A 71,876-nucleotide genomic window follows, 5' to 3' on the forward strand; every position below is an offset into this window, starting at 1 on the left:
AGTAACTGTATCACAGAGACTGTGTGTTTACCTTTTCTTTGTTTAAAAAAAAGATTCACTCCCCAAATGGCCATGATGGCTAGAGCTGGGTCGATCCAAAGCCAGAAGCTTCTTTGGGGTCTCCCACATGGATGCAGGGGTCCAACAACTTGGGGCATACTTTGCTGTTTTCCTAGGCCATTAAAAGGGAGCTAAATTGGAAGTGGAGCATCCAGGACTCAAACTGGCACCCATAAGGGGTGCCAGCACCACAGGTGGAGGCTTAACCTGCTATGTCACAGTGCCAGCCCTGTGTTTACCTTTTCTAATGATGGATTTGTATGGTCATTCTCAAATGTACCTGAATTTTATTTCTTAAATTAATTTTAACATAGCACATATGTTAAATGCCTACCTGTGAATATATTACCTATTGTATCTGTAGATTTCACCACTGCTAGGGAACAATATAATCTGTACTGTTGCAACCTCCTATTAATCTTCTGTCTTGTGTTGTTTTGTACCAGAGCACTATGAAGTGGCTTATCTGTTTTTTTTTAAATATTTACCTGCCAAATAAAGATTGTATATCTTCAAGGTATACTATATAATTATTTGATATAAGCATGCATTGTGTAATGATTATCACAATCAAAATGATTAACACATCACCTATGCCATAGATTATATCCCCAGAACTTGCTCATGTTTTAACTTAAAATCAACAAAGAAATAATGGAGTTAAACAATGGAGTTAAATTGCACCCATGGTTAATTGGACCTAACAGACATCTACAGAACTTTCCATCCAACACCTATGAAATACACATTCTTCTCAATAGCAAATGAAATATATTCCAGGATAGATCATTTGGTAGGTCTTAAAACAAGTCTCAACAAATTTAAAAGAATAGAAATAATGTTGGTTATTTTTCTGAATGCATGGAAATGAAACAACTAACTCCTGAACAACAAATGGGCCGATGAAGAAATCAAGGAGGCAATTTAAAACGTTACTGAAATGAATGAAAATGTAAACACAACATACTAAAGCCTATGGGATAGAGAAAAAGAAAGCCTAACAGGGAAGAAATGGACAAATTACTGGAAACATGCACCTTACAAATATTTAATCAAGAGGAAGCCTAATACCTGAACAGACTAATGATGAGTAGTAAGACTGAATCAGCATCTTCTGTATATTAAGATAATCGAAAATGAATCTTGATGTGAATGGAAGGGGAGAGGGAGTGGGAAAGGGGAGGGTTGTGGGTGGGAGGGACGGTATGGGGGGGAAAGCCATTGTAACCCATGAGTCGTACTTTGGAAATTTATATTCATTAAATAAAAGATAAAAAAAAAAAAAGACTGAATCAGCAATAAAAAAATTTTCCATCAATGAAAAAAACCGCATGGCTTCGTTGTTGTCTTCCATCATTCTTTTAAGAATTAACACCAACTTTCTTAAATTATTTCAAAAAAGAGAGGAGGGAATGCTTGGCCAGCGTTCTTATCTTGATACCAAAACCAGACAAGAAAACAACAAAAAAGAAGGCTACAGGTGAATATCCTTGATAAACTCCAATGCAAATAGCCTCAGCAAAATACTAGCAAATCAAATCCCATAGCACATTAAAAAGATGACTTACCAAGATCAAGTAGGATTGATCTCAGGGATGCAACGATGATCCAATATACAAAAATCAATAAATGTGTTACATCACATCAGCAGAATGAAGGAGAAAAACTGTATGATCAATCTCAATAAATACAGAAAAGGCATTTGGTAAAATTCAACATCTCTTAATGATTAAAAAACTACCTCCCCAAATTGGGTATAAAAGAAACATACCTCAAAAATAATAAAGGGCATACATAACAAACCAACGGCTAACATCATATTGAATGAGGGAAAAAAGGGAAGGCTTTCTCTCCAAGATCTGGAACATGACAAGGATGCCCACTTTTACCAATTTTATTCAGTGTAGCACTGAAAGTCTTAACTAGAGCAAGTAAGCAACAGAAAGAAATAAAGTGCATCCAACTGGGAAAGGAGAAAGTCAAACTCACTGTTTGCAGAGAACATGATTTCATATGTATGGTTTATAAACATTTTCTTCCATTCCATAGGTTGTCTCTGTACTCTATTGCTTCCTTTGCTGTGTAGCCCTAGATTGTTGAATGCTTTTTTTTTCTTAAATATTTATTTATTTATTTATTTGAGAGTTAGAGCTAACAGACAGTGAGAGGGAAAGACAGAGAAAGGTTCCATCCACTGGTTCACTCCCCAAGTGGCCGCATGGCTGGAGCTGAGCTGATCTGAAGCCAGGAGCCAGATGCTTCTTCTGGGTTTCCCACATGGGATCGGCCGTCTTCCGCTGCTTTCCCAGGATCATTAGCAGAGAGCAGTTGAAGTGGGGAAGCCAGAACTTGACCTGGCGCCCATATGGGATGCCAGCATTAAAGATGGTGGCTTTACCCGCTACAGCACTGGCCCCTGTTGAGTATTCTTATCATGAAACAGTGTTGTAGGAGTGGGCGCTGTGGTACAGTGAGTTAGGACACCACTTGAGATGCCTGCATCCAATACAGAGTGCCTAGTATTGAGTCCTGCCTCAGCCTTCTGATCCAGCTTTATGTTAATATACCTAGGAAGCAGAAGATGGTGACTAAAGTACGTGAGTGCTTGTCAGCCATCTGGAAAACCTGAATGGAATTCCTGGTTCCTGGTTTCAACCTGGCTCAGCCTGTTGTTGGCATTTGGGGACTGAACCAGTGAATGGAAGATCTTTGGATCTCTTTCTCTCTGTCTGCCTTCCTTAAAAATAAAAATTAATATGGCTGGCACTGTGTGCAGCGGGTTAAAGCCCAGGCCTGAAGCGTCGGCATCCCACATGGGTACTGGTTCAAGTCCCAGCTGCTCCTCTTCTGATCCAGCTCTCTGCTATGGCCTGGGAAAGCAGTAGAAGATGGCCCAAGTCCTTGGGCCCCTGCACCTGCATGGGAGATGCAGAAGGAGCTCCTGGCTCCTGGCTTCGGATCAGTGCAGCTCCAGCCGTTGTGGCCATCCTGGGAGTGAACCAGCAAATGGAAGACCTCTCTCTCTCTCTACCTCTCTCTGTAACTCTGTCTTTCAAATAAATGAAATACACTTTTTTAAAAAATGAGTAAATATTTTAAAAATAAAAAAGGATGTTGGAAGTTGACAGATGATATTGCTGCGTCAATAGAAATGATCATGTGTGTTTTTGTCCCTTCATTTTATTTTTTTCTTTTTTGAAAATTTTTTTGTTTTAATATAAAAATATAGGACTTCATGTAATTCACAGATACAATTCTAAGAAGATATCCATACTTTACTCCCCTTCCCCAGACCCCCCTCCTTCCTTTCTTTTTCTTCCTTTAATTTTGGCAACAACATACTTTCAATTTACTTTATAATCACAGGCTTAATGTACCATGAATGGTGTATTACATTGTTTGATATTTGTATGTTGAACCACCCTTGAATTCCTGGATAAGTCCCTATTGCTTTTGAATAATCTTTTAAAGTCACTGTTATATTTGGTTTGCTAGTATCTTATTTAGGATTTCTGCATATGTATACATGAGGGATATTGGTTCACAACTTTCTTTTCATGTATTATTTTTGTCTGGCTTTTGGATCAGGTACATCGATGGTCTCATTAAATGAGCAAGAAAAATTTCCTTCTTCCTATGTTTTTGAAAATATTCTAAGGAGGATAGACTTTTATTCCTTTTTAGATTTTTGGTGAAATTCACTAGTGAAGTCATCTGGTCTTGGGCTTGTCTTCCTTGGGATATTTTTGATTACTGATTATGCATTTTCTATTTTTTCCTGAATCAGTTTTGAGGGTTTGTGTATTTTTAGGAATTTCTCCATTTCATATAAAAGATACAATTTGTCGACATCCAATTATTCATAGTATTATATCTTTCTTATTTGTGTAGGGTCAGTAGTAATTCATGCACTTTAGTTCTGATTTTAGTAATTTTCATCTTCTATTTTTCTTAGTCTATCCAAGGTTTATCAATTACTGTTGATCATTTCAAATAATTTATTTTTGTTTTCTTGCTTTTTTCTATTGTTCTTTATCTATTTTATCTTTGCTGTAATTATTATTATTTTGTTCTCTCTGTTAACTTCAAATTTATTTTGCTCTTCTTTTTCTGATTCTTTAAAGCATGAAGTTAGATTATTGGTTTGCTGTTTATTTTATTATGGTCCAGAATAGCTATTTTCTCTGAGCCATGCATTCTCTGCATCTCATAAACCTGGCATGCTGTATTTTGCTTTCACTCATCTCAAGTGATTTTTAAATTTTCTTTGAGATTTCTTCTTTCACCCATTAAGAGTGTGTTGTAAAATTTCCACATATATATGAATTTTCCTGTTTTACTTCTGCTTTCAATTTGTACTTATATTCCTTTGTGATCAGAGAACATACTTTTTGTGATGTTAATCTTTTTACACTTAAGACTTATTTTGTGACCCAACATCTTGTCAATTTGAAGCTCTTCATCTATTTTTGTAAGACATCCCCTTTCTCCATCCCTCAGTGTTTAGTAACCACCATTCTCCTTTCTGTTTCTTTGAATTTGACTAATTTAATTTCATTTGCAAGGCAGCAAGAAAAACATCTTCCACCTGCTGATTCACTATCCAAAGGTCTGCAACAGCCATGGCTGGGCCTGGCCAAGCTGGAAGCCAAGCATTCAGTCTGGATCTCTCACATAGGTGGCAGGGACTCCAGTTCTTCAGCCATCACCTGGCTGCCTCCCAGGGGACATAGCAGGAAGCTGAAATCAAGAGTGCAGCCAAGATGCAAACCCAGGCACTCTGACGTGAAATGCAGATGTTCAAGCAGTTTCTTAACTTTTGCACCAAATGCCTACCTCAGAATTTGACTACTTTAAACACTCATTTAAATGAAGTCATCTAAGCATTTGTCTTTTGTGACTGGATTATTTCCCCTACCATATAACATATGACAGGATTTCCTCTCTCTTTTTAAGGCTGAATAGTATTTCATTTTACATATATGTCACATTTTGGTTGTACACTCACCCATCCATGGACATTTGGGTTGCTGACGTTATCTTTTTGGTAAGATTGCAAAATACCAAGAGTGTTGATTCTGACAGTTTTCACCACTATATTCATTTCTCTGGGGAATCGACAGGTCCTTGATAATTCCCTAATCCACATTTTCAGTGACTCCGCTTAAATAAACATTTTTTTAAATTTCTGCATCACACATTGAAATCAACATTGCAAATGTATATAATGTATTATAATTTTTATTTGAAATTACCTGAACATCTGTCTTCCTCTTAAAATGTAAACTTACTAAATGAAAGAAAAATAGGTAATCACCCATCCAACAGGAAATGAAACATGATTTTTTCCTAAAAAGTGAAGAGGATATTAAGAAAGAGGTCTTGGGGCTGTCACTGTGGTGCAGTGGGTTAAGCCTGTGATACCTGCATCCCTTATCAGAAAACCAGCTCCAGTCCCTGCTTCTCCATTTCCCATTCAGTTCCCCAGGAAGGCTGCAGAATATGGCCCAAATACTTTGGCTCTTCCATCCATGTGGGAGACCCAGATGGAGTTCTAGGCTCTTGGTTTCAGCTTGGCCCAGTGCATGGTGTTGCAGCCATTTGGGGAGGGAACCAGCAGATGGAAAATCTCTCTCTCTCTTTCTCTCTCTGCCTTTCAAATAAATACATCTCTAGAAAATTTAACTTTTATAACATTTACTATCACGAAAGTCTTGTTGCATGTTAGAATAAACAATTCATCAGATTCAAATTTCAACCTTAATTGTATGTGTGTGTATATATATATATATTTAAAGATTTGTTTATTTATTTGAAAGTCAGAGTTACACAGAGAGAGGAGATGCAGACAGAGAGCAAGAGAGAGAGAGAGAGAGGTCTTCCATCCGATGGTTCACTCCCCAATTGGCTGCAATGGCCAGAGCTACACTGATCCAAAGCCAGGAGCCAGGAGCCTCTTCTGGATCTCCCACATGGGTGCAGGGGCCCAAGGACTTGGGCCATCTTCTACTGCTTTCCCAGGCCATCGCAGAGAGCTGGATCGGAATTGGAGAAGCCAGGTCTCAAACTGGCGCCCACATGGGATGCTGGCACTTCAGGCCAGGGCGTTAACCTGCTGTGCCACAGGGCTGGCCTATATATATATATATATATATATATACACATATATATACACACACATATATATAAAAGATTTATTTATTTACTTGAAAGTCAGAGTTACACAGAGAGAGAAGGAGAGGCACAGAGAGAGAGAGGGAGGGAAGGAGGTCTTCAATTCACTGGTTCACTCACCAGATGGCCACAACGGCCGGAGCTGTGCTGATCCAAAACCAGGAGCCAGGAGCTTCTTCTGGGTCTCCCACGTGGGTGCAGTGGCCCAAGGATTTAGGCCATTGTCTACTGCTTTCCCAGGCCATAGCAGAGAGCTGGATCAGAAGCGGAACAGCCATATGCCACAATGCTGGCCCCCAATTGTATATATTTAACAATATTTAGAAAATCATTGTATTTAGCTGAATGAGGAATTATTTTGTGATCAACTTCCAATTTCCAGATTCTTGTCTATCTTGTTGTTCTAGCAATTTCTAATGATTAACCAATCAGAATTTATATTGTTCGGACCAGTGGAAATTATTCTATCAATAAGCCATGATAACTCTTCCTTGGTTTGAGACAAATAATATATATTTGGAGATGAAAGACTCAGAACAAGGTTCTTCCTTTTTCTTCTTTTTATTCTAAACTGCATGTGATCTTAAGCAGTCAGCCTGAACTTGTGTGTTTTGAGTAGCCGAATTGGTAATACAATGACATTAGCTGCCTTCTACGTGGGAGCAGATGGCTGTGTTACAAGGATCCCTTCACTGACAGTTAGGAAGAGAGCCAAAAGCCCATATGTTTTAAAAAATCATTCAACTATTGAAGAATGGATACTCCTCAAAATGGAATTTCAGGGAAGTGTAGCGTGAACAGTTTTTCTCAAGGCTGCCAAAATAACGGATTTATTCACAGACATATAGACTGGATATAGATAATGCATTAATTTTGTCTTCTAATTGCAGATCTCTTTTTTTGCAAAAACAACTGAAGCTAATGATAATGCATAAGCAAGGGTCTCTGTCATTGGTTTGATGTTTCAAACCTATTATTCCAAAAGTAATTAGGCATAATAGGGAAATTCAGGAATTATCTTAAGACGAGATGCAATTGTTTATATCAATGAAGCAAAAAAGAAGAAAATATTCAATTTGTATTTCTGAGAGAAATACATTAAAAATTTAAATTGCATTTGCTGATAATGGCTGCACAGGGAGCTAGATAATGAACAAAGGAGAAAGAGCCCAGCAGGCTTCTTGCTGCAGCTCTGCTCCTCTAGTACCCCATCCCCTTCCATGCCAATCCAACATGGCTGCAGGGTTGAACCCCTTTCCCATCATGCACCTAAGCCTCACTTTCTCCATCATGCACAAGATGCCATGATGATGTGTATGCTGAGCTCCTCATGGAGTTGCCATGAAACCTTCCCAGAGACCACCACATGCACTAAAGCCCTGCCCGACCTTTGCCCCCGTTTGTATATTCTGTTAGGGCACCACACTCCACCCCAGAAAGGGGCAACTCAAACTTCAGTGGGGACAGCAGCAGCAGCACCAGCAGTTGCTCCTCTCCTTGTGGAAGGAGCCTGTCTGTACTTCTGTCCTGAGTGTGTACTCTCTCATTAATCTCTTTAAATAAACCCTGCTCTCATTCTTGCACTTTATGTCTCTGTTTTGAATCCATCACTCTTGCCTAGAAAAGAATTTGGGGACCTTCACACCCCTGTACCCCCCAGAACACTTGTTTGATATCTGACCATTGCTGTTTTCTGTAAAAGAAAAAATGAATGTGAAACATATTAAAATATTAGTCAACAGAAATATTAGAAAATAAAATGGTATTTTCCTTTGAAAATATTTGACGAATTGGTCCAGATCATCCAAGCTATTAAATTTGTATGCAAAGTACCACCAACAGTATTGTAATATTCTTTTAATGGTCATGAGATTAGTAGTTATGTCCTTTCATTCCTGATATTGTTAGTTTGTGTTTTCTATTTTTCTTGATTGCTTTGACTAAGACCTTATCAAATTTATTGATCTTTGCAAAGAACAAGCTTTAGGTTTCATTGACTTATTATTTTATTATTTTCAGCTTTATTGATTTCTATTGTTTATTTTCTTTCTTCTGCCTGTTTTTGATTTAGTGTGGTTTTTATTCCCTAGTTCCATAAGGTGAAAATGTAGGTTATTGATTTTAGCAGGAGAGATGGGGGAAATGTGTGTAATTGCTATCTACAACAGGAAACTTACTTTCAATACTTTGTTCATACGAATGTTTAAATGTTTAATACATATTGATACAGTAGTGCCTACTTATATTTTATCATATGTATGTATATATTTACTGCTAGTTGTCTTAGCCTGAATGTCCATAAAAGAGAGCCTGATACAAATACTTCTATGTGAATATCTGCTTAGAATGGTAATTTATATATTTATTTATTTATTAAATATTTATTTATTTTAACTTGAAAGTCAGTTACACAGAAAGAAAAGGAGAGGCAGAGAGGGAGAGAGAGGAGAGAGGTTTTCCAACCGCTGGTTCACTCCCCAGATGGCCACAATGGCCAGAGCTGCACCGATCCGAAGCCAGGAGCCAGGAGCTTCTTCCCTGTCTCCCACGTGGGTGCAGGGGCCCAAGGACTTGGGCCATCTTCTACTGCTTTCCCAGGTCATAACAGAGAGCTGAATCAGAAGTGGAACAGCCAGGACTCAAACTGGCACCCATATAAGATACCAGCACTGCAGGCAGTGGCTCTACCTGCTACGCCACAGCACCAGCCCAAAGATGGTAATTTATATTGTGTGTTAAAATAATGGCAGCTACAGAAAACAAAAATTCCAAACAATTTGTGTGTGTGTGTGTGTGTGTATTTTAACTTACACAAACATCTCTTAGGTAGCTGCAATATCTGAAGCATGACATGCACATCCAAAGTGAAGAATATAATGATTTTATTGAAAGTCAAAACATCAAACTTTTATAAATTTCACATAAACATGTAGCCATTTAAACACATAAAAAGAGCCCAAAAGTGACAGATGTCTCATTATAAGCGGTCAAAATAAAGACAGGTGCATGTTAAGCCTTCAGCATTTCTTTTACCATCAAGTTTTTAAAATAAACTAGCTTTCCTAACATTTATTCTCACAAAAGTCTATTTCAAGTGAAAATAAATGATCCATTGCCTTCAGATTTTAATGGTTTATATTTAACCATATTTGGAAAACTGTCACATTTATTCAAATGGAGGCATTTTCTGTGACTTTATTTTAAGTTCCCACATTCTGGTCCATCTACAACTGCAAGTAGTGTGGAATGATTTATAAGTTGGTGTTTACATTATTGGAACGAGTTGGAACTATTCTATGGAGAAGCCAGATAAAAAAGCTTGCTTGGTTTGAGACATATTTGGAGATAAAAGACTTGGAACATGGCACTTGCTTTTTCTACAGTTTATATAAAACTAGATGGGCTCATAAGCAGTCACCCTGGCTCACATAACTAGGTTGGCCAGGTCCTGAATACAATGACTCTAGCTGCCTTCTACATCTGGTCAGAGAACTACATTGAGAAGATCCACTCATAGTTATGGAGACAGCCAGGAGCCTGTCCGTTTCAAGAAAGTGTTTAGCCTTTGAAGGAGAGACTCCCCAAAATGGAATTTCAGGGAAGTGTAGAATAAACAATCCTGCTCAAGGTTCAAGGCTGTCAGAATTATTTTCTGCATGCTGAGATGTTATTCACACATGTATAGACTACATGCAAATAATTCTTTTTTTGTATTTCAGATTTTTTTGCAAAAGCAATTCTAGTTAATTATAATATATAGCAAAGCTTATCTATCTTTGGTTCTAGGTCTCAGAGATTTTTTTTCCAAAAATAAATAGGCATAGCAATAAAAATAATTCAACTATCTTAAGAGAAAACTGAATATCTTATAAAAAGCAAAAAATATATAAGTGCTGTTTCTTAGACTTTTTTCTAATTATCTTGCTTAATATCTAATACCAGTGCAATTTTAATATTAAAATGACTGTGCACATTGTATTTACCTATACAGCATAGAAACAAAAATATCGTAAAACCAAATAGTACTTTCCCTTAAAAATTATTTATGCACTATGCATTCTAAAAATGTATGGAAAAGCAAATTGCTGAAATGCTGGCAAAATTGACTTTGAGAAAGCATAATCAAAGGAAGTGAAGATGTAATGATACCCACAGATCCCAGAGATAAAAATAAAAAAAAAAAACACATTACTCAAAGTCTCCAGTTCTCAGAAATGTAGAGAATTTTCAGAGATTTTTCAAAGAAATAATATCTATGAAAGCATATTGTTATGATTTGGACTCTCAGGAGATTTAATGAGCTTCCTTTGTTAATGGTTTCCGTCTCTTTTCAAATAAGATTTTTGAATCAAATAATTCTCTTTCCCTATAGCCTAGAGATGGTCCTTTTAGATACTTTGCTTCTGCTGCTTTGTAATCTAACCCATCAACAGCTGAGATTGAACAAATAATTGCTTCGGGTAGAAGGACTTCCAGGATAAATTTAATTTTATCATGTTTTATGAGAGTCATCATTTTTTCATCTACTTGATTGCAGACTCCTTGTAAATATTTCACCACTTCATCCAACTGATCGTCATCCTCAAAGTATGTTTCAATACAGGGTGAGAATCTCTTTGCATTCAAAAATGATTTCAGCCATCTGGATCCTTTTGTGCCATTTAAAATGGACTGAAGATGGTCTTCTGTTCCCTTTGCATTCACAATGAAGTCCACAAGGTTTTTGTTGGCTCTGTCTCGTGCAGCCTTCATTCGGTCAGGAAGAATTTTCTGGAAGGACATTTTCTTGGTCTGGGAAGTCACAGTCATGTGTTCCACAGCATCTTCATTATGCAGCTTTGGAAATATATTCCGGAAGGTCTCCTGTTTGACTACTTTCCTAACTGGATAGCTAATATCAGCAGCATAATACTCAAAGAAAGAGCCTGCGAAAGAACCACAACCTATTCGAACTCTGTAGTCACAAATCAGTGAGATGCACCAGTCAATACTTTCGCTGTAATCTTCCCTGGCTTTATCCACTAATGTTTGCTTCTCTTTACAGTCAAATTTCTTTAATCTTCTGAAGGATACTCTCACGCCTTTCTTTTCAGGAGTCATGTTTGCCTCAACGAAAAGCACACTTGCTTTCCTTTCTTTTCGCCTGATGCTTTTTACCACTGCTGGCCAATAAGGATATTTTTGATATTTAAACCAGACTATCATTCCTGTTTCAAAGGAACGCTTCTCATACTGAAAAATGAAGCGTGGAAGTTCTTCTTCTTCCTCGTCGTCAGCTAATATGGAATCAATGATAGAATTTAGGTGCAATGATTTGTCAGAAGCTTGAAATTCCTCAAGATCATCAAAATCCAGTCTCTCAAGATTCCTTTCTCTATTCGCAACAAGTGCACAGGCCAGGGCAGGGTTAGGGGCACTAGCAGAGACCTGGTCTTCCCATGAACAACTCCCAGTGGATGTTGTAGCACCCACCTCAGATTCTACAGAAGGCTGATTCTGGCTGGGCTCTAAGCATGGATTCGGATTAGAAGGACCTTCACCTGGATCTTCAATATTCTCTGAGAAGGTAGAACATTCAGAGGAATCAGGTAGGGGCCCTGGGCACACGTCTTGTGGCTCCTCTTTCAAAGCTTTGGGTGTAAAGAGAGTATCTGATGGCAGATCTGGAAGACATTTCTCTTCTTTCGCATACACATCCTCCTCTTTGACTGTGGAATGAACGGGCATAAGTGAAATATCAATCTTTTTCTTGTCTTCTTTTTCATCTTCATCTTCGGAACGTGAAGGGAAAGTCTGGCCCCAGCTAGAGTCTAGCAATGGCTTTGTTTCCATTTCCCCTGGAATAATACTGCTGGTTGTGTGCACCTGTGATTTATCATCTGCCAGGGAATCATTCTCTGGAGATACTAACAAGGATGCTGGGTTTTCACTTTCCTCGAGGTATTTCGGTAAGTCTCCTTCATGCTTCCGATACTTCTTCTGAGGCGGTGAATCGGACAGCTTTTGCTGCGCGTTTTCAGCCAGGGTAGCAGTCTCTTCTTCACCTGAAATGCTTGCTTCACTCAAATTTGGTCTCTCATTCAGAATATCCAGTGCCACTTTAAGTGCTCTTCCATAGGCTGTCTCATCCCTAGGTGAAGCACCGGCCTCTGACTGCACTGCTAGTGAGGAGGCAATGGCTTCAATCTGAGATTTGTTTAGGAGCTTTGTTTCTGAGCTGTCTACTATAATTTTTTCTTCTAGTGAGAGTATTTGAACTTCTAGGGAAAATGTCTTTTTTCTCTTACTGTTTGGTGATGTTTCATAACTGGACAAAACCTTTGCTGGCCACAACTGGTCTTTCCAATTGCACAGGACATACTCAGCATCCATTATGATTTAGATCCGTGTACTGATTGCTTATTATCAGTGGATGGGGTGGCTAGCTAACCTTGTCACTGCTAATGCAGGTGCTACCAAAAACAACACTCTCAACAAATGCTCTTTTGTTTTCTGACAACAAAAATTAGTTTGTAGGCACTGTTCTTCTTCACCTCAGTTTCCAAAAGGTACTTGAACACGTTGTTTGGGACAATCCTAGACAATACAGAAATAGGGGAAAGGAATACCATCAGCAAATAAAATTATTTTGTCAGAATAGGAGGTGAACAACTGCAGATAGAGAAGAGATAAAAGAGAATGTTAAGTGCAACCTTGGTCAGAGGGGAAAAGGGGTATGTGTAGGGGGGTGGTGGGGAATAAGGACTAGAAATGCAATTTTACAACATGTCAACATCAAGAACCTCCCCTTATCACAGTGCTTGTTTGTGAAGCAGTGAATGTGTACACATGCCAGCAGAAGTGGGAGAACTTGGTGGGGGCGGTGTCAGGGACTCTAGTTATGTTATTGAACACTTTGGTACCTTTGTGCTCCCATGGATATACTTAATGGCAGTGGCCCTCCAAAGTTACCATGCATGAGAATCATTAGGAAGACTTGTTGAATCTCCAGGCTTCCTCCTAAGAATTTAATTCATATCTGACTTGAACTCAAAATTAGTGAAATCAGCTAGTCCCCAAAAGACAAACATCGTATGTTTTCTCTGATACGTGGTAGTTAATACAGAATACAAAAAAATTGTATAGGACTGAAACGGACACCTTGTGACTTGATTGTTGTTTTTAGCCCTTGTGCATACTCCTGTTGGAACTGTGGTCTTTCTACTTTTTCCTACTTGAATGCTACGGTTAGTGGTGCATTAAGCCTATGATTATAGAGTGGGCTGAAATTATGTTTTTGCAAAAATCAAAGAAACAAAAGAAAGGAAGGAAGGAGGGGGATTGAGGGAGAGAGAGTGAAGCAGGGAGGGCAGTATGATTATCTTCTTAGCAGTGTACCTATGAAATCTATTCTTTTTATATTAATGACAATTTTAAAAACCTGATAGAAAAGAAAAATAGGCAAAGCTACAACAACAAAACCAAAAATTTTTATATTTCTAATAAGTTCTCAAATGATTGTGGTGCTGCATGTCTAAGAACTTTTAAGAAGCACTGTTTTGCTGAACACACGATTTTATAATTTTAAGCTGCAAGTGTTTTGCTATTCACTCAAAAAAAGCAGACAAAGACAATAGAGTTTATATTTCCTAGACACAGACAACATTATAATGACACTGCTTTTTAAGTTTAAGTTTAAAGCAGAAATCCAAATGAGTGCTATGACCACTTATTTTTTAGTTATTTATTTATTTGAAAAGCAGAGAAAAGAGGAGGAGGAGGGGGAGAGAGAAAGGGAGGGAGTGAGACAGAGAGGGAGAGACAATCTCCCATCTGTTGATTCATTACCCAAATGGTCATAAGAGCCAGGTCTGTGCTAGGCCAAAGCCAGGAGCCTGGAACTCTGCTGGTCTGCCAAATGGGTGGCAGGGGCCCAAGTACTTGGGTCATTTTTCAGCGGCTTTCTGCGTGCGTTAGCAGGAAACTGGATCAGAAGATCAGCCCAGACACAAACTGGCACTCCAATATGGGAAGCTGGCACGTTGCAAGCACTGACTTAACCTGCTATGGCAAAACAACTGGCCCCTACGGTCACTTACTGAATAGAGTAGTAATCAAAGAATGGAGAATCAGACCATTGGCTGAAACATCAGGGGAACTCCTATAGACCCCCTAGCATGATTTCTTCACAATGATTTAATGTGTGAGACTCTTTCTATTTTTATTTTTTAATTTTAATTTAATTTTATTTGTTTTTTTGACAGGCAGAGTGGACAGTGAGAGAGAGAGACAGAGAGAAAGGTCTTCCTTTTGCCGTTGGTTCACCCTCCAATGGCCGCCGCAGCCAGCGCGCCATGGCCGGCGCACCGCGCTGATCCAGTGGCAGGAGCCAGGTGCTTATCCTGGTCTCCCATGGGGTGCAGGGCCCAAGCACTTGGGCCATCCTCCACTGCACTCCCGGGCCACAGCAGAGAGCTGGCCTGGAAGAGGGGCAACCGGGACAGAATCCGGCGCCCCAACCGGGACTAGAACCCAGTGTGCTGGTGCCGCAAGGCGGAGGATTAGCCTAGTGAGCCGCGGCACCGGCCCAGAGACTCTTTCTAAAAACTAGAAGTTATGAGTTTTAATCATAAAATGTTATATAGTTGCAGAACAGAGAGTAAAATGAATCATACCCTACATTCCCAACCTAACATGATTTTAATATGCAAACATGGTCTTTAATTTAAAATGCTATGACTGGGCCAGCAATGTGGCACAGTAGGTTAAGTCACCACCTGTGATGCCAGTATCCCATATGAGTGCCTGTTTGAGTCCTGGCTACTTCACTTCCCATCCAGCTCCCTACTAATGTGCCTGGAAAGGCAACAGATGATGGCCTAAGTGCTTGGGTTTCTGCCACGTACATGGGAGACCTGGATGCAGTTTCAAGTTCCATGCTTCAGCCTGGCCCAGCCCTGGTCATTGAGGCCACTGGGGGAAACTAGGTGATGAAAGATATCTCTCTCTCTCTGTAACTCTGTCTTTCAAATAAATAAATAAATAAATAATTTTTAAAAATGCTGTGACTGTAGAAAAAGAGAAAAATACATTATCTCTCAGAACTGTTTCATAAGATGGGAAGAGTCTTACCCTCTGCCGGGGACTGTGGTAGCAGAGCCTTCGCCCCGTGCGGCCCCTCTGTGGGTACACAGCCTTTCTGGACCTCAGATGATATCACGTGCCGATTTCCCAGGTCACAAGTGTCTGATATTTGTCCTAAAGGAATACAGGGGAAAAACCATTTAAATGGAAAAGTGTAAAGAAATTTCCCTACCAAAACTCTAGCAGGGACTCCATTCACAAACATAGGAACAAGCTGAAACCTCACCCATGATGTATATGCCCTGTTTGCTGTCCTTTTTGTCCTTACACTAAAAATGCTTGCTGTGACACAATTATGATATGTAGTTCACCCTGAAATCATCACTCTCAGGAAAAGTATGAGAGAAGGGAAGTATACTTATCTTGTATCTACTATGAGGCAGGTTCTAGATTTTCTGTTTGAATCCTTATAGCAGTGGTAAGGTAGATTTTTTTCTTCTTTATACATATATTTTAATAAACTAATAATTGCACTGTTATGTATTATCTGATAGTCTAATAATATAAAATAAGTTCGTTGCTTTGTTTACCTCTTCATAAAAAATGGTTGCCTGGAGAAAATGTAGGACATTTTGCAAGCGCCATCTTGTGACTGAAACCTGAATTTCAGCCTGCACTTGAGTTTATAGGCATAAACTCACTAATCAGATCCTTGCTATTGGAGAAGGATGCGAATTACTTCCAACCAGCCAGCAGCTTTCTCAGGCTTCTAGAATTCTCTATTCTAAACTTAAGGGTTTTGTTGTGTGAGATTATAATATGATCATAATGTCTTAACTACAATATTTCTGATGATAAAAATATCCAATTGCCTATTAAAATTGAAAAGATGCAGAAAGCAATATAAAGAAGAAAGTACAATGCTATGTAAAATATCCAGTATGAAGATTTTCTATATATCTTTCCAGATTTTTGGCATATATAGATGAATGTGTACCATTTCATAGTATCTTCAGATCCCACTCAAGGGCCTGCCTTGAACATCATTCTAAATGAAATATTTTCCAGGTGATTTTAAATAAATTTCATTAAATAAGGGCTGTCCCAAGTTTATAACATTTAATTTGATGTTTTCCCTGAAGATATAAAATGTATATATTAATAATTTTAAAAATAGAGAACAGTAAAGCTATCCCTGTCTCTTCAACTCTACAAACGATCCTGTTGATAACTTTGCGGGTTATGCTTTTCCAAATTTGGTTACATATATTGTAGCAGTAGACATATGTTATACTAACACACATATTTGTGCTTATTCTTATACTAATACACATATTTATGATTTTACATGCTATTCTGTAATTTTCTTTGCTTACTTTCTGAGATTTCTCTGATATTTTTAAGCCACCATATGGAGAGGTTCCTGCTTCAATTTACCAGATGCATTTAATGGCTGCACCATGCCATCTAATATCTTTCAAACTGCTTCTAGAAATAAATTAAATTATCTCTCTGCATCACTCTTAAACATACACTACATAGACAAATGGGTTTTGCTGACCTCATCCTCATCTGTGGATTGAAAGAATGAATTGCAAGGAGGACACATGAATGGCTGTCCTTGACACAGCAACCAGGCTACCCATTTAATCAGGTCCAGGAAAATTGCCACTATTGGGAAAAGGCGGGGGTGTTGGGAGCTTGTGTGTGCGTTGTGTGCCTATGAGCATTTCTGTGTCTGGAACAAAATGGGTACACTGTTACAGCTTCATTTTTGCTTCGTAATTATAAAATTAATCACGGGGAAATCTACTCCAAAAATGCAGAAACAGGTTAAAAAAATTGAAGTAGCAACCTGACCATTCAGAAATGCTGAATGTTAATATGGGAATGGGGGATTTATTTTTCTCCAGAGTTTGTTCCAATCATATATGTATACTTGTACAGGCATATGTTACTGCAAGAGTCTTCATTCAACCTTATACTTGATCCCTTCTCCGGGCACAAGTACACGTGACACATACAGAGTCTTTCTATGCATCAATCCATTTATAGAAATATGTCCTCTATGCTGTCAAATACTTCTACCAGTTATTTTTCTGTATAAATTAATAATTGTTTAAAAATTCAAACAATAGCAGAATGTCTAGTAATAAAAACATGGAATGCCAAGTCAATAAATTAGCATGAATGGCCCTCCTGCACTAAAGCCTTAATTTAGAGGCTGTAATCTGATCACCCCTTCTCCCACTGTGGACTTATAAAGCACTGGGAGACAGAAAAATTCCAGAGGATTAATTCCTTCAAAATGCCAGCAATTCTCTCAAACCCACACATTGTTCTGACTGCTCCAAGACTGCCATCCCTATTTTTCTCCTTTTTACTCTGGGGCCCTGAGAAGTCACTAGAAAATAACCAAATTTAAGACAGCCATTACCTTGAAGCTTCTTGTCAGCTGCAGCCTGGTGAAAAGCAGCTCCTCCCCCAAGACTGGTCAGGCACAGCTCCCTTCCCAGCTGCTCAGAGCACGCTCCGCCCCCTGGCTAGGATGAAGAGCAGAAGTCCCCCCGCCCCAAATTAGAGGTGGGAGAAATGCCAAGAGAAATCATTGCAGTGTTGTAGAAACGTTCCTTTTAAAAGAACTTTAAAGTGAAATGGCAACAAGTGTCTGTCTATTTTCCATTCAAACCCTAAGAGTGGGTGATTTCTTGAAGAAAGGAGGTAGCAAATTGCTTTCTCTTGTATTAAAAATCCAGATAAAATGTTCCCTACATGTATTGTTTTCTTTCCTTCTCTGGCATCTAATAGCTACAGCTGAATTTAAAACTCAGCTGGACAAAGCTCCATTAAAACAGTCCACTAATATTGGTTGGGACTGCACTAAATTTGTGCATTATTTAAAGGAGCACTGACTTTTTAGAATTCTCTTTTTTGTTTCCAGGGCATGGATGACTCTCCTTTTATTCAAGTCTTCCCTTAAACCCTTCAGCAAAGTTTCAGATTCCTTTTCACACGTGGTTATTTCTGACTAGAAGCTGAAAAGCATTGGTTTAGCAGGAAAATAGCCATTTCACATGTCCTCATCAATAATTAACCATTCATTCTTCACGTATATACATGGATATATGTGAAGAATGAATATATGTATACATGAACATACATATATACATGGAGAACGTGTATATATATGTACATTCTTCATGTATACACATAAAGAATGAATTCATGTATATACATGAAGAATGTACATATATACATAAAGAATGTATATATATGAATTTTTGTACATATATACATAAAGAATGTATATATGAATTTATTCTTCATGTATACACATGAAGAATGTACATATATATACATGAAGAACATATATATATATATGACGAATGAATTGTCTTTCTGCCACAGGAAGTTTTCCATTTCAATCTTTCACAGACTTCTGTTATTTTTATGCTGTTTTACAACCGTGTATCATATTTATAATGAATAGGACAGAAACGTCTATTTACTCACTCAATTTCACTATTTGCATTTTTCCTCACTGGCAGAAGCCCAGCTGTATTCAAGGTAATAGTATCAGCTCCTATAACATAACTTTTCCCAGACTCCCTCACTGTAAGCCATGGCCATGTGATGGAAGTTCTTGCCAAAGAATGCAAGCAGAAATTGCTGTGAAAATTCTAGAGAAAGCATTGCCAAAGAGGATAAAAACCAGCTTAGACTTCTTTTCACTTTCCCCCTTTATTTTCCTTCCTACAATTTGACAGTGATAGAGTTTGGAAAGTCATTCCAGACTAAGAAGTGCCTTAAGAAAAGGATGTAGCTCACTAAAGATGGATGATCATGAGCACCTGAATAGTGGGACCACTTCATTACAATCTCCTGCGTTCAATGGAAGAACAATCTTTTTTTTTTTTTTTTTTTTGACAGGCATAGTGGACAGTGAGAGAGACAGAGAGAAAGGTCTTCCTTTTTGCCGTTGGTTCACCCTCCAATGGCTGCCGCGGCTGGTGGAACTAGAACCCGGTGTGGCGGCGCCGCAGGCGGAGGATTAGCCTATTGAGCTGCAGAGCCGGCCTATTTTTGTCTATTTTCTATATTGCACATAAGTCAGGAAATGTTATATCACCTCACCAGTTTCCAAACAACATGCAAAGGAAAAGATTAATTAAATGCATAATATTTTATATTCACTGCTTTGTAGAAGGAACTGGAGAATAACTGATAATAATAAATGCGAAAACTATATTACTACAGTGATGATAGGTTATATTACAGCTAAAATAATACCTCATATCTACGAAAATTTTCTATATACCAGGCACTGTTCTCAGTACTTGACATATTATCTCATTTAATAATTGCATGGTTGTTTCAAGGAGTAAAGGCCCACAACTGATTCATTCTGCATAAGAAGAGTATTATTATTAAGAATAATGACAATGATAATAGATGCCAAAGTGTTTTTTTTTTTAAATCATGTGCCAGGCACTCCACAAAGTGCTCTATATACATCATCCCACTAGATTTTCACAAAATCTTGTTAGACAGATACCATGGTTTGAAAGTGTTCCCCAATGTTGATGTGTTGGAAACTTAATCTCCAATGCAACCATGTTGAAAAATGAGACTTTAACATTTATTTATTTATAGAGAAGGGCACACACACACACACTCCCCAAATGGCTTCAACGACCAGAGCTGCACCAATCCGAAGCCAGGAGCCAGGTGCTTCCTTCTGGTATCCCATGCAGGTGCAGGGGCCCAAGCACTTGGGCCATCCTCCACTGCTTTCCCAGGCCATAGCAGAGAGCTGGACTGGAAGAGGAGCAGCTGGGACTAGAATCGGTGCCCACAGGAGATGCTGGTGCCAAAGGCGAGAGAGAGGGAGAGAACTTCTATTGACTTGCTTACTCCCCAAATGCCCTCACGGGCCCGTCTGGGACTAGTCAGAAAGCTTGAACTTAATCCAGGTCTCCCACATGAATGGCAAGTACACAACTACTTGAACCATCACCTGCTATCTCCCAGGATGCACATTAGCAGGAAGTTTGAGTCAGGGGCTAGAGAAGGAGCCTGAAATCAAATCCAGGCACTTTGCCATGAGATGTGGGTATTGTTTTAACTGTCATCTCAACAGTTAGGACAAATGACCACCCCAGGAGAAATGAAATTTTTAAGAAGTGATTAGGACATGGGAATTCTGCTCTCGTTAATGAATTAATGCTGCTATTGCAGAAGTGGGTTACTTATCAGGAGAGAGAGTTGCTGATGAAAGGATGAGTTAAGTACCTCCCCACCCCCACACACATAAATGTCATGACTCAGCAAGAAAGCCCTCATCAGAGGTGACTCTTCAACCTTGGATTTCCTAGCCTCAAGAACCAAGAGCTAAATAAACTTCTAGTGTTTGTAAATCTCAGGCATTCTGAGACTGCAACATTAAAGAAAGTAAGACAGAAAATTAGTATCCAGAGGTGGGGTTCTTGCTATAAACAAATACTTGACAATGTGGAGGCAGGTTTGGAACCAGATAATGGGTTGAGGCTGGATGAATTAAGAGGGACGGGCTAGAAAAATCTTAGGCTGCTGTGACTTGAGCATTAATGGAGATTCTGGTGAGGGCTCAGGAGAAGAAGACAGCTGTGGGGAAAGTCTCAGTCTTAGAGATAACATACATGGTCATGATCAGGATACCGGGAGAAGTATGGCCAGTAAAAGGCATTCTGAGAAGATCTCAGACTGAAACGAAGAACAAGGTTTCAGCAGTTGCATTAAAGGCTATCGTTATACTGTTGCAAAAAAAAAACCCTGGCAGAATTCTGCTCCTGCATCTCTGTTCTAGAGCTTTATGGAAGGCATTCATTCAGATTGACACAATAGCCTATCCAGTTGGAGAACTATCTAAGCAGAAAAGTGAGGAACTGCAGGACTTCCTCTGACTGCTTACAGTAAAATAGACAAGATTTAAAGATGGAGTCTATCATTAAAAGGGAAGCAGAGAAGAAAGATTGGAAAATCTGTATACTTGTTATATATAAAAAGGCATATTTTAGAGGAGAAAAGTAAGGCTCTGGCCAGATGGGTGAATGAATGAATGAATCTGAAATAGTTATGTATTTAGAGTCACTGGGTCTTAAAAGAGTGGTGTACCTGATTCTGCACATAACCCACCTCTGTACCTCTCTATCTCTCATTCTATATCCAGTTGGCTAAGACACGGGTCTAACATAACATGACATCATCATGGGAGTGATTGACTAACCATCATTTTTGCCAGATTATACTGATTAGAAACAAGGCATCCTATCCCTAACCCAAGGCACAAGTTCTATCCACATTCAAGGGGATAAGATTATAATAGGATGTGTCTGCTACAATAATGTATGATTCCATTCATATGGCATTTTCAAACAGCTAAAAATATAGCAATGGTATAAAGATCAGTGTTATCAGGTGCTACAGGTGGGAAGGGTGTTCCTATACACGGATAGCACAAGGAAGTTGTGAGGGTGATGGAACTCTTCTGTCTTTTGATTGGGGGAGGTGTGGTTATATGAACCTATATTTACGTTAAAAATAAGAGAACTATAAACTGCAAAAGGACACTTATAAATGTGGTACTTTAAGGTGTAGTTTTAACATATAATAATTCACATTTTGAAAATTTAAGTTGGAAATGCAGTAATAATATTATATAAAAAGCAATTCTTCATCAGTAAGCTTTAGAAACTATCTGCACTTTTAATGACCACAAAATAACTACCATGCATTCACTATTTAAAAGGCACCAGTTCCACTTCCACTTAGGATAGAAAAAGCCATATGAGAATGTCACCCATAAATAAGCAATTACAAATTATGAGATAACATACAAAATCATAACTTTCCTTGAGTCCATCAGAGAACTTAGTTAAACTGAATTCCAAAGGGCAACCAGTCCCTTTAAGGGCAGACAGACAGAAGGTACCACTTCGCCTTGGCCACAGTATAGAGGCAAAAGCTACTGTCATGCAAGCAGGTAAAAAGAAATCAGCTGAGGGGCATGTGTTTGGGCTAGTGCTTAAGGTACCCACATCCCACACTGGAGTACCTGGATTCAATAACTGGCTCTGAATCCTGACTCCAGCTTCCTGGGGAGTCAGCAAATGATGGTTCAAGCAGTTGGGTTTCTGCCACCCACGTGGGAGACCTAGACTGCTTCAGTAATTTTGGGCATTTAGAGAGTGAACCAATGGATGGGAGCCTCTACCATCTCTCTTTCTTTTTTTTTTTTTCTTGACAGGCAGAGTGGACAGTGAGAGAGAGAGAGACAGAGAGAAAGGTCTTCCTTTTGCCGTTGGTTCACCCTCCAATGGCCGCCGCAGCTGGCGTGCTGCGGCCAGCACATCGCGCTGATCCGAAGCCAGGAGCCAGGTGCTTCTCCTGGTCTCCCATGGGGTGCAGGGCCCAAGCACTTGGGCCATCCTTCACTGCACTCCTGGGCCATAGCAGAGAGCTGGCCTGGAAGAGGGGCAACTGGGACAGAATCCGGCACCCCGACCGGGACTAGAACCTGGTGTGCTGGTGCCACAAGGTGGAGGATTAGCCTATTGAGCCACGGCGCCGGCCACCATCTCTCTTTCTATCTCTATCTCTCGCCATTCTCTGCCTCTCTCTCTTAAATAATTATAAAAGAATCAGCTGAGATTTTAATGAATTCTTAAAGGTAAAGCATGGATTGTGTCAATTTGCAATATCTGGAACCTCCACTGCCAAGTTTTTTTTTTTTTTTTTTTTTTTCATGGTCCTTAACCAGAAACTCACAAAAATGAGTGCGGACAAAGAGAGGACATAAAAGAGCCCATATCACTGGCTCAGGTGTGCAGGAGGCAATCAACTGTTGCAAGGAACAGACACATGGATTCAAATACTTAAACCCTTCAATCATGGAGATCAAAAGCCTTAACCAACTAGGCTAAAAGAGGCACACTGTCTCTTCCTGGACTCAGGCAATAATCTATTGCTTCTAGGGTAGAAGCAAAATTCGTCTTCCTGGGGAGAGAGTGACAAGAAACTCTCCCATCCTTAGGACAAAGGCATGAATCAATCCATTGCTGTTGGAGAAGTAGAAGCAAAAACTTTGGGCCTTTGAACCTTTTAGGTCTAGGATCTTAAAAGGATAAGAAGTTCTAATCAATATGATAAGGCCTGAAAATGAATGAATGGCATATGGATTGGAAAGAAGTACAACTGCAGATAGCATGATGAACTATGTAGAAAAATCCCAATGCGTTTACCAAATGAAAGCTATTGACTTACTCAGCAAGTTTAACAATATCACTAGATTCAAGGTCAATATAATTCACCTTACTTCTATACCAAAAACACTCTTGGAAGTTGAAAAAAAATCTTTTACAATATCATCAAAAACAGAAAATACTAAAGGAGGATAAAGCCAACAAATATGTGCAAGATTTGTGTGCTGAAGACATAAACTACTGAGAGATATTAAAGCACACCTATCTAAATAAACAGAGAAATACATCATGTTCATTGAGCAACATACTCACTAGTTTTAGGATATACTAGCTCCTAAATCATATCTATAGGCTCACTGAATCTCGACCAAAAATCCTAGTAGCCTTTTTTTAGAAATTGAGAAATCTAAAATGCATATGGAAAAACAAATAAACCATAACAGTCAAACCAATTGTGAGAAGGAAATACAAAAGCTGCAAGACCCACACTACCCGATTTCAAGACTAAAGTAATCAAGATAGTGTGTTATTGGCATAAGATTGGCATGTACATCAATAGAGCAAAAAGACCAGAAAATATGGACCATAGATTTTTTTTGCAAAGGTAATTAAATGAAGAAATAAGGTATTTCCAACAAAAAGTGCTGGAACACTATACATCATATGTGAAATATGTTCTTCTCAAAACCATTAACTAAGGCTATACAAAAATGAATTTAGGGGCCGGCGTTGTGGCACAGTGGGTTAAAGCCCTCGCCTGCAGTATTGGCATCCCATATGGGCTCCAGTTCAAGTCCCGGCTGCTCCACTTCTGATCCAGCTCCCTGATAATGCACCTGGGAAAGCAGCAGAAGATGGCTTAAGTCCTTGGGCCCCTGCACCTATATGAGAGACCCAGAGGAGGCTCCTGGCTCCTGGATTTGGATCTGCTCAGCTCCGGCTGTTGTGGCCACTTGGAGAGTGAACCAGCAGATGGAGGACCTCTCTCTCTCTCTCTCTCTCTCCCTCTACCTCTCTCTGTAACTCTTTCAAATGAATCTTAAGAAACATATATTGCAAGGTTAAAGTAATTTTTTAAAGTTCAGTGACAGTTCAAATGTATAGCAAGAGGTAGATATGCACACAGGAAGAAAGGGAAAAGGAAGCTGTACAAAATGATCCTCATAAGAGCTGATGATATACATGATTCACTGGCACACTTGGCTATAGGCTAGAAACGAATCCGTGAACCCTCAACTTAGGAAAATGCTTAGATCGCTGAACTGTGTTTGACTGTCTGGTTTAACCAGAGCATTATTTGAGAGGGCTCTACTGCCTTAGGGTTACTGATTTTCTCCTTCTGTGGCTTCTGCATATCCTCCTAAGGGTCACAGGTAAGCTTTAATAAAGAGCTCTGAATGGGTGACACTAGAGGATCCCCATTTAAAGACAAGAGGTAAGGAACAGTAATGCTGGAGAAGACATAGAAAAAACTCACGGGCAGGTGTTGTGATGCAGCAGGTTAAACCGTGTCTGAGAGCCTGGAATGGTGCCTCTCCACTGCTTCTGATCAGCTTCCTGCTACTGTGCTGGGAGCCAGCAGGTGAGGGTAGGCCCTGAGTACTTGGTTCTTGCTATCTGCAATGGAGACCAGGATGGAGTTCCTGGCTCCTGGCTGCAGCCTGGCTGAGGAGCAGTTGTTGCAGGCATTTGGAGAGCGAACCAGTGGATGGACAATCACTGTCTGTCTGTCTCTCCCTGTCACTATGACTTTTAAATAAATCAATACTTTTAAAATACCTGGCCCTCAGGGACCGGCGCTGTGGCGCAACGGGTTAACACCCTGGACTGAAACACCGGCATCCCATATGGCCGCTGGTTCAAGACCCAGCTGCTCCACTTCCAATCCAGCTCTCTGTTATAGCCTGGGAAAGCCACAGAAGATGGCCCAAGTCCTTGGGCCCCTGCACCCACGTGGGAGACCTGGAAGAAGCTCCTGGCTCCTGGCTCCTGGCTTCAGATTGGCTCAGCTCTGACCGTTGCGGCCATCTGGGGAGTGAACCAACGGATGGAAGACCTCTCTCTCTCTCTCTCTGTGTCTCTCCTTCTCTCTGTGTAACTCTGACTTTCAAATAAATAAATAAATCTTTAAAAAAAAAAAAAACCCTGGGCTACAGACAGAGAAACATAGTATGGTTGAGGAAAGTACTTAAAATTAAAAAAAAAAAAAGTAGTTCTTTTTTTTTTTTTTTTTTTGAATTTGAGAGAGAAAGTTTTAGTTACCCCTTGCTTGTTCACTCTCCAATTGCCTGTAACAAGTAGGGCTGGGCCAGGCTGTGGCCACGAGCCCAGAACTCCATCCAGGTCTCCCTCATGGGTGGCAGGGACCCAAGGACTTGACCCATCATCTGCTGCCTCCCACTGTGCACATTAGTAGGGAGCAGAAATTTGGAGAGAAGCTGAGACTTGAACCCAGGCACTCTGACGTGAGAAATAGTTGTATGAGGCTCTAGTATGTAACCCTTATAAAAGCCATCACATATAAGGGCTGTGTATATGTGGGGGAGGGGAGATGGGCAGGAAGTGCTGCAGAGTACGTTGGGGACACCATTTCTTTTTTTTTTGGTATTTTATTTATTTATTTATTTTTTACACTTCTAAGAATATAATGATATTCCCTCCCTCTCTCCAGGTTTCTAGATGTTTATTCCAGGAGAATGTTCTTAAATTTTCTGAACTGCCAGTGCTGCCCTATCTACTCAAGGCAGGCAGACTCAGATGCAAAGGTCTGTCTCTCTGGACTGACTCAGATAACAATACAATAACCTTGCTACAAGGATGAGCTTAGTAGTCAGAGATTCAGAATTGCTGTCATGGCTACCCACCAGACAACGATCATTTTCTAGAATTTCTCAACAGACAGGTGGTTGAATGGGAAATACAAGTCCTCCATAAGTAGCCATCATTATGACCATTTGTATAATATCTTTATAGGGGATTAGCACCCAGATGTTCCTCAACTTACAATGGGCTTATAGCCTAGTAAACCCATCAGCAATAGAAAATACTTTAAGTCCAAAAATGTATTTAACACATTTTGGGGACACTGTGGCATGCAAAAAAAAAAAGGAAAACCTCTCAAAAATATGAACGACATAGTACAGGGTGGAGTATCAGTCATCCACTCTCACGATTGTGTGTCTGACGGTGAGTCATGACTTGCTGTCACTACCATCCACCACATTACACTATATATTGCTAGCCAAGGAAAAGATCAACACTGCAATTTTGAAGTATCATGTCTACTGAATGCATATCCATTTTGCATCATTAAGGAAGCAAAATGGAGTGAGTGGAGCCACCATAAGTTGGAGTCTATTTGTGCCTTTTAAATTAATATGCTGTTAAATGCAGAGCAGGGAGAAAAATATATTATACCTCAAGTTCTCAACGTGTTTTCAAGATGAGCTGTTTCATGAAATGGGGAGAGTCTTACCTTCTGTCAGCGAGATTGTGGTGGGTCTGGCCCTGTGACTCAGCAGAGCCTTCACCCCGCGGTGGCCCTTCTGGGGGTGCACAGCCTTTCTGGAGCTCAGCTGGGGTCACGTGCAGATTGCCAAGGTCACAGGTGTCTCTGATATCAACCTAGGCTTTCCAAAAGGAAGACAGGGAAAAAGACAAGTAAATAAAAAAAAACAAGTGTGAAGGAACTTCCCTAACGAGACTTGAGCAGACACTTCACTGGAAAACACGGGAACGAGCTGAAACCTTCATGGTGTAAATGCTGTGTCGGTTGCCATCGTCCCTAGACTATGAAATGCCCTCTGTGATAGATCATTTGGTTCATGTTGAAATCATCTCCCTCAGAAAACTATGAGGTGGAGGTGGAAGAGAAAGGAAATGACAATTGCCCTGTGTCTCCTATGGGACAGACTATGCAGCATCTTTTTTGTTTTCTGTTTGAATTCTCACATCAGTCCTTGGGTAGGGCTTTTTCTTCCAGACACACAGTTTTTTTTTTTTTCCAATGGAATTTCAATCACACTCTACGTGCTGTCTCAGTCTGCTAACACAAAAAATGCTTCATTGCTTTGTTTGCTCACTTCAGAAAAATAGTTGCCTGGAGAAAATTTAGGCTATCTGCTAAGCGCCACCTTGTGACTAGAACCGGAACTGTCACTACCAAGTCCTTTTGGGAGAAGGTGGGATAAAGGGTGGGAACTGCATCCTGCCAACCAGCAGCTTTCTCAGGCTTCTAGAATATACCATACTCAAATTTGGAGCTTTGTTATGCATTACACAAAAAATGGGATACAAATGTGTTCAACTTCCAATGGTCTGATTGTGAAAAAAAAGTATATGCTCGCTGAATTTTGAAAACAATAGAAAAAGAAAGTATAATTCTGAAAAGAACATTATTCCCTGTATATCTTCACAAGTTTTTCTTTGCAAACACTAGTAAATGCATATAATTTTATGCCATCTTTTTAAAGGCGAGTTTATGGTTTGTACATTTTTCCCATCAATAAGGATTTTCTATGTGATTCTTTAATGAATCATATCAAATGCAATTTTCCCCCAACTTTGTAACATTTCATCTTATTTTTTCTGATAGTTAAAAATGGCAAGCTATGTATTAATACTTATTTAAAAACAGATATCAAAGCCACTTCTGACTTTCCAACAACTCAAACAATTCAGTTAGTAAGTTGCCTATTTTGTATTGATGTTGTCGCTTATCTCTAAATAACATAATGTGGTGCCTGACATTCTGAAATTTGCTTATTTTCACCTTGTACTCCTTCTGAGACATCTTTTCAAACCACTGCAGGTTCATACTTCTATTTGTCAGCCCTATAACGTTCCATGGTATGGATGTGCCATGTCACTTCACACTTTGAAGACTGCTTATGGAAATAAACTCAATCTATCTCACTCTTAAGGTGATATAGAGAAATGGCTCTTGCTGACCACAGCTGTGCCTGTGGCCTGAAGGGAAGAGTTGCAGGGGGGGACACACACAAGATTGTAGACCACGCAGCAAGCAGGCTACCCGTTTGATCAGGTCCAGGAAAATTTCCACCCCGCAAAAGACAAGAGGGGTAACTATGGGAGCGTGTCTGTGTGTGAGTCTCTGAATGTTCATGTGTCTGAAACAAAATGTGTATGTCATTCAGCATCATCTTGCCCTTCCAATTATAAAAAAAAGATCCTGGAATAAAGTAATTCTAAAATACTGAAGCCAGTTAAAAATAGATTTGAAAAATCCCAGTAATGTGAACACTCAGAGAAGCTCACTGTTACATGAGTCTAGTTCACCTCTATAAGGTAAATGCATCTAGATTTTTCACAAGTGTTATCACTCAACAACATGTCTGAACCCCTGTCCACGTTCATGTACACTTACATTTGTGTGTGTGTGTGCCATACACTTTATATGTTTACATTTTTTTTTATCAATGATTTTTGGGCTGAATAGTAAATGTTTGAATCAAAATATAATCCAATCTGTAATGAAGCTAGAAATAGGGAAGGCCACGTGAAAAATGAACATGAACGGCATGCCTCACTGAAGTCTTAATTTAGAAGCTGTAATCTGATCGCCCATTCCCATACTGTGGACTTGAAAAATATCGGGAGAAGCAAAAATTCCAGAGGATTCATTCCAACCCAGTAAAAGCAATTCAACCAAAACGATATTCCATTCCCATCTCTCCAGGCAACAATCTACTCTTTTTTTTTTTCAATCTCAATACCAAGGCACGAAGAAATTCCCAAAAAATAACTAGCTTTAAGACAGCCATTACCTTGAAGCTTCTTGTCAGCTGCAGCCTTGTGAAATGCGGCCCCTCCCCCAAGACTGGCCAGACACAGTTCCCTTCCCAGCTGCTCAGAGCAGGCTCCGCCCCCTCCTAGGGATCTGGAAAGCAGGGGGGCCTTTCCCTCATTTAGAGGGAAGAGAATCACCAAGTTAAACTGCAACTCACTTAATGGGAAAGAATGTTCATTTTGAAAGCACTTGAAAGCAGAATGGCACCATGTGTCTCTTTAATTTACATTCAATCCTAAGGATGGGTGATTTCCTACCAAAAAAAAAGTACAAGTGCCTTTAGCATCAGTGAAGAACAGCTTTCACCTACTTTTCTTGCACCTACTTTTCAGGCACCTTCATTCTGGATTTTTAAGATCCAGCTGGGTGTATTCTATTAAAAAGATCCACTAGGTCCTTGTTTGTGATTGCAGTGAAGTTCTACATTACTTTGTGAAGAATTAATTCTTTACAGTTTTAATTCTTCTGGTCCTGGGACATGATCTCGCTCGCCCTCTCTCTATCTCCCCTTCTCTCTCCAGGTCTTCCCCTTTATTATTTCTAAAGATTAACAGTTTTTTCAACTAGAGTCATTGCAAAGTATAAAACACCAACTGAAATCCTTAAAGAGATATATACCTGAATATAGTGTAATCAAAAAAAAAACCCTATGATAAAACATGATAAATCAAAGTTGAAAATAGAACAAACTTGATAAAATTGGTTTCAATCCAAAAACACCTGTAATCTAGGGTGCCTGCGCTGTGGCCTAGTGGGTAAAGCCGCCACCTACAGCACTGGAATCCCATATTGGTGCCAGTTAAGTCCTAGTTGTTCCTCTTCTGAACCAGCTCTCTGCTAAGGCCTGGGAAAGCAGCAGAATATGGCCCAAGTGCTTGGGCTCCTGCAGCCTTGTGGGAGACCTGGAAGAAGCTCCTGACTCTTGGTTTCTGCCTGGCCCAGCTCCAGCCATTGCAGCCATTTGGGGAGTGGACCAGAGGATGGAAGATTCTCTCTCTCTCTCTTTCAAATAATCCTTTTTAAAAATCTGTAATCTAAAGTAGCTCTTATGTAGTCATAAGAAACAAACAGCAAAGTAAAAAATCTGGGCAAAGAATATAGACAGGGGCTGGCGCTGTGGTGCAGAGGGTTAACGCCCTGGCCTGAAGCACCAGCATCCCATATGGGCACTGGTTCTAGTCCTGGCTGCTCCACTTCCTATCCAGCTCTCTGCTATGGCCTGGGAAAGCAGTTGAAGATGGCTCAAGTCCTTGGGTGCCTGCACCCGCATGGGAGACCCAAAAGAAGCTCCTGGCTCCTGGCTTCAGATCAGCTCAGTTCTGGCCATTGCAGCCATCTGGGGGAGTGAACCAACGGAAGGAAGACCTCTCTCTCTCTCTGTCTCTCTCTCTCTCTCTACCTCACTCTGTAACTGTCTTTCAAATAAACAAAAGAAATCTTAAAAAAAAAGAATATAGACAATTCACAATATTCTGAAGGAGTTATTCTCCCTCACTCCTGATATTTACTTCCTGTGAGAAAATCCCTGCAATGTGACTACAGAGATCTCTGTCCTTCTAGGCACAGTTGCAAACCTCAAGGCTGTTTGGGTCGATGTGATTAAACTTGATGTTCTGTTATAAGGCTTATTTAATTATCACAACAGTCAGTGCCCTGCAAGTGCAAGTTACCTGCTTCTGTACTAGAGTGGACACCTTGGCTTCCATCTACAAATCCATTTGTTTTATTCATTTGTTCAGTGGAGAAAGGGAGGTGCTATTTATTTGGACTCCTCAAAACCCAAATATTCAAAGTAAAAATCCAAATTCATCAATGCAAAGAAAAAGGTAGCCACCTTCCCTAACGATCAAAGATGCAAGAAGAAACAGTAATTGAAATGTCATGTTTCTATCTAAGGTGACTGACAAAAATGCCAAGAAATGCTACTATGAACATTTAACAAGGGAACAAGGAAACAGGCACCCTTTTCTATGTCCGAAATCCCAAAGCAGGGAAGAGGGCAAGAGAAAAGCCGAGTCAAAGTTTATGTGACTCATGGGACTTGCGGGGTAAGCCGCTTCCTGTCACACTGGCATCCTATATCAGACCACCAGTTCAAGTCCCAGCTGTTCAGGTTCCAATCCAGCTCCCTGCTAATGCTCCTGGGACAGCAGTGGAAGATGGCCCAAGTCCTTGGGCCCCTGCACCCATGTGGGAGACCCAGATGTAGTTCCAGGATGCTGGCTCCAGCCTCAACCAGCCCTGGCCATTGCAGGCATTTGGGGAGTGAACCAGGGAAGAGACGATCTTACTCTCTGTCACTGTCTCCTTCAAATAAGTAAATCTTAAAAAAAATAATCTGACTTCAAAACAGGAGTGTGCTCTCTGTCCACCAGTACTTACCATCTTCTGGATTCAGAATCTAATCTCTTTGGTAGAACCAAGGATGATGGGGCTGACGCTGTGGTGCAGCGGGTCAACACCCTGGCCTAAAGCGCCGGCATCCCATATGGGCACCGGTTCAAGTCCTGGCTGCTCCACTTTCCATCCAGCTCTCTGCTATGGCCTGGGAAAGCCGTAGAAGATGACCCAAGTTCTTGGGCCCCTACACCGGTGTAGGAGACCTGGAAGAAGCTCCTGGCTCCTGGCTTCAGATCAGCACAGTTCTGGCTGTTGCAGCCAACTGGGGAGTGAACCATCGGATGGAAGACCTCTCTCTCTCTCTCTCTGTCTCTCTCTCTCTCTGCTCCTCTTCTCTCTCTGTGTAACTCTTTCAAGTAAAAAATAAATAAATCTTTTTTTAAAAAAGAACCAAGGATGATATCATTTACTTTCATATTAGGAAGAAAGTTATGAATATCACCGCACAGTGAGTGTTGCCTAATTTGCTATCTCTGCTGGTAAACACACTGGGAACTAAAACCATCTTCAAGAACCACCAGACTTATCCATGAACTCTCTCTTTCTCCTACATTGGCGAGTGCTGTACTTCTGCACTGTCGGTATCTGCATGATCACATTCACTTGGCCTCAGAGTAGTTATGACATCTCTTCCATGTTAGAGGGGCCCGACGGGAACTTATCCGTCAGATACAGCTCTTCCCATTCAGGGGCTGCAAATCAGTTGGGATGCTGTGCAGTGCCCCCACCTTTTAAATAACATTTATTTATTTGGAAGTCAAAGTTCTAGGGAGAGAGAGAGAGAGAGAGAGAGAGAGATCTTCCATCTCCTGGTTTACTACCCAAATGGCCTCAACAGCTGGGGCTGGGCTAGGTGGTAGCCAGGAGCCAAGAGCTTCTTCGGGGTCTCCCATTTGAGTGCAGGGGCCCGAGAACTTGGGCCATCTTCTGCTGCCTTCCCAGACACATTAACAGAGAGCTGTATTGGAAGTGGATCAGCTGGGACTTGAATCGGTGCTCATATGGGATGCTGGTGCCACAGGCAGTAGCTTAACCCGCTGAGTTGGCCTCCAGGTTTAGGTCTCTTAAGATAATGTTATTCTATGTTTAAATACAAAATTATTCTATGTAAGTAAAGTGGGTGAACTCTCACAGCCCCATGCATTATCACTGAGAAGAGATAAGCACACCTCTGGCTACATTGTAACTATTCACGTTGGAGAAACCAAGCTGCACTGGAACACAGCTCTTCTTGTAATGAGCAAATGGAGAGAAAGAATATTGTTTGCCTGGGGACTCTAAAGAAAGAAGCAATCACCCGATTTAAAAAAAAAAAACAATTATTTATTTATTTGAAAGGCAGAGTTACAGAGAGAGAGGGAGAGAGACAGAGACAGAGAGACATCTTCCACCTGTTGCTTCATTCCCTGAATGACCACAATAACTAGGGCAGAGGCAGGCTGAAGCCAGGAGTCAGGAGTTTCACCCGGATTTCCCACATGGGTGCAGGGGCCCAAGCACTTGGTCCATCTTCTTATTTTTTTAACGATTTATTTTATTATTTGAAAGACAGAGTTACAGAGAGAGATAGAGACAGAGAGAGAGAGGTCTTCCATCCATTGGTTCACTACCCAATTGGCCGAAACGACTGGAGCCGCACCAATCCGAAGCCAGGAGCCAGGAGCTTCTTCTGGGTCTCCCACATGGGTGCAGGGGCCCAAAGACTTGGGCCATCTTCCACTGCTTTCTCAGGCCATAGCACAGAGCTGGATCAGAAGTGGAGCAGCTGGGACTCGAACCAGCGCCCATATGGGATGCCAGAGCATCAGGCCAGGGCTTTAACCCGCTTCGCCACAGCGCCGGCCCCATATTGCTTTTCCCAGGACATTAGCAGGGAGCTGGATCGGAAGTAGAGCAGCTGAGACTGAAACTGGCATCAATGTGGGATGCCAGTGCTGCCAGTGGCAGCTGAACCTGCTTCGCCACAGTATCAGTCCCAAGAAAGAAGTCATCATTCTTCCAGAAACCCGTAACAGAAGGACTGGGTGGGGTCATCATCATCCTGGTAATTGATCTGGAAAGGACACCAAGAATTCTTTGGTGCAATATGGGTTTCCATATCCAGCCTATAGGAGCTTGTCATGGAGGCATTAAGACAGGGTTCCATGTTTCAGTTTTTAGAGAGACAGGAAGTCGCCCAGTTACGGTTTTGAAATTTTGTTAGCTCTGTGGAAAGAGAACTTTTAAATCCTTGACAATTATGCAAGGCTGACATCTCCACATCCTAGATAGCAGAGTTAACAGAGACACAAGGGTCATATACACCACTGGGATTAACTGAGGCTGTCCAAATATCAAATATTAAACTGTATGTTACTTAAAAATAATGCAAAAGACTGTCAGATGTCATATTCTCTAAAAAAAAAAAAAAACCAACTGTGTTCTTAAAGAAGCATCCTTCTATTGTTTTAAGGTTACTAAGTGGTTCTCCAAGGCTAGAGCCTCTTTTTATCCCCCAAAACTTCACAAAACCACTGGAATAAAGTGTTTTCAGTGGGCATAACTGGATTAGTTCAGTACATGGAAAAAAATAAAACAAATCAAATTAATGAGTTGACTTCACTAAGAAGAAAGGTAGTGGACAATGAGAATGGAAACAAGAAAAAAGGGAGAAGACCAAGCAGTGGGTAGCAGGGACATGGTACCTATTTTGCAAGAGAGGAACAAAAGTTGAGAAGTAGTAAGATAATACAAATCTTACCCCCCTCTGTGATTTCTGTGGCATAATAATAAAGGAATACTGGTAGGAAAGTCTTTGGTGGTATCAGGGACATTTGTGCTCCTGAATGACTGGAGCTTTTGGATGTCTCAGGGTTATCGTAACAGAATGCTAGATTTTGATGTTCATTTTTAACGTTTATTTATTTATTTCACATGCAGAGTGACAAAGAGATGGGAGGCAGAGAGAGAGGGAGAGATAGGTCTTCCATTTGCTGGTTTACTTCCCAAATAGCTGCAACAGCCAGGGCTTGGCCAGGCCAAAGCCATGAACCACCAGGAGTTTTGCCAGTGTTTCCCAGGTGGATGGCAGGGAAGAAAAGGACATGGGGAATCCTCTGCTGCTTTTTCAGGCACATCAGCAGGGAGCTGGATCTAAAGGAGAGCAGACGAGACTCCAACCAGTGCTCTGCTATGGGATGTAATCAACGAGGGCAATGTACCATGACAGCACACAGGAATCTATTTTTAAAGGATGTATTTGTTTGTTTATTTGAACAGGATAGGGAAAGAGGGAGAGGAAGAGAAGGCACAGGGAATGGGAGAAGGGAGAGGGAAACAGAGGGGAGGGAGAGAGCAAGAGGAGGGAGAAGGAGAAGAGAAAGAGGAGGATGGAAAGGGGGAGAGGAAAAGGAGGGGGGAGAGGGAAAAGAGAAGAGAGGGGTGAAGGAAGGAGGGGGAGGAGGGAAATTGAGGGGTGGGAGAGAGAAGGGAAGAAGAGGATGGAGGAGAGGAGGAAGGAGAGGATGACAGGGAGTAGAGGAGGGAGAAGGAGATAAGGAGAAGGAGGAAGGCAGCGGAAAGAAGGGAGGAGGGAGAGGAAGCAAGGGAGAAGAAACGGAGGGAGAGGGAGAGAAAATGGAGGGAGAAGAGATGAGAGGGGATGGAGAAGAATAGTAGGGAGAAGGGGAGGGTAAGGGAAAGGGAGAGGAACCAGAAGGAGAGAAGGGAAAAGTGGAGGAGGAAAGAGAGAGAGCGAGAAGGAGTGAGGATATTAGACAGAGGGAGAGGAGGAGGGAGAGAGAGAAAAATGAAGAAGAGACAGGAGAGGGAAAGGAGAGAGCAAGGAGAAGGGAGAGGGAGAAATGGAGGGAGAGGGAGGGAAGGAGGGAGGGGAGGAGGAGGGAGAGGCAGAGGAGGTATAGTGGGAGGTGGGAAAGTAAGCTGAAGAGGAGGGAGAGGGAGAGGAGAAGGAGAGAAGGGAGAGAGAAAATGGGACAGAGGAAGACGGACAGGAGTGAGGGAGAGGAGGAAGAGAAAGGAGGGAGTGGGAGGGAATAAGAGAGGGAGGAGAGGAAGCATAGGAAGAGGGAGAGGAGGAAGAGAAGCCAGAGATTCAGAGGAAAGACAAGGAGAGGCTGGAGGAGGTTTGGAGGAGAAACAGGGAAAAGAGGAGGAAGGAGATGAGGAGGGAGAGGGTGAGGAACACAGAGAGGGTGAGCAGGAGGGAGAGAGAGGAGGTAGGGAGAGGGAGGAGATAGAGGTGAGGGAAAGTAGGGAGAGTAGGGTGACAGAGAGGAGGGAGTGGGGGAGAAGGAAAGGAAGATGTGGGAGAGGGAGAAGGAGAGGAGGGAGAAGGAGAATAGGCAGAGGGAGGAGTGAGAAAGCAAGAGTAGATGACAGATGATGAGTTGGGGCCGCTGTCATCTGCAGCATCAGCATCCCATATGGGCGCTGGTTCGAGTCCCAGCTGCTCCACTTCCATTCCAGCTCTCTGCTATGGCCTGGCAAAGCAGTGGAAGATGAAGATGACCCAAGTCCTTGGGCCCCTGCACCCACATGGGAGACCCGAAAGAAGCTCCTGGCTCCTGGCTCTGGATCAGCTCAGCTCAGCTCTGTCTGTTGCAGCCATCTGGCGAGTGAACCGGTGGATGGATGACCTTTCTCTCTGTCTCTCCCTCCATATATAACTCTATCTCTCAAATAAATAAATAAAATCTTTTTTTTAAAAAAAGAGACTGATGAGGGAGAGGAAGGGCAAGGATAGACTACAGAGGGAGAGGGCAAGGAGGAGGGAGTCTGCTAGGAACAAGGAGAATGTAAGGAGGAGGCAATGGGGAGGAGGAGTGAGAAGGAGTGGAGGGACAGGAAGGAGAGTGAGACTAGGGAATGGGAGAAGGCAGGAGAGGAGGTTGAGGGAGAGGAGGGAGAGGTAGTGGAGGGAGAATGAGGGGAGGGAGAGGCAAAGGAAAGAGGGAAAGGAGAGAGAGGGAAGGGTGAAGGGGAAAGAAACCAGGGAGAGGGAAAGGGGGGAAGGCAAGAGGGAAAGGAAGAGGAGGGAGAGTGGGCGGGGGAGGGAGAGAAAGAAAAGGGAGAAAGAGAGGAGAAGGGTGAGGGTGAAGAGGATGAGGAAGGAGAGGAGAGGTGGGAGAGGGATGGGAGGGACAGGGAGAGGAGTTAGAGGAGGGAGATGGAGACAAGGTAGAGGGAGAGGAGTGAGAGGCAGAAGAGGGAGGGATAAAAGAGGAAGATGGAGAGGAGCACAGAGAATTGTGCAAGGAGAGAGAGAATAGGAGGAAGGGAGCATGGAGGAGCAAGAGGGCCAAAAGGAGGGAGAGGGAGAGGAGAGACAAGTAACAGATCAAGAGGGAGAGGAGGAAGGGAGGGAGAGCAGCACAGAGAGGAAGAGGGGAAGTGGGCAAACGGAGAAGAGGGAGTGGGAGAGGAGCCAGAGGGTGAGGAATAGGTTAGTAAGAGGAGGTAGACAAAGTGGAAGGGAACGGAGAGCAGAGATAGGGAGTGGTGAGGGAGGGAGAGGAGGAGGGAGAAGGAGAGAAAAAGGGAGAGGTGGCAGAAGGGGAGGAGGTGGAGGGAGAGGAAAGAAAGGGAGAAGGAGAGGTAGAGGGAGTGGAGGGAGAGGGAGAGAAGGGAGAGGAGATAGAGGGAGAGTGAGAGGGGGACTAAAGAGAGGAGGTACTAGGTTAGGAGGGAAAGGGAGAGGAGGAGGGGAGATGAGAGACAAAAGTGAGAGGGAGTGGAGGGGGAGAAACAACAAGAGGGAGAAGGAGAGTAGGCAGAGGAGCAAGAGAGCGAGGAGGGAGAGGAAGGAGAGAGAAACACTTGAGGGGGCTGGGGGATAATGAGGGCAACAAGGGAGAAGGGTGAGGATCAGAGAGAAGAGGAAGTGGAGGAAGAGGGCTGCAAGCAGTGACAGGGTGATAAGGAGAGAGAGGGCAAGGAGGAGTGACAGGTGAGGTGGGGTCAGAGGGCAATGTGGAGGGAGAGGGGGAGGAGAAGGGAGAGGGTGAGAGAGGGAGAGGAGGCACAGGATGGAGAGGGAGAGACTGGGAGAAGACAGAGGGCAGAGGCAGAGTAGAGAAGGACAGATAGGAGGGCAAGTGAGGGGCTGGTGAATGAGCAAAGGAGGGAGGAGAAGATGACAAAGAAAGGGGAGGGTCAAGGAGAGGAGTTAGAGGGACAGGAAGCAGAGGGGATGGAGAGGGAGAGGAGGGAGAAAAGGCAGCAAGAGAGCCAGAACAGGGAGAGGAAGTGGAGAGGCAGGGATGGGGGAGGGGAACGTGAGAAGGAAGAGTGAGAAGAGAGAGAAGGGGAGGGAACAGGAGAGGACTGAGACAGACAGAAAGGAGAGAGAGAGGAGAGAGAGAAGGAGGCCTAGATGAGGGAAAGGGAGGAAGAGGAGGGCAAGCAGAGAGAGTGCAAGGAGGAGAGGGGAGGAGGAGAGGGAAGCAGATAAATGTGGGGGAGGAGGCAGAGTTGGGAGAGAAACAGGCTGGATATGGAAAGGAGGGAGAGTGGCGGGGTGAGGGAGAGGGAAAGAAGGAAAAAAAGAGGAGAGAGTGTAGGGAGGGGGGAGGGAGAGTGAGAGAAAGGGGGCAGAAAGGAAAGAGAGGGAGAGAAGGGAGAGGGACACAGAGAGGAAGGACAGGGATCAGAGGGAGCCACAAGGGAGCTAGTGGAGGGAGAAGGAGAGGAGAGAGAGCAGGAGAGAGAGGGAGAGGAGGGAAACTAGAAGAGGGAGAACAGAGTGAATGGAAGGAAGGAGAGGTGATGAGGAGGCGTCAGAGGGTAAAGAGGCAGTGGGAATGGAGTTAGAGAAGGAGAGGAGGGAGATGGAGATGACAGAGAGGGAGAGCAGGGAGATGGGGAGGAAGGAGAGAGGATGGATAGAGAGAAAGATGAGAGAGGGGGAAAGGAGGGAGAGGGAGAGGTACAGGGAGAGGGAGAGCAGGAGGCAGAGGTAGAAAAGGGTCAGGAGAAGAGAGAAGTGGGAGAAGGAGAGGAGGAGGAAGAATAGAAAGGAGATTAAAAAAAGCAGGAGGGGAAGGAGAGGAGGGATAGAGAAAGAGGGAGAGAACAGAGAGGGAATGAGGGAGAGGAAGGGCAGGGAAAGGGAGAAAAGAGCACAGGGAGCTGGAGAGGAGTGATGGGGGAGGGAGAAGGAGAGGAAGGAGAGACAGAAGAGGGCGAGGAAGAAATAGAGGAGAGAGAGGGAGAATAGGGAAGGGAGAGGGAGAGGAGGACAAAGAGCAATGGAGGGAAAGGATCAGAGGAGAGAGTGAGAGGAAGGAGAGGGAGAGGGTGATGAGCAGGGAGTGGAAGAAGAGGAGAGAGAGAGGGTAAGCAGGAGATAGAGGAGGAGGGGGAGGGAGAGGAAGAAGTAGAGCAAGAGGACTAGGGAGAGGGAGAGGAGGAAGTAAGAGAGATAAGGGAAAGGGAGATTAGGGAGAAGGGAAGGGCGGAGAGAAAGGTAGAGGGAAAAGGAGAGGGAGTGAATGGAGAAGAGGAAATGAACAAGAGGAAGAGGAGGGCCAGGGTGAGGAAGGAAATGAAGCAAGGGGATAGGAGGCAGGAGGAGCAAGTAAGGGAGGGTGAGGACAAGGGTGAGGCAAGGAGTAGGGGGAGTAGAGTGGGGGAGAGGGATGAGGAGTGAGGGGAAGGAGAGGAGGAGGGAGACAGAGAGATGGGAAAGCTACAGGAGTGAGAGGTATAGGAGGGAGAGAGAGGAAGAGGAGGCAGAGAGGAGAGAGGGGGAGAGAAGGGACAGGGCTGAAAGGGAGAAGAGGTAGAGGACTGAGAGCTTGAGTAGGGAGAGCAGGAAGGAGGAGAGGAGGGAGTAGAGGTGGAGAGAGAGGGAGATGAGTGAAAGCAAGAAGGAGTGAGGGGGTCTAATGGATGTAGAGGGAGAAAAGGAGGGAGGCAGAGAGAGAAGGGAGAGGGAGAGGAGGGACAGGCAGAGGGAGAGGGAGAGGGAGGAGAGGAAGGAAGGGGTGGAAGAGGGACAGGGAAGAGAGGAATAGGGCCTGGACCAAAAGGGGGAGGAGGAAGGAAAGGACAAGAAGACTCAAAGAGTGAGGAAGGAGAGGCAGAGAGAGTGAGAACATGGAAAGGGAATAGAGAGAGGAGGGAGAGGAAGTAGAGGAGGGTTAGGAAAATAAGGGATGTGAGTGAGCAGGAGAGAAGGGCATGAGGAGAAGCCTAGAGAGACAGGAGGGAAGGGGAAAAGAGATTGAGCAGCGTGACCCAGCGGAAGGAAAGGAAGGAGAAGGCTACCAGGAGGGCAGGGAGTAGGGAGAGGGAGAGGTCCACAAGGAGGGAGGAGGGGGTAAGGAGGAGGGGGTCTGGGCAAGGAGTGGGGAGAAGGAGAGGAGGAGGGAGGGGGAGAGGAGGGAGAGGAAGGGGAGGAGAGGAGTGAGTGGAAAGAGAGAGCAAGGTGAAGGAGAAAGATTAGTGAGAAGGAGAGGAAACAGAAAGAGAGAAGGGAGAAGGAACAGAGGAGAGAGAGGAGAGGGAGGGGCAGGAAGGAAGCCAGAGGAGGAGGGAGTGGGAGAGGAGTAGGGCAAGAACCAGGCAGAGGAAGAGGAGTGGTAAGAGGAAGGAGAGTGAGATAATAGAGAGGGAGAGGGTGTGGAAGAAAAGGAAACAGAGGGAGAGGAGGGAGAGGGAGAGATGTGAGTGAGGGATAGGGAGAGGGATACAGAGCAGGAGAGTAGGGGGAGGGAGAGAGAAGGAGAGGGGGAGGAGGAGATAGATTACAGGAGGGAGGGAGAGGAAGAGAGAGATGGAGAGGAGGAGGAGGAGGAAGGGAGAGGATAGAGGCACAGAGAAAGGAGGGAGAGGGAGAGGAAGAGCAGAGAGAGAAGAAGGAGAGGGGGAAAGAAAGAGAGAGGAGTGGGGAGAGTGTGAAGAGCAGGAGGGAGAAAGGAGAGGGATAGGAGGAAGAGAGGAGGGAGAAGGAGAGGTGGGGGTGAGGAAGGAGAGGAGGGCTATGGCCAGGAGGAGGGAGAAGGTGAGGAGGAGAGAGGGAGAGGAGAGGCAAGAAGGGAGACAGAAGAGAGATCAAGGAGAGGAGATGGGAAAAGGAAACAGAAAAAGGAGGAGGAGGAGGACAGAGATAGTGGAGGAAGAGAGAGGGAGGTGGGAGAGGGTGAGGAGGACAGAGTGGGTGAGGAGCAAGAGACACAGAGGAGGAGGGGGTCCTGAGGGTGATGGAGAGGAGGCAGCAGAGGGAGAGGGGGAGGAGGGAAAGGGTAAGAAGGACTGAGACAAGGGAAGGAGATAGAGGGGAGGGAGAGGGGGAGGAGTCAGAGGGCAGAAAGGAGGGAGAAGAAGAGGAAAGGAGAGAGGAGGAACACATACAGAGAGCAGGGAGGGGCAGAGGGCAGGGAGGGAGAGACAGAGGGGGAGAGGAAGAGAGGAGGGACACAGGGAACAAAGAGGGAGAGGACAGGAGATGGAGGAGGGGAAGGGGGAGGGAGAACAAAGACAGGAGGCAGTGCCAGAGGGGGAGGGAGAGGCCCAGGAGGAGCCAGATGGCAAGGAGAAGGGAGGGGGAGGAGGAGGGGGAAGAGGTTGAAGAGCAAGGAGAGCGATAGGGAGAGGAAGAGGGAGATGGGGAGAGAGAGAGAGAGAGTGAGTCCATCTGCTGGGTCACTCCCCAAATGCCTGCAACACCCAGTGCTAGACCAGAGGGAAGCCAGGAGCCTGGAACTGCATCAGGGTCTCTTGTGTTTGGCAGGGGCCCAAGCACTTGGGCCATCAGCTGCCTTCCCAGGCACATTAGCAGGGAGCTGTGCTGGACATGGCCCAGCTGCCACTGGGACTGGACTCCTGTAACAGGATGCCTGCACTGTAGGCTGCAGATTATCCCACAGTGTCAGAACACCTGCCCCAAGAGCCTGATTTTTTTTCCATTCTTTTTCAAAGATTTTTTTATTTATTTGAATGGGGAGGGGAGACAGAGGAGAGAGGGCCAGATTGGGAAGGGAAGGAGGGAGGGATTGAGAGAAAGAGATTGATCTTCCACCTGCTAGTTCATTCCCCTGCAACAGCCAGGGCAGGGCCAGGACCAAGAAAGGATCCCAAAATTCCATTCTGGACTCTCACGTGGAAGGCAGGGGCCCCAGCATTTGGACCAATTCCGCCATGAGCAGAACGACACATTGGAAGCAGGACAGCTAGAGCTCCTAACCAGCGCCCCGATATGGGATGCGAGTCTGGCCAGTACAGCTTAACCTGTTGCGCCATAGTGCTGCTCCAGTCTTTACTGATTCCTAGGCTGTTAGCTTCCCTCTCGCAGGTATTATAGGTGAGGTCAAGTTCACAGACAGTGGAGAGCAGCAGCAGAACCTCAGGGAGAGCACGACCATGGGGTAAGAGATTTGGGGTGGTTTCAGGGCAAGCATCGACCGTGTTAACCACTGCAGAGCATCCTTCAAGAAGCTATGCTGAGGTCTAGATGAGCAAGGTCCTTGGACTTTAAGGAGAGGCCAGTGTCACGTCCCGTGGAACGTTTGACGGCATCCCAGCACAGGTGCCAAAGACAGCAAACTCGGGCCACGGGCTGCAACCTGGGGCAGACCCCTGAGCAGCCTCCTGCACGGGTTCTTCACAAAGGCTTCATGCAGGAGACTCTTTCTGAAACCAGAAGCTGAGCTCAGTGCTCACATGGGACAGGTGCAGGACAGGGAGCACGTGAACCACGCCCGACATGCTCAACCCACATGACTTTCCTAGGTGAAGCGGTGTCTTTTACAACGCCATGACTCGGGTGAAGCGGTGTCTTTTACAAGGCCATGACTCAGGGCAGGGAGCACCATCCATCACAAGGCAGTTCTCCACGTGGCTTCAGCATGCCCTGGTTCAAGAAAGGAAGAGCCATACCCTCTGCCAGGTGGATCCCGGGGGCTGCCATGAGCCTGCTGGCCTCTCACTGCAGCACGCCTCAGCACAGCCTCCGCTTGCTCAGCCCTGCAGGGCCCACTGCACACAGGTGTCACAGGTGTCGCGTCTCTGCTGCTAAGCCGGACTGCCCCGAAGGAAGACAGCGATCAAACCACACCACAGGGAAATGTCACAAACTTCCCCTACCCAAACTGGAGCAGGTGTGTGGTTTGGACACACAGAAGGAGCTGAGCCAGGGCCCAGGTTTCTGGTCCCTCTTGTCCCAGGCTAGGAAAAGCTCTCTGGGGCCCAGCTACCAGATGTAGTTCATGCTGAAATCACTGCTCTCAGGGAAACAATTATCTGGACAATTACCTGTGTCTCCTCTTTAAAAATTTATTTATTTACTTATTTTTAAAATGTGTTTATTGGGATTTTTGAAAGCGATCTATCGGAAAGGCAGAGACACACAGAGTCCCACCAGTTCACCCCTCACATGCCTGCAACAGCTGGGGTTTGGGCCAGACTGACGCCAGGCTAGGAAAGGGGTCCAGGTGTCCCACGTGTGTGGCAGAGACCCCAGCTCGTGATCCAGCACCGGTGCCTCCCAGGCTGTGCGTCAGCAGGAAGCTGGATTGCAGGTGTGCCTGGGGCTGCAACCCCGGCCCTCCCCTGAGGCATGTGCGTGACTGAGCAGATGTACCACTGCACTACCCCACCCTAGGCATTCCCCGCTTTGCCAGTTTCAGGCTGGTGGGGGGGGGACCGAGTACTGGACAGTGGCCCCATCGTGGTTGATGGGCCCCACTCTGCACCCCCAGACCATCTGTAGCCCACTTTCTCCCTAGGACAAACGCAGCTTGCCTCCCTCCCACACACTCAGAAACAGGGAGGTGTGAGCCTGACTTGAGCAGAAGCCCCCTTAGGCAGGCAGGCAGGCAGGCAGGGGTGGGTGGGCGAGCTCTGAGCCCAGGGCACAAGCAACCCTGCCCACATTGTTGAAGGCCTCTCCACGGGGACTGCCAGGACAAGGGTGCCATACAGAAGGGGACAACGTGCATGGCCCCCACATAGGTGCTTCCGAAGGCAAGTCATGCTCTGGCCCTTGGTACCCGAGCCACCACCAAGAGCCAGGAGAGGCTCCCTCCACACCATGCTCACCACTGTGCCTTGTGTCCCCTCACTCCCCACATCCTGCACCCCACCAGGGCAGCCCGGGCAGCCCTGATGCCTCCCCCACATCCTGCACCCCACCAGGGCAGCCTGGGCAGGCCCTGGCCTGAGACCAGCCAGGAGACAGATGCCTTAGTCTTGAGGACTAGCTCACAGTATGCGGGCCTTGGGCCTCCAACAAGGCAGAAGCTTCTGCAGGGAGAAAAGGACAAGGCCGGCCCCCTGCTGAATGTGAGACAGAGCGCAGAGTGCATCCCGGAAGCCGGGCAGGTCCTGGGCCTGCCTGCTGGGGAGCAGGGTCCCGCGTGCTGGGGCCCGCACCCTGGTACTGCACAGGAGCTGATAATCCAAGCCCTGGGGTGCACAGAGAAGGCTGGGGCCCATACACGCACTGGGCTGAATGCGGCCTGGGGGTCACGAAGACATTTGGGGTGGGGCGGTGTTCTAGGTAGGGGGTCCCAGAGCAAAAGGAAGAGTCACAGGAAGTGAACAATGGCCGGTCAGGGACAGCTGTGATGGAGGGACGTGAGGAAGAGAGGGGCCCAGGAGGGATGGGTGAGGATGGTCCTGCACTGGATGGAGGGTCAGCCATAGGTCCTAACACCCCCACCCCCGTCTTGCCCATGTACTTTGTCTGAGGCTGTGTGCAGGGTAAATCCCCTCTGGGACTCTGACCAGTGTCAGAGTCCTATCCCTACTGGTTTCTCATAGAAATGCAGACAAAGGAAGAAGACCCTCCTGCCCAGGCAGCTAATGAAGGGCCACCAAGGACAGGTGGCCTTGGGTGGACCAGGCTGGGTCTCTGAGTTCTTGGAGGCAGGTCCCCCTAGCAGGGCTCCAGCCATCACAGGAGAGGTTGAGTTCCTAGTATTCCCAGAAGCTTCCGGCAGGGGGCTCCTGCTCACTCCGGTGGACAGGGAATGTACGGAGGGCAGGGGTTTTGCAAGGCTGGGAAGGTGGTCTGCATATGAAGCTGAGACCCCAGACCTTGGCAAGCAATGGGGAAAGACTCCAGATGCTGGGCACACAGGAAAATTGAGGTCTTGTGCTCCCAAAGGGCACATGACAAGTACTATCGACCATGCCCATACATGCCAGGGCGCCCCCTTGTGTCTTCTGTAAGCCAAATAGGTGGATACAATTATACACTTTCATTTTTATTTTATTTTTTAAAGATTTATTTATTTATTTGAAAGTCAGAGTTACAGAGAGGCAGAGACAGAGAGAGAGAGAGAGAGAGAGAGAGGGAGAGAGAGATAGGTCTTCCATTTGCTGGTTCACACCCCAAATGGCTGCAACGTCCAGAGTTGTACGGATCGGAAGCCAGGAGCCAAGAGCTTCTTCCAGGTCTCCCACTGGGGTGCAAGGGCCCAAGAACTTGGGCTGTCTTCTACTGCTTTCCCAGGCCATAGCAGAGAGCTGGATCCGAAGTAGAGCAGCTGGGACTTGAACCAGAGCCCATACGGGATGCCAGCACTGCAGGTAGTGGCTTTACCTGCTACACCACAGCGCCGGTCCCACTGGTGGTTACAATTTTAAAAACACACCTTGTGTGGGCAGGCTTGTGGCACAGAGAGTTAAGCTTCCACTGTGGCCAGATATCATATGAGTCCTGGTTCAAGTCCCACTTGATCTGCTTCTGATGCAGCTCGCTGCTAATGTGCTTGTGAAAGCAGCATAAGGTGGCTCAGGTATTTGGACCCCTGCCATTCACATGGGAGACCCAGTTGGAGCTCCTGTTTCCAGCCTCTGTACAGAGGTGGGGGGAAACAAACCCACATAGATTCTATTGATTAAGCTTTATGCAGGCTGGTCAGTCCTGATTATTGTGGCCCTTTGGGGTGTAAACCACTGGATGGAAGATGTCTTCTCTCTCGCTCTGTCTCTCCCTCCCTTTCTGTCACTCTGTCTTTAAAATAAATAAAATAAAATAAACGTTTAAAAAATCTTTATGCATAAATCCTCATTAGTCCTTGTATGGTGTTTTTGTTATTGCTTTTATTCACATGTACTACTTCAATAGAATTTCAATCACACTCCACATACTGTCTCAAGTTTGCTCAGAGAAAATATTTTTTATTGCTTTGTTTGTCCACACATGAAAAATGGCTGCCTGGAGAAAAGTGCTGGAAACCTGTTAAAAGCCATCTTGTGACCAGAACTAGAACTGCAGATAATCTGGATCTCTGGTGAGAAAGGGTGGAAACTACTTATTCCCAAAACGTAGCCTTTTCTGGCTTCTAGAAATTTCCATTCTCAGCGTAAATGAGTGGGCACATGTCACATACAACTGGGGTCATAGTGTTCTCATTTCAAAGTTTGTCATTCCAATATCTGTATGCATACTGAATATATCTCTTCATCTTTTGAATTTTCAAAAATGAAAGCAAATCCTCACATTAATGGTCAAAATATACTAGTGTGTTCTATATACTTCTAGATTTTTTCTGTGAATTCTGATAAATATGCATGTTTTTTGAAATCAGACCTTTATTCTCCATTAAATATATATGATCAACTTCCCATTCATATTTTCTACATCTTTTAAAAATGATGTATTTATATGAAAGGCAGAGCGTTTGGGATAGAAACAAAGAGACAGAGACAGGGGAGGGAGAGAGATTTTTCATCTGCTGGTTCATTCAATTTTTTAAGATTTATTTATTTATTTGCAAGGCAGAGTTACAGAGAGACAAAGACATTGTCCATTTATTGACCCATTCCACAAATGACCAGAAAGCTGGGGCTGGGCCAGGCAGAAGCCAGGACTCCATCCTGGTTTCCCGCATGGGTGGCAGTGGCTCAACTACCTGAGCCATTTTCTGCTGCTTTCCCAGGTGCATAAGCAGGCTGCTGGATGGCGATCAGAAATGCTGGGCCTCAAACCTATGCTCCTATGCAATGGCAGCATCTCAGGCAGCAGCTTATCCTGCTGTGCCAGATCCTTTCTCCCATGATTCACTCTCCAAATGCTCACCACAGCCTTGGCTGGGCCAGGCCAAAACCAGGAGCCAGGGACTCCAGGGTTCCCATGTGAATGGCAGGAATCCAAGTTCATGTGCCATCATCTGCTGCATCCCGGGCACGTTAACAGGAAGCTGGATCCGAAGTAGAGGCAGGTCTCTATCCCAGACACTCAGATACGGGGTGCAGGCATTCCAAGTGGTGGCTTAATCCACTGTGCCCCAATGCCTGTCCCTCTGCATCATTTTTGTATGTGTGTGAATTACAAGATTTTTTCCAGTTCTCTAACTTTAAAAAGACATTATTTGAAAGGCAGAGTGACAGGAGTGTGAGGAAGTAGGAGGGAGGGGAAGAGGGAGAACAAGGAGGGGGGAGGGAGTAGGGGAGGAGAAGCAAGAAGGCTTGGAGGATGGAGGAGAAAAAGAAAGTGGGGGTGGGGGGTGGGAGTGGGGGGGTGGGGGGATGGGGTGTGATTTGATATTTTAATTTCAAGGAAAGCACAAGCCAACAGATAAAACAAGAAAGTCCATCTTCCACCAATGACAATGAAGTATGTGTTTGTATCTGTACAAGTATTTGTAACAAAAAGGATTATTCCCTTTTTGGCTCTATTACTGCTTGCAAAGTGTCCAAGTACATAAAATCTAAAGAAGAAAGCACATATACACCATCACCACTCTACTCCCTGAGCTCTTCACTGCTTCTATTTGTGTCTAATCCCTTTGTTGTTTTTACTCTCATCACATTTAAATTTGAATACGCTATCTGAAATTACATTGATCATTCACATACTGGAGCATCTTTCCATATTTCTACAAGTTGACACCATTTGGGGGAAGGTAGCTTTTCCCCCAATTCCAACTTCATATCTCAGTCATTTTTTTTTACAGGCAGAGTGGACAGTGAGAGAGAGAGAGAGAGAGAGAGAAAGGTCTTCCTTTTGCCATTGGTTCACCCTCCAATGGCCGCCACGGCCGGCGAGCTGCGGCCTGTGCACCATGCCTATCTGAAGGCAGGAGGCAGGAGCCAGGTGCTTCTCCTGGTCTCCCATGGGGTGCAGGGCCCAAGCACTTGGGCCATCCTCCACTGCACTCCCGGGCCACAGCAGAGAGCTGGCCTGGAAGAGGAGTAACCAGGACAGAATCTGGTGTGCGGGTGCCGCTAGGCGGAGGATTAGCCTAGTGAGCCGCGGCACTGGCCCTCATATCTCAGTCATTTTTATGCTGACATAGGTACTCCATGCTAAAAGAAATGTGGAAGAAAGACGTGGGAAGTTTCCTTCCCTTTCTTTGTCATCCTTTATCAATAAACATCCTTTACTACTGCCACCTCTTGCTTCTTGTTCTTCTATTTATATGTTTTATATATGTAATATATAATATAATATAATATAATATATAGATTTTGGTGTTCCAGATACTTTTTACATTACAGTGCAAATAGGCATGTTCCTTTCACTTTATAGACAGTGAGAGCTGTAGACTAATATACCATTTGTCACATCATTAAAAAAGCAAATCTTTTAAGATACTGAGCATCCCCTGACAGACAAACCAGCCCCTAACCCCAGGTACTTGAACCTGGAGTTAAACATTCCTTTAGATTCCTCTTCAAAATCCACCAATACAGTAAGATTTGTTCGAAACACATGAGGCACATCGCAAACCATGGGAAAAAATAAATCCCTAGGTAATAACTTAATTTTTCATTTAGGATGATCATAACCTTCTTTACCAAATAAGGAAGATGAAAGCCCCTAGTTTGGTTTCCTCACTATCTCGGCCACTGCTGCTTTTTTATTGAAATATACATCGTCCTATTCAAAAGTTAGCATTGGCAACTGTCTGAAGACTCCCCCCCCCCACCCCAGGTGTAATATGATCGCCACCTCCCCCACTGAGTACTTTTACAAGGAGGGACGCTAGATCGATATTAATTTTCGCAGAAAAAAAAACCACTCTCACAAAACTACACTCCTTTCACAATGCTCCCAGGCTGTAATCCCTTCTTGTCTCACCCTCATTCCGAATCTTCTAGAAGTCTCCGAATACACGGAGCTTTTCAGTCAGCCATTACCTCGGATCGCCTTCTCTTCTGCGGAAGCCTCAGGAGCCTGTATGAAGCGCGACTCCTCCCCGGAGAGGAGCCGGGCGACGCTCTCTTTTATGCTCGGAACGCGAGCTCCGCCCCCTTCTGGTGATGGGAAAACCAGGAGGTCCTTTCGGAGGGAGGAGAAAGGCGAAGTTCCACTGGACAGTTAAAGGGAAGAAATGTGACTTTTAAAGAACTTTAAAAGGTAATAGCAACGTATGTCTGCTCAATTTCTATTCAAACCCCTGGGCTAGGTGATTTACCGAAGCGGGGGGAAAAGAAGAAAAAGAAAATCTCTCTTTCCTACATGGTTAAGATATTCGTTGTATATTTTTTCTGATTCTTTCGTGGACTTTATTTCCAGTTAATTTAAAATATCCAGTAAAAAAATTTTAAAGTTTAATATCTTGATTTGGATTGCAATGAATTCATACTTTAAGCAGATAGAATAAATTCTTTACAATTTTGAAACTGAACTTGATACATGATGTTTCTCCTTTTATTTAAATTTTTTTTGTACTTCTTTCCTTGGGCTGTTCCTTAAAAAAGTCCTCAAACAAAATTTTATTAAATTGAAAATGAGAAAAAATGTGTATTAGTAAAACAAGAAGCCAAATTCAAAAATCAATCCCAAGGGGCCCGTGCTGTGGTGCAGTGGGTAAAGCTGCTGCCTGCAGTGCTAGTGTCCCATTTAGGTGCCCTGTTTGAGTCCCCATTGCTCCATTTCCGATCCAGCTCTCTTAATGCTCCTGGGAAAGCAGCAGAGGATGGCCCAAGTGCTTGGGCACTTGTATTCACGTGAGATACCTGGATGAAGCTCCTGGTGCCTGGCTTCAGCCTCGCCCACCCCCATACAACATATAACTCGTTTCAACTCGAGTTGCAAAAGGCGACACCAGTCTCAAAATGGAGATAAGATCACCACCCAATTGTCTCCTAGCTGCCCCCAGCTGCCCCCATCGGACTAGGGCTGGCACCTGGGATGGAGGGAAATAGAGTCCGGCGGGAATGGGGGGGGGGGTATAGAGTGGGGGAGGGGCATGATCCAAAACAATCAGAGCGGTTGACAAAACTGCATATTGGTGGTCTGAGCTTACAAAACTGCATATTGCCGGTTTGAATCTACAGAGGATAGTTTGAGAGACCATTTTGAGAAATGGAGCACACTCACAAATTGTGCGGTAATGGGAGACCGTCGCCAAAACGCAACGTGCCAGAGGTTTCGCTTTTGTGAATTGTTCGGATTCTGAAAAGGTGGAAGCAGACATGGGTGCTCACCCACACTAGGTCAAAGAGCGTCTAGCGGAATCACAGAGAGGGTTCGGTTAAAGCCTAGTGTCCATCTGCTGGTGAAGGAGGTTGTCGGTGGTGGGATTAAGGAAGATACAGGGGAATATAATTTGAGAGACTGCTTTGAGAAGCGTGGCAAGATTGAAACCCCAGACGTTATGGAAGACAGGCAGAGTGGGGAAAAGAGCGGATTTGCTGTTGTAGCTTTTGATGATTGCGATGCGGTTGATGAAATTGTTCAGAAATACCACACTGCTAGTGGACATGCCCTCTGCTGCTGTATCACCCAGAGGCCGTGCAGGTGGTGCCGGCGACTTTATGGGTCCTGGAGGAAACTGTTCAGGTGGTGGGGGTAATTTTGGAGGTGGTGGAAGCCTCAGTGGAGGAGGAGTTATGGTGGTGGCAGTAGAGGAAGTTATAGAGGAAGCCTATGGCGGCAACCACAGTGGTAGCAGAGGAGGCTATGGTGGTGGTGGACCAGGATCTGGAAACCGAGGGGTGGATATGGGGGAGGAGGAGGATATGGTGGTTACGAGGAGGAAGGAAATTTTCAAAGTAGTAAGTATGGTGGTGGTGGGAACCACAAAAATTTTGGAAATGGTAGTGGTCAACAGCAATCAAATGATGGCCCATGAAATCGAGGAAGTTTTGGTGGAAGAAGATTGGGCAGTCTCTGTGGTGGTTATGGATCTGGTGGTGGAAATGGTGGATATGGTAGCGGCAGGTTCCAAAAGCAGCAGAAAAGGACTGCCATTCTTATCAGGAAAGAGAGTGAGAAATTGCCAGGAAAGCCGCAGGTTCCTTTGAGACAGTCTTCCAAAATGCATTAGAGGGCCTGCACAAATCTGCCACAGAAGGAATGATGAGCTACAGTCAGAAAAGTGACTGCAGCTTACACAGGAAATGCTTCTTGTTCGGGACTGCCATAGCCACAGTTTGCAAAAAGTGCCATTAGATGCCCCTCCTGAAGTCCTTTCATCTCTTGTAGCTTTGTCTTTGCTTTTCCCTTTCATTACATCAGGTATATTGCCCTGTAAATTGTAGTGTACCAGGAAGTAAAATTTAAGGATTTTTTAACTTTTCAAAAAGATAGGTAATAACACCAGAATGGAGAGAAATGGGGCAAGTAAGAAACTTGATTGTCTCTAATGGAACAAGGGGAAACAGTAGTCAGCTCCTTCTGAAACTCTTTTAACATACAAAGCATTTTTTATACCGCCCAAATTAAAATCTATTCATTTTGATTTTCTAGTTCCTCGAACAATTTATTTTTTTTTTTCAGTCTTATTGAGGGTTAGCTGAAAAATAAAGTTGTTTGTATTTCAGAAGGGCAATGTGATACTTTGACACATGTATACATTATGAAGTGATTAATGTAATCAAGCTAATTAACATCCATCATCTCACACAGTTACCTTTTCCTGTGGTGAGAATGCTTAAGAGTAAATCTTTTTTTTTTTTTTAAGATTTATTTATTTATTTGAGGTAGAGTTACAGACAGTGAGAGGGGAGGAGAGAGAAGGGTCTTCCATTCGCTGGTTCACTCCCCAATTGGCCACAACGGCCGGAGCTGTGCCGAGAAGCCAGGAGCCAGGAGCCAGGAGCTTCCTCCAGATCTCCCACACGGGTGCAGGGGCTCAAGGACTTGGGCCATTTTCCACTGCTTTCCCAGGCCACAGCAGAAAGCTGGATCAGAAGTGGAGCAGCCGGGACTCAAACCGGCGCTCATATGGGATGCCGGCACTGTAGGCGGTGGCTTTACGCACTATGCCACAGCGCTGGCCCCTCTTTTTGTAAATTTCCAATATACACTATACATATTATGAACCACTTCACCGTACTTACTCATCTTATAACTGAAAGTTTCTACCCTTGAACCAATATCTCCACATTTTCTTCAACCCTGATCCTAGTAAGCATCCTTATCATCCCATTTCTATGAGTTAGATATTTTTTAAATTCCACATGTGAATGAGATCTTGTGGTATTTATGTTTCTGTGTCTAGCTTATTATGATGACCTTTGATTTCATCCATGTTGTTGCAAATGGTAGGATTTCTTTCTTTTTTAAGACTGAATAAGATTTCATTGTGTATAAAAATTTATACCACTTTTTCTTTATCCATTCATCCATTGATGAACACTTAATGCTGTTTCCATATCTTGGCTATTGTGAATAATGCTGCAATAATGAATATGGAGTGCAAATACTGATTTCATTTGTTTTGGATATATTTCTGGAAGTGCAATTGTTGGATTGTGTAGAAGTTCTTGTAATTTTTGGAAGAACCTCCATGCTGTTTTCCAAAGTAAGTGTATCAATTGACATTCCCATTAGCAATATGTAAGAATTTCCTTTTCTCCATATCCTTGTCAACACTCGTTGTCATTCACTTATTGATAATGGCCTTCCTAACAGTCATAGGATGATCTCATTGTGGTTCTGATCTGCATTTCCCTGATGATTCATAATGTTGAACACTTTTTATATACCTTTTCTGTTGGCCATTTGTGTGCTTTGTTTGAAAAAAAAAAAAGTCTGCTTAAGTCCTTTGCCTATTTTTAAATCAAATTTTTGGTTTTGTTGCTATTGAGTTGCTTGAATCCCTTATATATTTTGTGTGTTAACCTATTATCAGATGTGTGGCTTGCAAATATTTTCTCCCATTCCTTTGGTCGCGTTTTCATTTGGTGAATTGTTTCCTTTGCGGTGCATACACATTTTAGTTTGATGTAATCCCACTTATTTTTTCATTTGACTTTTAATAGCTAGTTCCCTCAAGGGCTTTACTATACATTCAACAATCAAAACTTCTGAATGCTGAAACTCTATAAAACCAGTTTCTCTTCCTAAGAATCTCTGCAAATTTGTGGGACCAACTGTGCTATTGTGTATTAAGGACATAACACTAACATTGTTCATTGAACCTGGCAACATCAAGAACAGAGAACTGATAAAGTGTTCTTTAAAATCACAAGACCTTGAGAAATATTACTATTTGGACTAAAAGGTTTCTAGTCTGAGGAGTTGCTTTTTATTGTTGATGTAGTTTTGTTTTCTTTCCTTCTTTCCTATTAAAAGTTCTTTAAATATCAGTTTAATGTAGAACATAAACATGCCAAAAATATAAATTATTGAAAATATCAAAAGCTGGTGAGGATGAAGATTTAATGGAAGTTTCATGCACTCATTGGCAACAGGAAAGTAAGTCTGAACTAGCGTTTTGAGAAATGTTTGGCATTATCACCTGAAGCTGCACATTGTAAAGGTTACCAGGGAATTACGTGGGGCGTTCAGTAACTGAGTGGAGTGTCTAAATTTGTAGCAGAGAAATGGTAGAGAAGTATCAGTACTTCAGAGGATATATACGATGATCCAGTGGGACATAGGAAGTGATTGGAAATCTTTTATTTATAAATAATTTTAATGAACATAATAAATTATTAGTACTGTGATGCATTGTCTACTTTATAAAAAATCTGGTTACTAAAGGATGAAGTGTGAAAATTTTACATTGGTGATTTTAAAGATGTGGAGAGCTCTTCTTTATAAGATTCACAGGCCATGTAGTCCTCCATCTTGTCTTATTCCTGGCTTGCCTGGTTTGGGGTTATCTTCTCATGAAAATAGTAATCAATCTGAACTTACTGAATTTCCTATATACTGATTTCCCTCCTCAGAGAGGCTACCATTACTTCCATCAAGTGTTTAAGACAAATAACCATGCACATAATGGTATGCTAATTTAAATAAGAGCAGATTAGGGATGATTGGAGAGGTTTAAGTAACTAAAATGAAAAATGATCTTAGAATATTCATTCTGTCCTCATAATGAGATCAGAAAAGTTTATTATTTATTTTTCTTATATCATATTAAAATAGCAAAAAATTTAACATGCTTCATCTGCATGTATTTTTTAATAAGATTTATTTATTTACTTGAAAATCAGTTACACAGAGAGGGAAGGAGAGGCAGAGAGAGAGAGAGAGAGAGAGAGAGGTCTTCCATCTGCTGGTTCACTCCCCAATTGGCTGCAATAGCTGGAGCTGCACCGATCAGAAGCCAGGAGCCAGGAGCTTCTTCTGGGTCTCCCACGCAGATGCAGGAGCCCAAGGACTTGGGCTGTCTTCTACTGCTTTCCTAGGCCATAGCAGAAAGCTGGATCAGAAGTGAAGCAACCAGGACTTGAACCAGCGCCCATATGGGATGCCGGCACTGCAGGTGGCGGCTTTATTAGGTACGCCACAGCTCCAGCCCCTGCATGCATACTTTCAATTCACAAAATTAACTTATATCCCTTTTTAAATATTTATTTATTTGAAAAGCACAATGAGAGAGATAGAGATCTTGCATCTTTTGGTTTACTTCTGAAATGGCCAATCCGAAGCCAGGAACCAGGAGCTTCTTCTGAGTCTCCCATGTAGGTGGAGGAGCACAAGCACTTGGACCATCCTCCTTTGCTATCCCAGGAGGATTAGCAGGGAGCTGAAACAGGTATAGCAGCTGGTACTTGAACCAGCATCCATATGGGATGCCAGTGCCCCAGACTGTGGTTTACCTGCTATGCCACAGCACTGGTCCCTTAACTTTTATCTTTTGATGCCATCTCTGTAACGCTAATTGACTCTTTTTTTTTTTTATTTTTTGACAGGCAGAGTGGACAGTGAGAGAGAGAGAGAGAAAGCCTTCCTTTTGCCATTGGTTCACCCTCCAATGGCCGCCGCGGCCGGCGAGCTGTGGCCGGCGCACTGTGCCTATCTGAAGGCAGGAGCCAGGTGCTTCTCCTGGTCTCCCATGCGGGTGCAGGGCCCAAGCACTTGGGCCATCCTCCACTGCACTCCTGGGCCATAGCAGAGAGCAGGCCTGGAAGAGGGGCAACCGGGACAGAATCCGGTGCCCCAACCGGGACTAGAACCTGGTGTGCTGGCGCTGCAAGGCGGAGGATTAGCCTACTGAGCCGCGGTGCCGCTAAATTGACTCTTCATTTCAGGAAGAGCTGCAATTTTTTTTATTCATTTCAGTGCTTCTTTCTGATATGTTTATTTTAAATATTTCATTGTCACTATAGTTAATGAGGTATCCATGGATAGAATTATTTCTTGCTCTTTGGTACCTAAATTCTAATTTTAATTGAGCCAACAATTTATGCTAATAATTTCTTTTATTTTCTCCTCCAAATCAGATATTAGATTTATGTGTCTGTTACACCCAAATAATCTCTGATGGTTTCCATATGACTAGAAAGTAATATAAAAGGCTTAGTCTTCAACTTTATAAAAGGGATGAAAAGCATAGGCAAGTATGTCTGGCGTGCTTTGTGTTTTATAATTAGATCTACAGTATTAGAATAACTATCTTTTTCAGATACACATTATGGAAAAACTAGCAAAATAAAAAGAGAAAATCAACTTCTAGATTAATTTTGTATAGCTAAAGAGTTGTTGACATAAAATGCTTCAATAACTATCTTTTTAGGATAGATAGATACATGCTTCAATTCACGTGCATAGGCTGACACCAAAATATTTTAGAAATTGATGCGTAAGCTTTCATTTCTAGATTATTATTTATTCCTTCTTTATTTACTAATAATTGTGGTCCACACTTCATGGGAAAGTATTAAAAACTCTTGAGATTGTCAATCATAGTCTATAAAACATTACACTTTTGACTCTGTCTCTCTGTAACACTGCTTTTTGAATAAATAAAATAAATCTTTGAAAAACAGTATAGGGGGGTGTTGTGGTGAAGAGGGTAAAGCCGTCACTTGCAATGCTGGCATCCCATATTGAGTATCAGTTCCAGTCCTGGCTACTCTGCTTCCAATCCAGATGCCCGCTAATTCTCCTGGGAAAGGAACAGAAGATGTTGCAAGTACTTGGGCCTCTGCGACACATGTGGAAGACCAGAATGTAGCTCCAGGCTCCTGGCTTTTGCCTGACCTAGCCCTGGCTATTGTAGTCATTTGGTGAAATGAAGGGAGGGTATGAACAAAATCTAAGTGTGGTTGCTTGTGTTGGGATGTTTTAGGTATTGTGCTTGGTGTTTTCTATTCTGACAGTCTTATACCATGACATTTTTCTCTTTCTCCTCCTTTCCCTTCTGCTTCTCCTCTTCCTTTTAAAAATTCTAATTCTCAGAATCATAAGATAACTAAAATCTCTCACTCTGTAAGTAACTTGGAATCCAAGTGGTTCCCCCCAAAATTCATGGAAAGAATATTATAATGTAGCTTGTGTCATCAAATTTCAAGATCTAACAAGCTAAATTCTTCCAAACATTGCAATACATGGTACAGCCCATGAGAATCCAGAAACATCAAATTGCCTCTATGTTTTCATTAGGAATTTTTTGAGCAAAAAAGACTGTAAATATGAACTTTGAGGGAGATAAAAACTCAAGAGATTATGGCTCTAGATATACAGGAGACTGCTAATCAGCCCTATTTAGCTTTTATATATTGCCAAGGAGGCATATGGCAGGATGATTATAGGATTTTTTTCAATGTGACAGGAATTTTGACAGATAGGCATTTATTTCCCAGCTCTTCTGCTTAACTTATTACTTGTATAATCTTAATTACATTTCTTAACTGCTGCATGCCTCAGGTTTAGTCATCGATAAAATGCATGTAATCTTAATACTTATCTCTACAGTTGACAGTAGTTATTAAAACAGTACAGTAGTTCACCAGAAATTGTTTTAACTGTAACCATACAAGAAATATGACATTTAAACATAAAACCACTTTCTCAGAATTAAGACAACAAATAACAGGAACAGTATTTGAAACCATGCCTAAAATGTTGCCCAAGGAGCTGTAAAGAATGTCTCTTTTCTGATAGATCAGGAATTATGGACATTTAGGGGGACCTTTGAAAATGTGGAATTACTCCCGTAGTAATAAGTATTTCAGTCAGAGAGAGGTGAGTTTTTTGGCCTTTACCTTTTAGATTTGGTGAAGATAAATTCATAAACATGGTAAAAGAACATTTCTGAAGTAATGCAGGCCATTTAAAATGGAGCTTTCGATATTTTTCCAAACCATCTGACAAAAACTATCAGGACTGGATAATTTCCCATCATAAAACAGTTGGTAGCAACATAGTCAGGAATCTTGCATATGTTTAGTAACACTTGATGCACTTGTGTAAAGAATATCAGGATTTTATAATATCATTATAAAAACTCAGGCGCATGCATAAAGTTAATTTTTTAACCATTAAGATGGATTTGTCCTAGGTGCTGGAAACTGAGTTAGAAGAGTACTATAAACAAACAAAGAAACAAACAAACCTTGCTAGTAATCGTGGTTGTAATAGCAATGTATAAAAGTTAATCTAAGTTTCACTATGTTTTAAAATTATTAAAAATGCTTAGCAAACAACATGCTAAAATATGAATCATTATTGCTTTTAGGGAGGAGAAGACCAACATAAACAAGGATCAAAGACAGAAAGAAAAAACTGTCACAAAACTAAGAAGTGAGCAAAATATTTTCTGTATCTTTGTTTTCAGCTTCATAAAAACAACATTGACAATAACTTGTTCTATTTGTTCTGCCTCCAATCTCTGTTGACTTTGTCTCATGCATTCTTGTTAGATGTCCCTATTACACACTGTTACTAAGGGATAAAAACATTTAATCTCAAGTAGATATAGTCTTAACATCTGCAACTTCAATGCGCTGTTGTTTATCTTCTGCCTGATAGCACATAGTGTGCTGTTACAAGCTTCCTTTGCAACAACATGCAAGGACATTATGTGTTTAAAGACTTTGGGAAAGGGCAATTTCTTAATTTTTTTTTGTTTGACAGGCAGAGTGGATAGTGAGACAGAGAGACAGAGAGAAAGGTCTTCCTTTTATGCCATTGGTTCACCCTCCAATGGCTGCCGCGGCCAGCGCGCTGCGACCGGCACATCACACTGATCCGAAGCCAGGAGCCAGGTGCTTCCCCTGGTCTCCCATGGGGTGCAGGGCCCAAGCACTTGGGCCATCCTCCATTGCACTCCTGGGCCATAGCAGAGAGCTGGTCTGGAAGAGGGGCAACCGGGACAGAATCCGGTGCCCTGACCAGGACTAGAACCTGGTGTGCCGGCGCCGCAAGGCGGAGGATTAGCCTATTGAGCCGTGGCGCCGGCCAAGACTTTGGGAAAGGGCAATTTCTTAATTTTTTAAAGATTTATTTATTTATTTGAAAGTCAGAGTTACACAGAGAGAGAAGGAGAGGCAGAGAGAGAGGTCTTCCATTCCATGGCTCACTCCCCAATTGGCTGCAACGACCGGAGCTGCGCCGATCTGAAGCCAGGAGCCAGGAGCTTCTTCCAGGTCTCCCACACTGGTGCAGGGGCTCAAGGACTTGGGCCATCTTCCGCTGCCTTCCCAGGCCACAGCAGAGAGCTGGATTGGAAGTGGAGCAGCCAGGACTTGAACCAGCGCACATATGGGATGCTGGCACTGCAGGCGGCAGCTTTTACCTGCTACGCCACAGCGCTGGCCCCAATTTCTTAATTACTGAAACAAAACTAAAACAAATAAACAAATAAAACCCACTTTGTTTATGTAAGCACACCTAGTCCTCAAATTTCTGCTCATTGCCTCTCAAAACTTTTCGTCTTGGTGGAAATGTGGATATATTCCTGATTCTCATACTCATGAGTTAACAGAGATTGACACATGCCAGAGATAAATTTGTCTAAAATGAAATTTTATCAGGTGGTCCACAAAGTATGCAACAATAAGGTAGGGGCCTCAACCAATGTCCAACACCCACTAAACACTATAACCATAAATATGCATACTGGTTGAATGTCAGCCCATTTTAATGCAACAGCAAGAAAATAACTTACTGAAATTGAGCTCTTGGACACTGAGAAAGGCAAAGTTAGTGTGTCACTGCCAAGGCCAAAGGAAACTGAGAAACATCTGCTCAAATGTGTGGGAACAAAGTACAGAGGCAAAGTGAAGAGAGATGAGCTCCCACAGGGAATCTGCTGACATATGGATACAAGTTTAAATTTGCCACATTTGGGGATTTTGAGCTCCTGAGTCAAAATAAAGCCTGCATATGGCCAATGGCTAATGAAGCTGTGAATCAGATTGCTTATGCTATTATATATTTTTTTAAAGTGAGTAAGGTTGCTGAATACCTGACAACTGCATCACCACAGTACTCTGCTAATTAAAAACAGCCAAGGAGGGGGAACCTTAGGTCTTGCCACACTCTGAAGTCAGAGGTTAAAGAGGTGGCACTGCAGTGTGACACAGCTCTTCCTGGGGTTGGCAAGCAAAGAGCAGGACCTTCTGTGGTTAATCTTGTGGATTCTAAGGGAGGAAGAGGCTGTCTTATTTCCTGGGGGAAAAAGAAGGGCCAGGTTGGATCAGAAGGATTCCTCTATGCTCTTGAATAGAGCTCTTCTTCATTTCCCAGTGAGGATATCTAGGAAATGGCTCACAGTTCACATATTTTATATTCTCAATATGACAGGCACTCTATTAGATATGGATTTACTTCCCAGTTCCACCTCTAGTCATGCCATTTTAAATCAGTTCCATAACTTCTGTGTGCTTTGGGTTCCTCATCTCTAAAATGTAAGCAATTTCAATACCTGCTTCCAGAGTTGACAGAGGTAAACAAAAACCAATAGTGCAGTTCACTGGAAATAAAACCATGTGAGAATTTCCAGGAAATTTTCGAATAAGAAATCTAAGTAAGCAAGACTAATACTGCCATGTAGGAAGCCATACAAGCAAAATTACAGTGATTAAAAGTGTTTAGTAATAACCTACGTAGGCAAGTAGCCAGGGACTTTTGAAGGTGTAGCAAGAATGTGAAGCAGGGAAAATGAAGTCGAAATTATCCACAGACTCTCTGAAAGTGGTGCACTGATGTGTGTGAATGTAGACTAGAAAATACCGTTCATTCTCCATACTCTGAAAAAATCTTTGGATACTGGTCTCTTTTTAATTCCTGGTTCTTGACTGTACCAGCACTTTTAATGACTGATTCGTTTTAAGATTACCAACTGTTCTCATTTGGTGCCCTCTTCTTTTCTTCCTAAAACTCTAAAGGAGTGGAATTTATTTTAAATGGGCCACACTTGAGGATACTTCACGTAAGGAAAAGATTGAAAAGAAGAATCAGCAACGAATGCCTCATGTCAAAGAAGGAATTGTGTCACTGTAAACGCAGTAGAGACAAGTTTGAAAGGGGTGGGGAATCCTCCAGAGAACGCCTCCTTCCAAAAGAAATGGCAACAACACTATCATAACACACCAAGACCAAAATACTCTTGTTCTTGGCAGTTTATTTTAAAGTATGTGTGTCGGTACTTTTATGTGTAAGAGCATCACTGATGTTATGGAAATGAGCGTACTCGAAGCCCTGGGCCACTTTTAGCATGCTAGAACTGCCAGAGCCTCTGTTAGAGCTAGAGGCATCTAACATCTGGGCCTTACAGTCATGGCCAGGACCCTACCACCTGAGCAGGAACCCCTGGGAAACCAGGCTTCTCCTGAGGAGTCCACCTCCCTGCTGCCACTACTGCAGTAGCAGGCAGCATTGCCAAAAAAAAGAAAGGATAAACAACAAAAGTTTATTTCTTTGTTCAGCCTGCCAATATCTTACCAATGTCTCCCTTGTTGACATAATCTATTAAATATCATGCTGCCTGTTAGGGAACCACTCATGGAGAAAGTAACTGTAGCGCCGTTTGAAACAAAGTAACTGTAGCGCCCTTTGAAAGAAAGTAACTGTGCAGTAGCGCAGCTTGAAAGAAAAGTAGAAAGGTAACCACCCTAGCTGGTAAGATTTGAAAACGGATGGCCTAACTAGAAGGCCTAACCACAAACTGTCGTTGCCATGACTATGGGACCCTGGGAGGTCGGAATGTGGGCAGGGCTAGCCTCTAGAAACTGTATATAAGGGGACCCTCAGACGCTATAAACCAGAGGTACCTCAGCCTCTCTCCCCCGTCCGTAGTGCCTAGTGCCCGCAGGAGTAGGCTTGAGTGATCTCTCCTCCTAGTGGCCTAGAGTATCAATAAAGTGTTTAGCTTGACCTTCCTCAGTCTCCTTGACTCTTCCTTCGCGGTAACCCAGCCAGTTCCCGAAGGGGGAGATCCTGACATTGCCAAAAGTGTGTGGGAAAAGTGGTTGATGGACTTCCATCTCTTGAAGTATAAGAAAGGAATGGAGATCACCAGATACCATAGGATTGTAATGTCTTTAAAAAGAAAAAAACACAATTGTATTTAGTATTCTATGTGAAGGGCAGCGTGAGAGACAGAGAGGCAGACAAAGAGATAGATGGATCTCCCATGTGCTGGTTCACTCCCTAAATGCCCACAGCGTGAGACTGGGCCAGGCAAAACCCAGAAGTCAGGAACTCACTCTGATACTCTCACATACGTGGCAGGGACCCAATCATTTGAACCATCACCTGCTGCCTCCCAGGATGAACATTAGTAGGAAGTTGGATCATAAGTGGAGTAGCTGGGACTCCAACTCAAGCACTCTAATATGAGATGAGAGTGATGGCTATATCAAATGCCCATCCCTTATATCTTTAAAAACTCATAATTTTAAATGGTCAGTTTTGAAGACACTTAAAAAAAATAGGAAAACCTTTGTTTAGTCTATTTATGTGGTTATCATTTTTGATACATTTAACTAATTTATATAGCTACATTTCCATCTACAGTCATATTCCTTATCCATGAAAAACTTCCTGTAACCTGTAGCAAAGTTCTGAAAATGATAACCAGTTTCAGCTTTGTATCTGAAAACCTGTTTGTTTTACATCTTATTTTGAAAGATGCGTATACTGAGTTAAATTTCTAGGTTAATTTTTTTCTCATTAATTTATTTTGGGGGGCTTTTTATTTCATTTTATTTTTAAAATTTTATGTAAGTTATACAAGTCTCATGTATTTTTTTAAAAAATATTATTTATTTGAGAGTTAGCATTAATAACAGAGAGATAGAGAGACAGGGTTTACTCCCTAAATGGTCTCAGGGGCTAGAGCTGGGCCAATCAGAAGCCAGGAGCCAGGAGCTTCCTCCAGGTCTCCCATGCAAGTCCAGGGGCCCAAGCACTTGGGCCATCTTCTACTTCTCTTTCAGACCATAGCAGAGAGCTGGATCAGAAGAGGAGCAGCTTGGACTAGAACCGGTGCCCATATGGGATGCTGGTGCCGCAGGTGGAGGCTTAGCCCACTACACCACAATGCTGCCCCTTACATATTTCATATATACAGATTTAGGAACATATGATCCTCCCTCCAGCACACACTCCAACCCTTCTTCCTCCTCACTTTTCTATTCCCAATCTTAATTTTTACAAAGATCTACTTTCAGTTTATTTAATGGCCATAAGGTGAACCCTACACGATTTAATTTTTAAAATATTTATTCATTTATTTGAAAGGCAGAGTTACAGAGAGAGAGAGAGAGAGAGACATGGGGCCAGCACTGTGGCGTAGTGGGTAAAGCTGCCACCTCCAGTGCCCCACGTGGGTGTAGGACTTGGGCCATCTTCTATTGCTTTCCCAGGCTATAGCAGAGAGCTGTATCAGGAGTGCAACAGCCAGGACTCAAACTGGTGCCCACGTGGGATGGTGGCACTGCAGGTGCCCTACAGTGCTGGCCCCCTTATTTAATCTTATTTTAAAATACCTGTACCCCTGTTGAGGTATAGGGCACGTGACAAGAGAGTGTGTATATTCAGCTTTTCTCTTTACTTCACCAATACCACCAAGGCCAAAGTAAAGCATTGTCCCACACTGTCTTATTGCAGATTGGAGGTTTGGGTGTTCAGCTCTGCACTGCCCCACTGACACCAGGTAGGAGAACAAAATGACCAACTAACTCTGCTTTGTACTTTCCTGTTCACACTTGTCGTTGGTAAGTGGACTTGGACATTCAGCTCGCTACTGGGCTTCACTGGCACCAGGGATGGAGAGCAAGAGCACTGTTTACCACCCCTCACTTGCACCATCTTGTTGAGTGTAGTTGATGTGAGATAGGTAGCACCATTAACTTTCTATTGTCAGCGTACACTGACAAATGAATTCGAGTGCAGCTGTCTTCTGTAGGACATGAGGATGGAATATCAGCTGCCTGCTCACCCTTCTACTGTGGCTGAGGAACACATTTGTTTCCTGCTTCTGCCAAGTTAGGCATTGAGTAGCTTCCTTAAAAAATCCCACTGGCACCACCAAGTGGGGAAATTGGAGTGTGCAGATGCTTTCACAAGACTAGTGTGTGAGGTGTACCTGGCTCTGCTTGGTCTGACTGAAGCTGCAGAAGAGTGATGTTTCATGGTTTAGAAAAGATATTGTCAAAATATTTTCAGTTGTTAGGCTATACTTTTTCAGGATACGACCAGAGGGGGTAGGCTTTCCTTGGAGATTTTACTCTATTCTATTTTATTCTATCTGTGTCTGATGGTTTGTCTCAGTTAGGAGGTTCTGGATTGCCCAGTCTTAGACATATAGGAAATGAGGAAGTGAACTGACCTCAATGCTGTATTCTTCAAATCCCAATATCTCTAGTCAATCTGTCTTCTTTCAATCTTTCAAAGTTCTCTTTGCTTATTTGTTTTGTTATGCCCAAGGATTTTTTTTAAAAAATTATTTATTTGAAAGGCAGAGTTATAGACAGAGTGACATCTTCCATCTGCTGGTTTACTCCCCAAATGGCATCAATGACTGGGCTGGGCTGGACCAAAGCCAGGAGCCAGGAGCCAGGAGCCAGGAGCCAGGAGCTTCTTCCAGTTCTCCCACGTGGGTGTCAGGGGCCCAAGGACTTGGGCCATCTTCTACTGCTTTCCCAGGCATAGCAGGGAGCTGAATTGGAAATGGAGCAGTGGGAACTGGAACCAGTGCCCATATGGGATGCTGGTGCTGCAGGCTGTGGCTTTAACCCACTACATCACAGTGCCAGCCCTTGCCCAAAGTTTTATAGTATAAGAGAGGGAGATGATCAATATCACTAAATCTCTAAACACCTGTATGCAAAAAAGATATTAAACCATTGTTTGATTAAAATCAAACCACTTCTGGGGCTGGCACCATTGCTCAGTAGGTTAATCCTCCACCTGCAGCGCCAGCATCTCTTATGGGCGCCGGTTCTAGTCCCGGCTGCCTGTTTTCCAATCCAGCTCTCTGCTATGGCCTGGTAGGGCAGTGGAGGATGGCCCAAGTGCTTGGGCCCTTGCACCCGCATGGGAGACCAGGAAGAGGCACCTGGCTCCTGGCTTTGGATTGGCGCAGCTCTGGCCATTGTGGCCATCTGAGGAGTGAACCAACGGAAGGAAGACCTTTCTCTCTGTCTCTCCCTTTCACTGTAACTCTATTTCTCAAATAAATAAATAAAAATAATCTTAAAAAAAGAATTTTCTGTAGGTGAAATACACAGTATGTACCCTTCAAAAAGAATTAAACCACTTCTGTGAACACGAGAAATAATGATAATGGCTTGAACTAGCTAAGGTAGGCAGGAAAGGCACATTATTGATAATATTATACATTGCTATAATGGCTTTGTAGTAAATACCTTCAAAGTTTATGAATACCTTTCGTACCCATCATTATTACAGTGATTTTCTCTCAATAATAATTTTGTTATTATAAATGAAATCATATATTATTTTTGGTTCTATTGTACATTAAACTTTGAAAAACAGAGGTATGGGAAATATCTCTGTTATGAATTTTTAAAGAAAAAATTTGAATTATAAGAAAAAAATTAAGTTATGTTTGGCCATGAAAATAATTGATATTTATAGCTAATGATTGAGTTCTATGCATGTATTGAATGTATTGGATTTAAAATCAGCAGTTTTATGTTTTCAACCTTTTCCCCTTGTATTTCACTTTTTTTTTCAGTTGGGGCATACTTTTCATAAACTAACATATACAAATATTAATTGTGCATCTAAATATTTGAGTACTTGGGCATTTATGTTATACATTATATATTTATATATATAAAACCATCACATCATTCAAGATACAGATTGATTTTCCCATTAAAGGAAGCTTATTTGTGCCCCTTTCTAATTAGTGTCACGCCCTGGCAGGGCGTGCAAATTTTATGACATGTATCAAAAGAGATGAGTTTTTAAAAATGTATTTGAAAGGCAGAGTGACACAAAGACAGAAAGAGAGTGAGAAAGAGAGAGAAAGAGATCTTCATCAACTGGTTCACAAGAGGCCGGATTGGTCCAGGCCAAAGAAGAAGTATGGAACTCCACCTGGGTCTCCCATGTAGGTGGTAGGGGCCCAAGTAGCCATGGAATTGTTATTCATGCAGGCTGCAGAGACTTCTGCTGAAGAGAAGGCGATCCGAGGTAATGGCTGACTGAAAAGCTCCGTGTATTCGGAGACTTCTAGAAGATTCGGAATGAGGGTGAGACAAGAAGGGATTACAGCCTGGGAGCATTGTGAAAGGAGTGTAGTTTTGTGAGAGTGGTTTTTTTCTGCGAAAATTAATATCGATCTAGCGTCTCTCCTTGTAAAAGTACTCAGTGGGGGAGGTGGCGATCATATTACACCTGGGGTGGGGAGGGGAGTCTTCAGACAGTTGCCAATGCTAACTTTTGAATAGGACGATGTATATTTCAATAAAAAAGCAGCAGTGGCCGAGATAGTGAGGAAACCAAACTAGGGGCTTTCATCTTCCTTATTTTGACCATTAATGTGAGGATATGCTTTCATTTTTGAAAATTCAAAAGATGAAGAAATATATTCAGTATGCATACAGATATTGGAATGACAAACATTAAAATGAGAACACTATGACACTAGTTGTATGTGACATGTGCCCACACTTTTAAACTGAGAATGGAAACTTCTAGAAGCCAGAAAAGGCTACGTTTTGGGAATAAGAGATCCAGATTATCTGCAGTTCTAGTTCTGGTCACAAGATGGCTTTTAACAGGTTTCCAGCACTTTTCTCCAGGCAGCCATTTTTTATGTGTGGACAAAGCAATAAAAAATATTTTCTATGAGCAAACTTGAGATAGTATGTGGAGTGTGATTGAAGTTCTACTGAAGTAGTACATGTGGATAAAAGCAATAACAAAAACACCATACAAGGACTAATGAGGATTTATGCATAAAGATTTTTTTAACATTTATTTTATTTATTTTAAAGACAGAGTGACAGAAAGGGAGGGAGAGACAGAGCAAGAGAGAGAGACATCTTCCATCCTGCAGTTTACACGCCAAATGGCTACAACAGTTAGAACTGATCAGAATGAAGCCAGGAGCCAGGAGCTCCACCTGGGTCTTCCGTGTGAATGGCAGGTGTCCAAGTACCTGGGCCACCTTATGCTGCTTTCACAGGCGCATTAGCAGTGAGCTGCATCTGAAGTAGACCAGCTGGGAGTTGAACCAGGGCTCATATAGTATCTGGCATCACAGCAGAAGCTTAATTCTCTGTGCCACAATTCTGCCCACACAAGGTGTGTTTTTAAAAGTGTATCCACCGAATTTGGCCTACAGAAGACACAAGGGGGTACCCTGGCACTTTTAGCTGTGGCCTCTGGTACTTGTCATGTGCCCTTTGGGAGAAAAAGACCACAGTCCTCCTGTGTGCCCAGCGTCTGGGGTCTTTCCCCATTGCTTGCCATGCCTGCGGTCTCTATCTGAAACCCCTTGGTGCTAGGCTTCACATGCAGGCCACCTTCCCAGCCTTGTACAGCCCCCTGCCCTCCCTGCACCCCCAGGCCACAGGTTTGGGCAGGTGTCCCCTGCCAGAAGGTTCTGGAACTACTTGGAAACCCAGCCTCTTCCGGGGTGGTTGGAGCCCTGCTAGGGGGACCTGCCTCCAAGAGCTCAGAGACACAGGCCAGTCCACCCAACACCATCTGGCCCCAGTGGCCCTTCATTAGCTGCCTGGGCAGGAAGGTCTGTTTCCTTCCATTTGCATTTCTTTTCTTTTTTTATTTATTTTTTGACAGATAGAGTTAGACAGTGAGAGAGAGAGAGAGAAAGGTCTTCCTTTTGTTGGTTCACCCCCCAAATGGCCGCTATAGCCGGAACTACGCCAATCCGAAGCCAGGAGCCAGGTGCCTTTTCCTGATCTCCCATGTGGATGCAAGAGCCCAAGCACTTGGGTCATCCTCCACTGCCTTTCCGGGCCACAGCAGAGAGCTGGACTGGAAGAGGAGCAACCAGGACTAGAACCAGTGCCCATATGGGATGTTGGTGCCGCAGGTGGAGGATTAACCAAGTGAGCCATGGCACCTGACCCCTGTCTGCATTTCTATGAGAAACCAGCTGGGATAGAACTTCTGCTGGTCAGAGTCTCAGAGGGGACTTACCCTGCCCACAGCCTCAGGCAAAGTGCGTGGGCGAGACAGGATGGGGGGGCGGGGCATGCACCCATGGCTGACCCTTCATCCAGTGCAGGACCATCCTCACCCATCCCTCCTGGGCCCTTCCCTTCCTCTCATCCCTGTGATGTAGGAAAGCTTAGATAATTTAACACCTCCTTCACTCTGTGTTGCTTTGTTCATCTACCTGTCAATCAGGGGACCCCGCCCCAGGAAGTCCCTCCTATTAACGGGGACTTGGGGTAGTACCACATAAACACTTCCATTTTTCTAAGCGCATAAAAAGCTAGGAAGATGGGAAGCTCCAGCCCTCCTCCATGAGGACTGAGGACGGGCACAGAGCAGGTTAGGATAATTCCCTTTCATTGGCTCACTCTCCCTTAATAAAGCCCTAATGGGCACGTGCATTTTTCTCACTTTGTAAATAAAGTTTACCACATTGCATGCTATGTTTGGACCTGCAATGAGAATTACTCCCTAAGTAAAAGGCAAGAACCTGGAAAATTAGTTTAAGCCTAACCCAGCTCATAACACCTGGCCAGCCACTGTTAACTTCCTGTGAATCTTCCTTTTGCTCTGGGATCCCCTACCTAGAACGCCACCCCACCCCAAATGTCTTCGTGATCCCCAGGCCGCATTCAGCCCAGTGCGTGTATGGGCCCCAGCCTTCTCTGTGCACCCCAGGGCTTGGATTATCAGCTCCTGGGCAGTACCAGGGTGCGGGCCCCAGCACGCGGGACCCTGCTCCCCAGCAGGCAGGCCCAGGACCTGCCCGGCTTCCGGGATGCACTCTGCGCTCTGTCTCACATTCAGCAGGGAGCCGGCCTTGTCCTTTTCTCCCTGCAGAAGCTTCTGCCTTGTTGGAGGCCCAAGGCCCGCATACTGTGAGCTAGTCCTCAAGACTAAGGCATCTGTCTCCTGGCTGGTCTCGGGCCAGGGCCTGCCCAGGCTGCCCTGGTGGGGTGCAGGATGTGGGGGAGGCATCAGGGCTGCCCGGGCTGCCCTGGTGGGGTGCAGGATGTGGGGAGTGAGGGGACACAAGGCACAGTGGTGAGCATGGTGTGGAGGGAGCCTCTCCTGGCTCTTGGTGGTGGCTCGGGTACCAAGGGCCAGAGCATGACTCGCCTTCGGAAGCACCTATGTGGGGGCCATGCACGTTGTCCCCTTCTGTATGGCACCCTTGTCCTGGCAGTCCCCGTGGAGAGGCCTTCAACAATGTGGGCAGGGTTGCTTGTGCCCTGGGCTCAGAGCTCGCCCACCCACCCCTGCCTGCCTGCCTGCCTGCCTGCCTGCCTGCCTGCCTAAGGGGGCTTCTGCTCAAGTCAGGCTCACACCTCCCTGTTTCTGAGTGTGTGGGAGGGAGGCAAGCTGCGTTTGTCCTAGGGAGAAAGTGGGCTACAGATGGTCTGGGGTGCAGAGTGGGGCCCATCAACCACGATGGGGCCACTGTCCAGTACTCGGTCCCCCCCCCCACCAGCCTGAAACTGGCAAAGCGGGGAATGCCTAGGGTGGGGTAGTGCAGTGGTACATCTGCTCAGTCACGCACATGCCTCAGGGGAGGGCCGGGGTTGCAGCCCCAGGCACACCTGAAATCCAGCTTCCTGCTGACGCACAGCCTGGGAGGCACCGGTGCTGGATCACGAGCTGGGGTCTCTGCCACACACGTGGGACACCTGGACCCCTTTCCTGGCCTGGCGTCAGTCTGGCCCAAACCCCAGCTGTTGCAGGCATGTGAGGGGTGAACTGGTGGGACTCTGTGTGTCTCTGCCTTTCCGATAGATCGCTTTCAAAAATCCCAATAAACACATTTTAAAAATAAGTAAATAAATAAATTTTTAAAGAGGAGACACAGGTAATTGTCCAGGTAATTGTTTCTCTGAGAGCAGTGATTTCAGCATGAACTACATCTGGTAGCTGGGCCCCAGAGAGCTTTTCCTAGCCTGGGGACAAGAGGGACCAGAAACCTGGGCCCTGGCTCAGCTCCTTCCGTGTGTCCAAACCACACACCTGCTCCAGTTTGGGTAGGGGAAGTTTGTGACATTTCCCTGTGGTGTGGTTTGATCGCTGTCTTCCTTCGGGGCAGCCCGGCTTATCAGCAGAGACGCGACACCTGTGACACCTGTGTGCAGTGGGCCCTGCAGGGCTGAGCAAGCGGGGGCTGTGCTGAGGCGTGCTGCAGTGAGAGGCCAGCAGGCTCGCGGCAGCCCCCGGGATCCACCTGGCAGAGGGTATGGCTCTTCCTTTCTTGAACCAGGGCATGCTGAAGCCGCGTGGAGAACTGCCTTGTGATGGATGGTGCTCCCTGCCCTGAGTCATGGCGTTGTAAAAGACACCGCTTCACCTAGAAAAGTCGTGTGGGTTGAGCATGTCGGGTGTGGTTCACGTACTCCCTGCCCTGCACCTGTCCCATGTGACCACTGAGCTCAGCTTCTGGTTTCAGAAAGAGTCTCCTGCATGAAGCCTTTGTGAAGAACCCGTGCAGGAGGCTCCTCAGGGGTCTGCCCCAGGTTGCAGCCCGTGGCCCGAGTTTGCTGTCTTTGGCACCTGTGCTGGGATGCTGTCACCATGTTCCACAAGACATGACAATGGCCTCTCCTGAAGCTCCGAAGACATTGCTTACGTAGACCTCAGCACAGCTTTATTTTTTTAAGAATTGTTTTATTTATATGAAAGAGTTACAGAGAGAGAGAAGGAGAGACAGAGAGAGGGTCTTCCATCTGCTGGTTCGCTCCCCAGATGGCCACAACAGCCGGAGCTGTGCTGATCCGAAGCCAGTAGCCAGGAGCCTCTTCCAGGTCTCCTACCTGGGTGCAGGGTCCCACGGACTTGGGCCATCTTCTACTGCTCTCCCAGGCCAAAGCAGAGAGCTGGATCAGAAGTGCAGCCGGGACTAGAACTGGCACCCATATGGGATGCTGGCGCTTCAGGCCAGGGCTTTAACTTGATGCGCCAAAGCACTGGCACCGGCACAGCTTCTTGAAGGATGCTCTGCGGTGGTTTAACACGGTCGATGCTTGCCCTGAAACCACCCCAAATCTCTTACCCCATGGTCGTGCTGAGGTTCTGCTGCTGCTCTCCACTGTCTGTGAACTTGACGTCACCTATAATACCTGCGAGAGGGAAGCTAACAGCCTAGGAATCAGTAAAGACTGGAGCAGCACTATGGCGCAACAGGTTAAGCTGTACTGGCCAGACTCGCATCCCATATCGGGGCGCTGGTTAGGAGCCCTAGCTGTCCTGCTTCCAATGTGTCGTTCTGCTCATGGCAGAATTGGTCCAAATGCTGGGGCCCCTGCCTTCCACGTGAGAGACCAGAATGGAATTTTGGGATCCTTTCTTGGTCCTGGCCCTGCCCTGGCTGTTGCAGGGGAATGAACTAGCAGGTGGAAGATCAATCTCTTTCTCTCAATCCCTCCCTCCTTCCCTTCCCAATCTGGCCCTCTCTCCTCTGTCTCCCCTCCCCATTCAAATAAATAAAAAAATCTTTGAAAAAGAATGGAAAAAAAATCAGGCTCTTGGGGCAGGTGTTCTGACACTGTGGGATAATCTGCAGCCTACAGTGCAGGCATCCTGTTACAGGAGTCCAGTCCCAGTGGCAGCTGGGCCATGTCCAGCACAGCTCCCTGCTAATGTGCCTGGGAAGGCAGCTGATGGCCCAAGTGCTTGGGCCCCTGCCAAACACAAGAGACCCTGATGCAGTTCCAGGCTCCTGGCTTCCCTCTGGTCTAGCACTGGGTGTTGCAGGCATTTGGGGAGTGACCCAGCAGATGGACTCACTCCCTCTCTCTCTCCCATCTCCCTCTTCCTCTCCCTATCGCTCTCCTTGCTCTTCAACCTCTTCCTCCTCCTCCTCCCCCTCCTCCTCCCTCTCCCTTCTCCTTGCCATCTGGCTCCTCCTGGGCCTCTCCCTCCCCCTCTGGCACTGCCTCCTGTCTTTGTTCTCCCTCCCCCTCCCCCTCCTCCATCTCCTGTCCTCTCCCTCTTTGTTCCCTGTGTCCCTCCTCTCTTCCTCTCCCCCTCTGTCTCTCCCTCCCTGCCCTCTGCCCCTCCCTGCTCTCTGTATGTGTTCCTCCTCTCTCCTTTCCTCTTCTTCTCCCTCCTTTCTGCCCTCTGACTCCTCCCCCTCTCCCTCCCCTCTATCTCCTTCCCTTGTCTCAGTCCTTCTTACCCTTTCCCTCCTCCCCCTCTCCCTCTGCTGCCTCCTCTCCATCACCCTCAGGACCCCCTCCTCCTCTGTGTCTCTTGCTCCTCACCCACTCTGTCCTCCTCACCCTCTCCCACCTCCCTCTCCCTTCCTCCACTATCTCTGTCCTCCTCCTCCTCCTCCTCCTCCTTTTTCTGTTTCCTTTTCCCGTCTCCTCTCCTTGATCTCTCTTCTGTCTCCTTTCTT

The 71,876-nt window shown here is 44.1% G+C and overlaps 1 protein-coding gene and 1 pseudogene across 11 annotated transcripts; one reads left to right on the forward strand and one right to left on the reverse strand.

Annotated features, from left to right (window-relative positions):
* Window positions 1-9,099: 9,099 nt before the first annotated feature.
* PWWP3B (PWWP domain containing 3B) lies at window positions 9,100-48,952 on the reverse strand. 11 transcript variants are annotated; one of them, XM_008272838.4, is made up of 5 exons: window positions 48,838-48,952; window positions 27,013-27,161; window positions 17,735-17,840; window positions 15,346-15,471; window positions 9,100-12,810 (listed from the first exon to the last, which is right to left on the reverse strand). In XM_008272838.4, the coding sequence occupies exon 5, from the start codon at window positions 12,604-12,606 to the stop codon at window positions 10,528-10,530; it is 2,079 nt and encodes a 692-aa protein (XP_008271060.1). In that variant the 5' UTR covers window positions 12,607-12,810; window positions 15,346-15,471; window positions 17,735-17,840; window positions 27,013-27,161; window positions 48,838-48,952; the 3' UTR covers window positions 9,100-10,527. The 11 variants fall into 11 exon arrangements, with proteins under 11 accessions (XP_008271060.1, XP_069922813.1, XP_069922814.1 ...); XM_070066712.1 differs by having other exon boundaries at window positions 17,735-17,836; window positions 48,838-48,914; XM_070066713.1 differs by having other exon boundaries at window positions 17,735-17,836; window positions 27,013-27,166; window positions 48,838-48,912.
* An 882-nt stretch (window positions 48,953-49,834) lies between these two features.
* On the forward strand, window positions 49,835-50,972 carry LOC103351931 (heterogeneous nuclear ribonucleoprotein A3 pseudogene; annotated as a pseudogene).
* The last annotated feature ends 20,904 nt before the right edge of the window (window positions 50,973-71,876 follow it).

The sequence above is a fragment of the Oryctolagus cuniculus genome, chromosome X (genome assembly GCF_964237555.1).
Source record: "Oryctolagus cuniculus chromosome X, mOryCun1.1, whole genome shotgun sequence".
Taxonomy (NCBI): Eukaryota; Metazoa; Chordata; class Mammalia; order Lagomorpha; family Leporidae; genus Oryctolagus; species Oryctolagus cuniculus.

Excerpts from the sequence above, each read along its gene's own strand:
- PWWP3B (XM_008272838.4), bottom strand. The coding sequence starts at position 12,606 with ATGGATGCTGAGTATGTCCTGTGCAATTGGAAAGACCAGTTGTGGCCA.